The 72,089-nt window shown below is 40.9% G+C and overlaps 3 protein-coding genes and 1 long non-coding RNA gene across 6 annotated transcripts; all 4 read left to right on the plus strand.

The window, feature by feature from the left end:
- The first annotated feature begins 1,708 nt into the window (after positions 1–1,708).
- LOC111876195 (uncharacterized) lies at positions 1,709–4,674 on the plus strand. The gene is made up of 7 exons (XM_023872728.3): positions 1,709–2,171; positions 2,807–2,864; positions 3,051–3,131; positions 3,260–3,301; positions 3,435–3,674; positions 3,765–3,906; positions 4,064–4,674. Exons 1-7 carry the CDS (start codon positions 1,981–1,983, stop codon positions 4,549–4,551), a joined length of 1,242 nt encoding a protein of 413 aa, XP_023728496.1. The 5' UTR covers positions 1,709–1,980; the 3' UTR covers positions 4,552–4,674.
- A 21,346-nt stretch (positions 4,675–26,020) lies between these two features.
- Positions 26,021–28,559, plus strand: LOC111876194 (uncharacterized). The gene is made up of 6 exons (XM_023872726.3): positions 26,021–26,213; positions 26,320–26,649; positions 26,727–26,855; positions 26,980–27,144; positions 27,718–28,023; positions 28,192–28,559. The coding sequence occupies exons 2-6, from the start codon at positions 26,377–26,379 to the stop codon at positions 28,330–28,332; spliced, it is 1,014 nt and encodes a 337-aa protein (XP_023728494.1). The 5' UTR covers positions 26,021–26,213; positions 26,320–26,376; the 3' UTR covers positions 28,333–28,559.
- A 6,006-nt stretch (positions 28,560–34,565) lies between these two features.
- Positions 34,566–36,995, plus strand: LOC122195835 (uncharacterized). 3 transcript variants are annotated; one of them, XR_008230673.1, is made up of 4 exons: positions 34,566–34,743; positions 35,092–35,163; positions 36,067–36,135; positions 36,812–36,995. It is a non-coding gene; the product is annotated as an uncharacterized LOC122195835 (long non-coding RNA). The 3 variants fall into 3 exon arrangements; XR_008230674.1 differs by having other exon boundaries at positions 35,098–35,163; XR_008230672.1 differs by lacking the exon at positions 34,566–34,743 and having other exon boundaries at positions 34,785–35,163.
- Positions 36,996–68,437: 31,442 nt separating this feature from the next.
- On the plus strand, positions 68,438–70,642 carry LOC111876193 (uncharacterized). The gene is made up of 5 exons (XM_023872725.3): positions 68,438–68,759; positions 68,852–68,980; positions 69,524–69,688; positions 69,783–70,088; positions 70,354–70,642. The coding sequence occupies exons 1-5, from the start codon at positions 68,487–68,489 to the stop codon at positions 70,492–70,494; spliced, it is 1,014 nt and encodes a 337-aa protein (XP_023728493.1). The 5' UTR covers positions 68,438–68,486; the 3' UTR covers positions 70,495–70,642.
- Positions 70,643–72,089: the final 1,447 nt, after the last annotated feature.

Below are 72,089 nucleotides of genomic sequence, written 5' to 3' on the forward strand. Positions count from 1 at the left end.
TAATAAAGGGATAGATCTCATTATAAGCCGGTTTTACCGGTTACAATAAACTTTGCCTTTTAAAACCTCATGGGCCCACTTTTTTCTTTGTTATACTTTTGTTGACTTCACATTTGTACTCTCAGGTTCCACATCTTTTTAGATGAGCTTCTCAATCACATTTCTACTCTTTCTCCTAAACTCTTTGCTTTTCTATGTATAAGCTTCCATGACAAATTGTGCCCCCTTCTATATAGTTGTAAATTATGGTCTTATTGGTGGGTTTAAAATTAAGGTCATATCAACACCCTCCATAAATCATCAGGTGTCATCTCCTTCGTCAACCATTTTCCTTCGACAACGATCTTCCATCGTTGCGATTCCTCCGATAACCTGCTTCCGGACGCTACTTCCTCCGACAACCATCTTCCATCGATCCGTGCCCATCTCCCTTTCCATGACATCTGTACAGACTACAAGAACACCCTTTTTTTCTCATATATAAGGGGGTTCCCAGGAGAAAACAGAAGCAAACCCACATTTCAGGTAAGGCTTTAAACCCGTTTGATTTGATTAGTGATTTAGATTTTAATTTAGATTTTGATAAAATCAACTCCTAATTATGGATTTTGTTTTGTTTTCTTGTCTGGGTTGATTTTAGTTTCGATTCTATGTACACAAGTAGGACTGGTATTGATAAAATACATTGAAATTGAACCTCTTTGCGGTGCTCTTCATTTTTGGAGTTTTTATGCGATATAATAACCTAAATTTACCCGAGACGAGGTTATACATATGTTTGAACTACAATAATACTCTGTTTTGAGATGAGCGTATTTCGATTATAACCAAGTCAGATTTCTTCCATGGCCAAGCACAGATAGAAGGAGAAATCGCCTTCCCCGACTATGATTCGTCCTCGTTTTCCTTGCTTACCTTCTTCTTTTTCAATCGACGCAATGTTGCTTATAATGAACAAAAACTTTTGCGGAATTGGGTTTGCAGAAAGAGGATTGTATATAAGTAAGTTGGATTCAATCGATACTTTACTTTACTGGTCCAACTTCGATGTCAAATTTTTGTGTTAATTTTGACTTGTATATAAAGAAACTTAGTGGTTTGACTTTTTTGGAAAATTTCATCTTTGACTCTTACTATCACTCATGGAAGGTAATCCCAAGTCTGGATCATGGTGATACAAATTTCATCTTGACCAAATGCCACGTGGCATATCTAAATTGAAGATTTGGAAGGGGTTCATCGGGTAACCCCTTCATATTTTTGATAATGACCTTTTATAACGGTAAAACACAAGTACGTAAAAGGCAAAAAAAAAAAAAATCACGAGGAACCTTTTAAACTAATATACTAAACATCGTTGGGTTATAGTGACAATACCCTTATTTTGTTATAACATGAAAAAGAGAAATTAAATTGCTTTCTATTTTTTATGCCTACAAACGTTCATATCCAATAAGATTATGACAAGTGTCATCATTCCATATTTTTTAATTAACTCATTAAGGTTATATTAGAAATATATTAAATAAAATGAAATTGAATAATGATTTATGATAATTTTAATAGGTAGGAATAATTATAATTAGGTAATTTAATTTCTTCATGAAAAAATATAATTACGTGGTCTATGTATATTTATAGTAGTTAACCGGAAAATAAGTTTTGAGAATTTTATGTAATTTGTCCTAAAATATTAACCAATCCACCTTTGCGTCAATCTTTTTCCTTTGTTTGTAGAACTCATCATCACGAATCATCATCACCCAAAGAAGATAGAACCTAGAATATAAATACTAAGAATCATCTGATCATCTCTCATAACTCCAAACCCTCTCTCTCTCTCTCTCTCTCTCTCTCTCTCTCTCTCTCTCTGAGGCAGAGTTTGTACTTTTAAGTAATCTGCTCTCTTGCTAGTATAACTGTTCAATTTTATCTCTAAATTGTTTTCTGAAGTGGGATCAAGAGGAAAAACGGGGGAGAATGTGGGGATTTGGGGGCAGATTCTACTGGGGGGAGAGAAAAGAAGAAGAAAGAAGAAGAGGACCAAACAAAGGAATAGTGGTTGTATTCGCTTGGATGTCAAGTCAAGATAAGCATTTGAAGAACTATGTTGACCTTTACTCCTCTCTCGGTTGGGATTCCCTTGTCTGCCATTCGCAATTTCTTAATCTGTATGTGTTCTCCAATCCTAATTAGTATCTTCTATAAACCCTAATCTTCATCTGGTGTTATTCCCAATTCCCGGTTTTAGTTTGGTACACCGATTGTTACATAATTAATATACACTTCGACTTTTAACTTCAATCGATTTATTATCTATTTCGAGGCGACGTGAATTGAAACACTTCTCCTGAAAAAAAAAAAAAAAGATTAACAAGTTGAAATCTAATACGAGTATCAAATCTTATCAATTTCTTACATGAAGTGTAGCTATTTTTTACTTGAAAGAAGAGGAATTGCTTCCAATTGGCTTAATTTTGGGGCATCTAAAGCTTTGACTTTCGGTTTTTGAGTGATTCTTTTGGGTTATTCGGCATGATGAATCTGATTTGTTCTTGAGGTTTAGGAGATAACATATAGCTGGGAACTTAATACTCTTTTTTGTCCCATCTATATATCACTATTTGGATATCAAAATACCCTCCCATCTTCTGAGAGTTTTAAAGTGTTCTAAATAAAAATTTGCTTTCAAATTGAAAGCAAATTTTATCTATCAAATTCAGTACAACAAATACTTTGTAAAATTGAGACAATTAGGTCATTTTAGCTTTAAAAGTTGCTGAAAAACGTTGCAAATGATTCACAGGTTCTTCCCTGATAAAGCTGCAACTTTGGCAGTGGACCTTCTAAATGAGCTTGTTAAGGTAAGTTTTATAACTTCTTACCACTCATTGTGTTGGTAGACAATAGTCAGAAAAAAAACCGTTTTATTTCTTTTTCTTGATTAGTTCAGATTTCTTTTTCCCATTTTGTATGATGATATGTTTGTTATATTAAGTATTTTTATAGGCTTGAACTTGATACAAATTTTTGTTGTTTTGTATATGAAGGAGCTAAAGAAAAGGCCATGCCCAGTTGTCTTTGCTTCATTCTCTGGTGGCCCCAAAGCTTGCATGTATAAAGTTTTGCAGGTAAATATATTTTCAGATTCATATATTATATAATTATAACATCATATCACAAAAGGATCATTACAATAGTAAGTAAACATTGCCTGATGATTAACCAAGAAAATTGTGATAATCTTTTTGGTATACAGATAATCGACTCAAACTCAAAGTGTGAACCTCATAGAAATCTGGTATGATCTTTATTCTTCTTTTTTCCTTTGTATCATTTTCTTTATATGATCCATCAAGCCATTAGTTTATATACAGGCAAAATCCAGAAAAAAAATTCAATAATTTGAAAACTTGTTTTGTGTTCTATGATAGGATGAATATCAACTTGTGAGAGATTGTCTTTCTGGACACATATTTGATTCTTGTCCAGTTGATTTCACAAGTGATTTGGGCACCCGATTTGTTCTTCACCCAAGCATTCTCAAACTCTCTCATCCTCCCATAATAGCAACATGGATTGCAAATGGTATCTCATCTACTCTTGATGCCTTCTTTCTTAACAAATGGGAGTCACAACGTGCAGAATATTGGCAGACTTTATACTCAACTATAGTAAGTTCCCATTTCTCACCTTTTTTTTTTTTTTTTATCATTTTCCACTCAACCCCCTTTTCCATTTCTTATTTTCAAATTAAAATATAGGGAAACGGAGCACCATATCTAATACTTTGCTCAGAAAACGACGATCTCGCCCCCTACCAAATCATCTATAATTTTTCTCAAAGATTACAAAGTCTCGGCGGCGATGTCAAATTCGTAAAATGGAGTAGCTCCCCTCATGTAGGTAATACTGTTGGCTTATTGCCACGATCCACTAAGATTCAGCTCTGTGTCGCTCAGATTATGACTTATTGCCATGATCCACTGAGATTCAACTCTGTGTCGCTCAGATTTTTATAATTAAGATTTTGAAAAAAGCCTTATCTGTGTTACTTACGTAGGTCACTATCGATACCATCCGGATGAGTACAAGGAGGGTGTGACCGAGCTCCTGACAAAAGCCGTAGCCGTATACTCGCGAAGAACCGAACGGGTCGGTGGGGCCCACGACAGTACGACCTCGGAACCGTTGCACCGTTTAAGGGAAGCGGTTTCGAGCTCGAACCAATACCAGAACCTCCATCGAGTCACACTTGATTTGAATGACCACTTTGTTGTGCCAGGTGGCTCGGTTGAGTACCATGAAGGTAGAGATGTGGGGTCCGTTCATGATGAACCGAAAGAACGGTTTATCCCACGGTCGGCCCCACCAATGATTAATGCTCATGGGATTCTTGGTCAAATCTTGTTTGATGTTTGTGTTCCTAAGAATGTGGAGGATTGGGATTTGAAGTTGTCATCATCTTCATCTTCATTTGCTACATTTGGTTCGGGTAGGAGACATTCACACTTTAATCCTATGAAATGCATCCGAAGATCGAGACTGTAGACGTGTTTGGCGGGTTTGAATAATAAGGTTTTTAACATGAAATGTATATAATAGATATAAGGTGCATGTTGTGGAGTTTTGTAGACTGACTATTTACAATAAAGAAGTAAGTTTTGATGACTATTTAGTACTTGCGCATTGTTATTGTTGTGCGAGTGGTGTCACATGATGCCATTGTTTTATATTTTCTTCTTAAAAAAGTGTTTTGAGACGTGGTTGTTGAGATTGAGTTTCAGGAATGATGATGGGGTTAAATTTCTTGCATTTGTCGTTTTTGTTTCATCGTCTATTTTTTTTTTTTTTTTTTTGTCTCCATATGTTATAGATAGCATTGAAGCCTTGTTCAAGATTGGAGTAATTATCTTTTAGCATGATGTGCATTTGTATTGATTCCTTGGTGAAAAGCCTTCTACTTGCGTTTATTAAAAGGTGATTCCAAATTTGTCTTTAAAACACCAATCCCATCCACTAACGATCGTCATTCTATTTCTGGATATTCACGTCAGGTTCGTTTGAATATGGTCGTTTCTAGATGTTTGGATCCGGTCATTTCTGAATGTCATTATCAGATTCGTTTTGGGAATTTCTCCGCTGGTAATTGATTTAGATTTCTGGGTTTCGTAATTTTTCTGGATTTGGTGGCAATGTTACTACAATTTTCTTTGTGTTTTGTTCCCTGTGGCAGTTTTCCAGTGGACAAAGATATTAGTCAGAGATGGTGGGGAAAGGAAGATAATGATTTCACCAAAGGCCTTTTTTGTAAGATATTTGAGTGTTATAAACTCTTTCAAGATATTGAAAATAATAAATATAGAGGGTGTTTGGATAAATTCGCTTATAACTTATTAGTTTATAACGGTGTGAGAAAACAACTTTTGCAAAAGTGTTTGGATTAGCTTATAGGGGTGGAGATAAGCAACAAGTTGATAAGCATTTAGCTGTTTGACATACAAAATAGTTTATATGAGTAAAATGACTAGAAATAAGCTTTAAGCAATGGGGGAAAAGCTTTCTAAAATTAGCTTGTTTAGTTTATTCCTACCACAATAAACTAATTTTTAATTATTCATATCCAAACACTTAAACTTAGCTTATAGCAGCGGAGATAAACAATAAGCTATAAACTCTCTTTTTTCCCTATCCAAACACTCTCATACTCTTTGAATTCAATTTGGTATATAATTATGTAAGTGAAAATATGGTCTCAAGTTCTCATTCAAGCTCTGTTACTCTACCAAATCCCATATCCAATTGATATAAGATTCAAAAGACCATTTGGATCCATAAAGTTGCTAAATATATAGATCTACTCCACTCAAATCAAGCCAAAACATAAGATGGTGATCCTAAGCAACTTCCCTCACGATGATGCTTCTTTTTCTCTCTTTTTCCTTCCTTTCCACAAGTAAAACACCAAATACCTCAAGGGAATCGAAATATAGGGTTTCCAGAGGCTTAGAGGGTCAGGGAGGCTGGGGATGCAACCCTAACCTCTCATTCCCTTAAACACCCAAAAATTAGGGTTTAGGGTCATTAAGTCGTTCTCACGTCGTGAGACCTTATGCCTCACACCGTGAGACTCCAAAAATGTGGGTCAACGACCACTCACAACGTGACCCACAAGATCTCACGTCATGAGGACCGTCAAAATGCAATAAATGAATAAATTGAATACCTCAGGGTTCAAGATGTTACAAGTTGCCCAGATAAATGATTGACGGAGGCTAGCCATATGCCTCATACTTTCATAGATATGTGGGATTGAATAAGATGGACCTAACCTTTTTTTTTTTATTTATAGATAATAAAAACCAAAAAAAAAGTAATTAATATATAGGAGATAATATTGTCATTTTAGGTCTTGTTGGGACTAACCATGCAAACTACTCAAAACGACAGTCGACAGGGACCATTTCAATATTTTACTTAATATTAATTGTAGTGATGTATTCTCATGTTTTTATAGGTTCAAAGTCTGAAACACTTGTCGTCGATCTACCCAACACATTTTTCTCAAAAGAAAGTGAGATGACAAAGTTGGCGGCTTCGTCTAGAACATATCTGAATTCGAGAGTTAGGGTTTCATGAGCATATCTGATTTCTAGTGTTAGGGTTTCAGGACACTTATGGCGGCGACGTAAGGGTTTCAGAAAACGAGAAGGGCGGCGGAGGGTGGTGATGGCAGCGATGGTGTTTACGGTGGTGGAAGAGGACATGGGAGTTTGAAGGTGTATGAAAAGAGAGAGAGAGAGAGAGAGAGAGAGAGAGAGAGAGGTGGGCCATCTTATTTTTTATTGTTTAAATAAATAAATAAGTATTATATTTAAATAAATAAAAGAAAAATAGAAAAATAAATACCCCAATGTTATTAAAGTCATTTTAATTTACTGGGAGACCAAATCCGCAACGAAACTAGTTCAAAAGGACCACGAAGCCAAAAAAAAAATCTATATGTTTTAATTGTAAAAATATTTATTTGGATGGTTAAACATAATAAAATCAAATTACAATAGTTTTATAAAATTCAAAGTTTTTTTTGGTTAGACGAAAACTCTTTATATTGAATTACAGTAGTTCTCTAAAAAATTAGTGGTTAAATTAGAAATTTATTATTTCAATGGTTAGCTTGCATAAAAAAAGTCTAAGAGGATCCATATTATAGTGTTTAATGAGAGAGTTGAATGAAGTTACAAACCTAAGGCTTGTTCGATAAAAATAACTAGAAGCTGAAAGTTGTAGCTTTCATTCGTATTAGAGTGTTCAATATAAGTAGCTGGAAACTTTTTTGAATATATAAAATTATATAAAAGGGCATATGGATATAAACTAAAATTTGAAATATAATGATAATAAATTAATTTATCTAAAATATAATTATTAAAATTTAAAAATCATCCAAATTTTAATACCAAGTTCATCCGTTAAGTTTCTCAAATGATAAAAACTTTTTTTATGCATATTAGTAAATGGTGATTTTTTTTACAAAAAAAGTAGTAAGACTTTTCAATTTTGTGAGAATTCGTGTCAAACATTTTTTTACATAAGAAAGCATTCTAAAAAAACAATATTATTGTATGATGTTAATTTTGGTTTATAAATTTATATAATAAATATTTATTTATTTGTTAGATGAAGATTATTAAATTATAAAATTTGTTGATATGGTTATTTCAAATAAAGACATTATAATTGTTAACGTATATTTATTTTAATTGTATATGATAATCACCAAAAATATGGATATAACTTATTTATTTCAAAAGGTATTTAAGTCAATTTGTTAAAATCTAAAAGAGTTTTATGTTCGTTGAAATAACTTTTAGATTTAAAGTTTTTTGTTTAGCCAAAAAGCTAAAAGCTTCTACTATCAAACCATTTTTTTGGAACATTTTCTTGAAAGTTAGAAGCTAGACTGTAACACCCATAAAATTTGAGCCAAATTAAAACTTTTTAATACATTTTAAAACCATCAAGTTATTATAGTTTGTTTTCAAAATAGTTTTAGACATCAGAATATCCCCATAATCAATTCATAAGACCATAAAATATGAGGAGTTGTACGATCACGCCTTTGCCTTCCTGCGATCATCTACCTGAAACAATAAACTGAAACTGTAAGCCCGAGAGCTTAGTGAGTTACCCCAAAATACCAACACCATACAACATAACCATATCAAATAACCAATACATAACAACATGCATAATAAGTCGTCAGCCTGACTGGACTGCCTCACAGGCCTTCAGTCTATATGGACTGCTCTCCGAGCCTTCGACACGTCTGGACCGCCTCGCAGAGCCTACACCCTATCTGGACCACTCGTCAGGCCTTTGGTCTGACTGAATCCCTTTGCAGGGCCTTTAGGTTATCTGGACCGCCCTGGGTATGTTGGCCTCCAGCACAAAGCAGGACTACCTCAACCCAACCCTAAATCAAACAAGCATGTGTACATAAATATCGTACACTTGCATATATATAACAGCCATACTAATCTAACAGATCACCAATCATAGCAACATCCTATAACCAGGATACGACCTAACCAGGTCACTAACATAGCATTATCATATATACCAGGATACCGATATAACAATCATAATAGCATAACAACATCCTATCTATCAGGATACCGATCTAACAGATCATAACAGCATACAAGCATACTATAACCAGGATACCGATCTATCCGAAATCTAACATAGCAACCATCCTAAACCAGGATGAAATTTAGCATATCAATAACATAGCAACCATCCTAAACAAGGGTGTAATCTAGCATATCAATAACATAGCAACCATGCTAAACCAGGATGTAAATTAGAAAGGGTCGACTTTAGTGCCATAAACCCTGTAGATATAGTGAGGATAACTCACCTGGCACTCTTTATATGTACGGAACCCTTGAGACATATTCTACAACTTGGTTAAGATTATTTATTCTAAATAATCTTTTGTCAAAAAGTCGTTTTCGACCCCTATTATCTCTAAATTGACTAGCCCGGATCTATGGGCGTTACAATTATCTCCTCCTTAGGATGATTACGTCCCGGAATCATCAACGAAACAGGACTCACATGATGACTCCATATGTTATCTCTTCATCCTAAGTAATAATGGTAACTTTGATGTTTCTTCGAATGGGTATCTAACTTTAAGACTTCCTGACTGCAGGCGGTGCCCGATCTTCGACCCGCTCTCTATCTCATGTTAGACTTCCAATCATGATCTTCATGTCGCGATCTCGATCTTTATTGGAGACTCCTTTTTTAACAAACTTGAGATAAGTTTCTTCCTTCGATTAGCATAATAGACTGATGGGTCATGTTCTAATGACCTCTCATTGTATGATGCATCGCTTGGACTCAGGTCTTTTAGAGTCAAATTCCAGAACAGACTATACCTTCCTTCATGTTCTAACCACATCTTAAAAGGTAGCATTTCTAGCTACAAACAACTTTTCATGATACCTCTACTGATCGCTTTTTATTTCAACCTTTCGTCTTAATTCAGACGCTACATCGAACTTGATTCTCTAAACCACATAACATACTCAACGTAATTGGACTCAATTTGATATGACCACTAGGGTCGGAATAACAATCATCTTCTTAGTCATTACCAAAACGATGGTAATGACATACTTGAATAAAACGAAATCAGTTACTAGCTTCTAGGTAACCTTGTGACTTTCCCTGATCCAAGCATGAGTCCTATGCTTCCGGTAGTATATGCATCTACTACCTTTCACACCTAATCATACTCGTCCCAAGTATTGTCTTGCAGTCCCCAAGTCCTAAAATCACGAAACAATTTAACACATACGAGTGTGTCCAAATAATCATAAAAATTTCCCTAGACTCTACTAGGACTTCTTCCATGCATATATTCAATCATCAATTATGCTTCAACTCAGTTGGTGATGGACATTCCAGATGATAGGAAAACTTTAGGAATTACATCAATCGTTCTATCATCCCGCCAATCAAATGTGTACATTCAGATGTACCCTACTTCTATAGACGTACTGCTATTTTATCAGACGTATTCTAAAGGCAAGATATCTCTCTTATTATATCTTCTGATAGGTATTATTCAGTATCGTAAGTCGTCACTCAGTTTATCATGGTTCGCATCACTTCCTGAACTTCTACCATTGTGATAGGTTCGGGTGCAGGTGCAACGACCGATGCATGACCCATCACATTCTTAGGATCAGGTTGTCATCTTCCTCTTGTTTTGTACACCCAAGCAGACGTTCGGTGTACCGAGACGAGAATTTAAGATAGGAAAGATTTTATTTACGATATACGTATAAATCTCCTTGTCACACTGAAACGTTACATGCTAGTTCTAATATCGTAATCATACGCTTAGAATCCTGAATACATAAGGTTTCCAGATCCGGTCGGCAACAGACCATAGATCCGAACAAATAACAGCATATAAGACATCTTTATAGCTATAATATAAATCATTTAGCACATAAAACATTTTAGGCATCTTTCCTAAAATAAACTAGTGCTCGTGTCTAAATTATAGCAGACGCACATCTCACAATCATCACTTAGCATTCTAAGTTTAAGTCTAGAAATTTCCTACAAATTCCTAGTTCTCTTAAACTAATGCTCTGATACCAACTGTGACATCCCCATTTTCACGGCCAGAAAAGACTGATTTTGTTTATGCTTTGTAAAAATCAGAGTACTTCTTTTCATAAAAATGTTGCGGAATTTGTTCCCAGAAAAACACGATAAATACGTTATCAAAACATTTTCGAAGAAACATATTTTATTTATTTTAAAACGTTTGGGATGTTATCGTCAATACAAAAACATAAGCATAAACAGAACTTACATTTATTTACACTAGTGATCTACATCTCTTTAATCTCTCAGTGTAATGTGACTTCATCTCAACACCTGTAATATAAATAAACTGAGTGGGTCAGGTTGGGAAACCTGGTGAGTACATAGGGTTTCCCACCCACAATAATATAATTATTATGTTTAAACAATCAAACAATCAACCCAATTACCCATCCTCATTATCTTCTTTAGTCTTAAGGATCTACCCTAAGAATCAGTTATTCCTCGTTCATTCATTCCTAAGGATCATCCTAAGGAATCGGCACGAAGTCCATCGTTGCCACAGTTTACACAACAGGCACTAAGTCTGCATAGTTGCCAGGGGTTAGGCATCAAGTCTGCATGATCGCCAATGTTTACACAACGAGCACTAAGTCTACATAGTCGCCAGGGTTTAGGCATCAAGTCTGCATGATCGCCAAGGTTTAGGCACCAAGTCTGCATGGTCGCCAAGGTTTAGAGCACACCGGGTGAACACATCGTTCACAACACTTACAGGTTGCGAGCCTGCTAGTGTTCCACTGGACTGTCTAGAATAGTCCGTGGTTGTCATCCATACTCTGCTGAATGACGGGGTCATCGTTTGGGAAAAAGGCTTCTCACATCGCCCACCTCTCACCCTCACCTCGTGGTCTATAACACCTCTCAACTCATCATCAAACTCATATTCCATCTATTACATCTACCCATGTTTTACCCCAACATTATCGTAGATATAAAATACATATACAGTTTAAATCATTTAAAACATGTATAAAATCGTTCATCCAACATAGACAGCAAATATTCAGATAATATGCACACATAGCACGTAATTTATATAAAATATTTCATATCTATGTGTAAGATGAAAGTAACTATGCACTCACAACACATAATATATATTAAATACTTCATATCTATGTGCAAGATGAAAGTAACTATGCACTCACAACACGTAATATATATTAAATACTTCACATCTATGTGTAAGATGAAAGTAACTATGCACTCACAACACGTAATATATATTAAATACTTCATATCTATGTGTAAGATGAAAGTAACTATGCACTCACCTGAGAAGGTGGTGCCTCGGTACTCGGACAACGCTTTGTTTACTTTAAAATAATTTCCTTGGATGAAACCTAGTATTATTACCACTAGATTTTAGTCTAATATTTACCGTGACTAATTATTAGTCTTATTATTATTATATAAGCGTTTAAACAATACTTTCCAACCACTATGTATAGACAGGGGCAGACATAAAACACCAGAGGGCAGGACCATTTTGTCATATAGCACTTCTGAAATCCAACAACCCTATACTGCCGTTTAAACCAAATTCCCCGTACCGCGAGTAGTTAAAAATATATTATAACAACACTTATAAAATAAGAGCTCGAATATTTATTATAAGTTCATAATAACAATACTAATTTTAAACATAAGCTATATTAAAATCGGGTAAGCATAACTTACTTACAAGGGGGTTTTAGCTAGGAGTCAGGCTCTGCTGGGGCAGAACTTCGTCGCTGAATCTTTCTAAGAAAGATTCGTGCAGCGCTTCGACGCTCATCTTACTATACTAAAACTACAGAAAGAGAAGTCGAATCACGAGGGACCGAATTGCTCAGGGGATAAGAAGAGAAAGACTCTTGAATCAAGAGAATGGTGCAAGAAATATGAGAGCCCAAGGATCTTATTTATACTAATTTAATTTTCAAAAACTACCCTCCATAATTACTTAATGACCTTTTACTTATATAAACAACTAAACGCCCCTTTATAATACTATTTTAAATAGATTTAATGATATTTGTACTAAAGTAATGTCGAAAGAACTCAACATTAGTCTTATAATGACCGCATCGTCGATACCTTTCTAATGATATATATATATATATATATATATATATATATATATATATATATATATATATATATATGTACGTATATATGATTTGTACTTTATTTTAATACGTAAATATGTTATTATAATTTTTAACTCGTTCATACGAACTCCGTTTTTGATGTTATTTACATCCACGTGTAGGTGGAGACGTACTCTACAACTTTCATTTAGACTCCGTCGGCTAATTTTGACTTTATTTTTAAAGTTATATTTTTAACAGATCGGGACAAGATTCGTCCGTTAAAATCTCATAACTTCTTTATCCGATGTCCATTTTCGTCTGTCTTTTTATCGTTACGCTACTAATAACGAGATCTTCGATTCTCGTTTAGGTTGTGTCGGCTAAAAACCGCTCGATCTAATACTCGAACTTTGGGCTGTACACCGCTAAGCCGAAACTTCGAAAAATCATAACTTCCTCATACGAAGTTAGATTTAGGCGTTCTTTTTATGGAAGTTCTCAGGTTAACATATTCTACGACTTTCATTTAGATTACTAAGGCTAAAAGTCTCTCTATCATAAATTCACTATTTACGTCTTCCCAGTGCCGTGTCGGTTCCGTCGCGAAACTTCGACAGGTCATAACTTCATCCTTATAACTCGGATTTCGGCGCTCTTTATATGTACGGAACCCTTGAGACATATTCTACAACTTGGTTAAGATTATTTATTCTAAATAATCTTTTGTCAAAAAGTTGTTTTCGACCCCTATTATCTCTAAATTGACTAGCCCGGATCTACGGGCGTTACAACACTCCAAAGACCCAAAAGTCAAGTAATGGGCCAAAGTACAACATATGGCCCAATTTTCCAAATTGGGCCCAAGGCTCTCACATGGGCCTTATCCTTAAGCCCATACAATTATTTAGTCCATTTACTTATTCTTGGAAAACCCATTATTAGTCCAATCACCAAAGCCTAATAGTAAGGCCCAACTCAAGGCCCGAGTAAGATTAGGGCTTTCACATGAAATGATGATTAAGGTTAAGTGTTTCTTACTTAACCCATTAAGGACTTAATCTATTAAGTCCATTGTTGCCTTACATTAATTTGCCAATGACTATTATTTAATATTTCAAGTTATTAAATAATTCTCGTGTGCGTGCCGATCAATTCCCAAAAATTAGGGTTTTCCAAACCCTAATTAGGGTTTCCCAACACAATACTAGCCCATTAGTCCATTGATTGGGCTTTTAAGTCACATTGGGCCTTATTGGGCCTAATAGGATTTTATTAGGTTAATTAGGGCTTTATTGGACCCCATTAAGCCCACTAGAGTTTCATTAAGCCCATTAGGGTTTCAAGCATCCCAACAAATCAATACCACAAAGCAAAGCACACCGCCACCCGACACGGCGGCCGGTGGTGGTTAGGGTTTTCTTTTCCATTATTTCACTTTCTTGCTACAAGTTACAATGCCTTTACCAAAATAAACACACACACATACTAATAATACACACACACTAATAACACACATAACCACCTTGGCGATAGCCGGCGGTAGAGAGCGACAGCCAACACTTCATGGTGGTGGCAGTGGGGTTTTCCTCCAGATCTCCGGCCAAAATCGTTCCAGCAGCCTCATATTGTCACCACATTCAAACACAAACACCCCAAAACCCACAACCATTTACTCGGAAAAGCGCACACAACCACCCACCTTACGGTGGTGCATAGCGAGAACGAGATGACGACCACCATGGTGGTTCCCGTGATGTTTCTGGCCAGAAGAAGACATCGCCGTGCGGTCAGCAACCCAAAACACACGCAATTGCGACACACGGGATGAGCATGCGCACAACAACCACCCTTGAGGTGGCGAATGTTGACTGAAGTAGAAGAAAGACCACACAGGCGACGACGATCGAGTTGGGACATGGCACCGACGAAACACGGTGACACAGAAGGGGGAATGGCAGCGGTGGTCTGGAGATTCTCGGCTTCCACAGCGGAGGGGCGGTTGTCCGGTGACTTCGCTGCAACAGAAGAACAGGGAGAAGGAAGAGGGTTACGAACCCAACCGACGAACTATAACAATCACACCCGCAACCTTGCTTCAACCGACCAACTCCACCATCACACGTTGGCTCTTGATCCTCACTTGCGTCGGCAGCAGCGGCGGAGAGAGTGAGGGAATGAAGAAGATGACGGCTGCACCAATGGTCCCTAGGGTTAGGGTTTCGGGTCCCTTAAATACTCGCTTCCAATTAAAGTTTGCCATGATGGCAACTAAAGTCCCTCCCCATAATATTCCTTTCAATCATAGCCCATTATTTACCTTTTCAACCCTGCCCTCTTCAATTCTTTTCAAATCAGATTTGAAATTTACACTTCGGCCCCTGACTCTATAAAATCCTTTCAATTTAAGCTCGTACTTACCCTTTAACCCTCGGAAATCACAAGTATCCCATTTGGCACCCCGAAACCAACACCCCACTAATTATTTGATTTTGGCTATAAAATAATAATAAAATTACATCTCGGGGTTCCGGGTTTATTATTTATTTATTCTATTTTAATCGGGATATTACATAGACACTCCCAAAAGTTGAATGTCGTACATACCCTTAGGTGTTGTTTGGTTCGCATAATCTTTCTAAAGGACTTGGAATTGGAATTGGAATTGGAAAAGAAATCTATCAGGAATATAAATCCAACTCTATATAATGTTTGGTTGGCAGAAACTGAATTGGAATTAATTCTAGATTCTATTTGGTTTGCAGGAAAAGAAATTATAATCCATATAAAATGATAGAATTACCATTTATGTTTGTTTTACTTAATTTTACTTTATTTTCTATCTTACATGTAAATAGATATTATATAAACTATAAAAAATAGTAAAGTTTCATTTTATTAATTTAGAAATCATGTTGGTGGCGGTAGCAGTGGCAATAGTGGTGGGTGGTGGGGGCGATGGCGGTAGTAGTGGGTGGTGGTGGCAGTAGTGGTAGGTGGTAGTGGTTGTAGGTGTGTGGTGGTGGCAATAGTGGTGGTGGTAGGTGGGTGACGGTTACGATGGCAGCGACGGTGGGTAGGTAGTGGTAGTGGGGGTAGGTAGGTGGTGGTTGGTGGGTGTCACACCCCCGAACCAAACGGTGGAAACGTCCGAGGGCTCGTGTGACTTAAATTGAAATATCATCACAATGAATATACATGAACAACACATACATCACCAACATTACACAGTACAACTGACATTGTTCACATCAAGTACATTGTTTAAACATTTCACATCCGTAACATAAATTGTTTGAGAATTTTTCAAAACATAACATCCTAAGATACTTGGTATTGTTCTTCGGCTTATCTGCTACCTGAGAATACAAGTTATTTTGAAAACGTCAACATATATAATGTTTGTGAGTTCATAAACATGTTTGATATAAAACTTGTTTGTATCGTTGTAAAACCCAGAAAATCCGATATTTTCTGTACAAAAACTTTTGCAGAAAGATGCGATGATCCCATAAATGCATGTGTATGTGATTTCAAAAACAAGTGAAAGTGATTGTTATTCAAAATTGATTATCGTATTATAGTTGTTGTGTATAGGAGTGAATAATGTTGTTCCCCCGGAAAACCCGATATTTTCGATATAAATAGTATGATAGTTTTATGTTATTGTATCGTCACAACGAATGAATATGTTTTCCCTTGATTAATTAGATGGTGTTGGATCTCGATGTGAGTCGTTATAACCATGGTGTTGGCATTCTAGCGAATGCCGGAATTGATTTAAAAATTTGTCACCCTAGACTGGCCGAGTCTAAATGTAGCGAACAGCTCAGGTGTGGGGTAGTCACCCCCGTATAGATCTATAAAAAAAACTCTCACTCTCCCTCCAGGAGACTCTGATTATAACTACAGACTACGACCGACACTTAATAGTGTCACCCATTATTTCCCACTAAATCCAACTGAATTTGAATAACCTTGTTTATCAACCAAAATTTATGTTTACTTGAATAATAGAGATAAGCCTAACAGACGAAGAGAAGAGGATAACAGAGGCCCACTAATCCTATATGATATTATAGGTTGTCGAGTATGAGACGGGCACGTTGGCCCATCATTCATATGTTTGATTTGGACCTTACTAGCAATATCAATGGGCCACTGAGGCCCAATAACATGTAAAATCCATTGAGGGTCCCTTAGGCATGTAATTGGGTCACAGGAGGCCCAATAAACATGTGTAAATATATCGGGCCCAATTAAACATGATATTGGGCCACAAAGGCCCAATAGCACGTATAGAAGGTATTTGAGCCCAACTTTTGAATCGCTTATGTTTTATCAAGTTTGAGTTCGTATTGTTGGTATTCGTGGTATGTTAAATGTTTATTCACAATAACGAAATATTTTAACGTTTGATTTATAACGAAGTTTTTATTATATATATATATATATATATATATATATATATATATATATATATATATATATATATATATATATATATATATATATATATAAAACTATGTATTACAAACTTGATATTTTTAACCCCAAAAGTTATAATCGTTTATTTGGTCCAAAAACATTTAGATTAACCATTATGACACCTTTTTCTATAAAAATGACAGTTTTAGTCCCTTTTTACGAAAATTTATATTTTTGGTCCCTAAACCATTTTTATTGACATTTTCCACCCAAAATTTATTTGAATAGTAATTTCAATCCAAAACTATTGCATTTGTCATTTCCATCCTTCATTTGCAAAAAGTTACATGACCCAGTTTCCGTAAGTTTTACAATTTTGACCCCAAAATCAAAAACTTTGCATTTTTAGTCCAAATTTGGTAATAAACTCATTTTTAACCCTTGAAAAAGTTTATTTACATTTTAGAACCATATTTTGTTAAGTTTTCCCATTCAGCCCCTCTAATTTTCAGTTTTTTGCAACTTTGGGCCCAAAACCCATTAAGCCCACTTTTCAGCCCATTAAGCTAAAATTTATGTTTTTGATCTTTTGAAAAGTGTTATTTTCATAAAAATCAGCTTTTATACATATAAACAACTTATAACCCTCATAAAACTGACAAATTACAATTTATACCCAATCTTTGTTATTTTTGCAAAAATGACACTTGTAAGGTTCTTTTGGTTTTGTTTTTCACTTTTTAAACTTAAAGACCCTTAGATCCATGATGTATGTTGTTCATTGTGTTCTTGTTCATGATTATTTCACCCTTTTATTATAGATCTCGAAATATAATACATATTTCATATTATCACAACCAAAAACTAATGAATTCACATATAGCATGCAAACACACATAGATTATCACATAATACTTGTATTCTCCCCCCAAAAAAAAGTAAAAATCGAAAACAAGGGGGTATGAAATCACCTTGCTTTGTTGCTTACGGTTTTGAAGAAAGAAATGAAGAAGATTTTGATCCTAGTAGGCCTTCTTGGGTGGATCTCGAACTTAGAGTTTTCTAGGAGTATGATCATGAGTTTGTGTGAGTTTAGAAGAGATTCTTGATTAAATAAAGAGACTAGACTATGGATCCAAGCATCAACTTACCTAGGGTGATGATTCTTGTGGAAGAACCTTCTTGAAATGCCCTAAATCTCGAAGATTTTGAAGGAGGAATGAAGGTGTTCTTGAGAGGATTTGGAAGTGAATTAAGTGTGTGTGTGTGTGTGTGTTGATGCCCTCGGCCGAGAGTAGAAAAGGAGAATAGAGAGAGAGAGAGAGGTGGCTAACCCTCCTTAATTCCCTTAATTTCCCCCCTTTTTTCTACTTGGGCAAAGAGAGGGTAAAGGAAAAGAATGGTTTGGGCCTTTTGTGCTTGAGTCCATAATATGGGCCCAATTTGATGTTTTTCGGCGCATTGGGCCTTTAGAGTAGTTCGCGGCCCAAATCTTGCACAAAAGAATGGATGTGAGTCCATTAAGGCTAATTGAATTTGTCATGGCCCAACAAGGCCCATTAAAGGTAGACTAGTCCATTTTAGACTTATAAGGCCCAAAAAGGTTAAGTCTCATGAGAGTGGGTCCAATGAGAGCCCATTTAGGAGTTCTAAGCCCAAAATATTCAAATTGGAAGCTTATTGGTCCATTAGGCCCAATAAGGAAATCCCAGTCCATATTGGACTTAAACCGGGATTTTTAGGGTTTCCAACCTTTTGTTGACTATTTGAGTGTTTGTATAGAGTGTTTGATGGAATTTTGTTGTCATTGAATAAGCATCATACATGCTTTCAAGTTTTATTACAATGTTATCCTTGTTTAATGTTTACAAAGCATTAAAATTCCTAGTTGTGACAGTGGGTGGTGGTGGTGGTAGCAGTAGGTAATGGTGGTGATGTTGACATTAATAGGTGGTGGCAGCGGAGGTGGTAGTGGTGGGTGGTGGGTAATGGTGGCGGCGGTGGTGGTGGTAGTGACGGTAGGTGGTGGTGGCGGTGTCAGTAGGTAGTGGAGGTGATAGGTGATGGTGGCGGCGGCGATGAAGGTGGTAGGTGGTGGTGGTGGTGGTGACGATGGTGGTGGGTGATGGTGGTAGAGGTTATATATGTTGTGAAATAAACAAGGGTAATAAGGTAAAATATCACTTTCCTTCATAGTATGGAATTTATTCCATCGTCTTCTTGAAGGAAAGTGTTTTCTTCTATTTGATGGAAAGTTTTTTCATTTATGATTCCAATTCCATTATACAAAGTTGAACCAAACACTAGAATGTGGTGGAATTGGATTCATTTTCCCCCGAATTTCATCCCATTCCAGCGAACCAAACGCACCGTTAGTTGTCATTCAATGTATAAAGCTTTACCGTAATAGATACCCTAAAGTAGAATAGTATATATGGCATTGTACATAGTTTCTGTCATAAAAAAATAATAATTTAATAGTAAATTTATAATTATTAAGTTTTAAGTATTAGACAATGTTGCATGTGGCAGTTAAGGCCCATTTTTCCCTACGTGTAACTCCCTCAACGGCATGAACACGGGGGAACACCTGCATTCCTGTTAAGTGGTGTTTCGTGGTGGTGGTAACGAGCTAAATGCCCCTTTTCCTTTTGTCTTTTCCAAACGACCGTTGAAGAACGATTTCATTAAAAAAAACATTTACCTATAAATACATACTGCTACCTTATTTTTAATCACTACTTTATTTTCTTTCTCTATATTTTTTAAACTTTCAATAATTCCAAGAAAATGAATTTGTTCAACCCGTGCAATGATGATGACAATGACGATATCTTTGTCGGTATGATGTATCGGTATTTGTACGAACATGCTATTACAACCAGATACAGCTCCACTTGTAACACGACGTGCGACGTTAAACAAATATTGCAATGAAGGGCACAAACGTCTCATTCACAATTATTTTGCGGATAATTGTGTCTACCAACTATTTAGTGTCCATTTTATGTTCATTAAATGACTTAAAAAGCTTATTTTTACCCCCAATTTTAAAATATTTACATAGTTTTTGAGCTTAAAAAGGTGAATTTTCGTTAAATTTCATGATGGATTTCAAATCTTTTTGTTGATGTTTCTTTGTCCCATTCAGTTGGGATTGACTTGCTTTGATGGGTCCCTCATCGCCTATTCGATAGGTTGGTGGAAGTTTGACTTTCTTTTATGAAGTCCAAAGCTCTTAAACGGATTGGCGATTCATTAACTTGTTTTTACAAGTTCGCCTAAGTTTCTTAGGTCCCCCACCGCCTTTTCGATGGGTATTGGTGGGAGTTGGTTTTCATCTCACGAAATCCAAATACAGCTTTTTATAAGCTTTTTTTTATATGAATTGATGGATTGCATCACCACTTGTCATCACAAGTGCAACCCGACTCTCTTGGGTTCCCCTCCGCTTATTCAATGAATCGGTGGGAGTTGGTTTTTATTCTGAAAATCATATATATATATATATATATATATATATATATATATATATATATATATATATATATATATATATATATATAATGTTGTGCTTGTAATTGCATTGACTGAATTTATTTCGCTTGTTAAAGCAAGTGTGACCTGCTTGGGTGGGTCTTTCTCCTATTTAACGAGATGATGGGAGTTGGACTTCTTTTTACAAAGTCTAAAATTTTCTAAGGAAGTAACGGTTATCGTTTGATGGTATTTCTTGCTTCATGGAACACAAATCAAAAGGGACAAAAGAAAGATACTCAGTTTTGAGTGTTCAAGTCAATATGTTACACACAAATAAAAAACAAAACAAGGAAAAACTGACAGGTTTCTATGAATGATACATTGATTTCAAGAACAAAAGATTTTGTTGACAACAACTCTTTTTAGAAGATTTTATGAGTTAAAGATGTGGTTTCACAATCCTTTTGGAGGCTGGCACCAAAAAGGCAAAACCCCCTCTTCTTCACCCCAAAAAACCTTAACCAACCCCTTCTTAGCCTTAAGTCACCAGCCATCACCGAACCCTCTCACCACCATCTTCAATCTCAACCATAGACTCACCATACACCACCTAATATCCACTATTACTATTATAAAATCATCCACCATATCCCATCCACCTTATACTTTCGTTAAACGCCACCCAACTCCACCATTCCAATCTTTATTCCTACCTTGAACCTCCATCTCTTTCACCCATCTTCTTCACCCTTAACACCATCATCGAACCACCATAAACCACCCACAAACCTCACTTATTACACCAATCTTCCAAATAAGATACGATGCTAACGGTAAGTGAGGATTCACAGGGTTGCAAAAATATGTTGTGACAACTAAGCTTATGGCTATAGGAGAGTCACCTGATTCTATTGATGATTATATGAGAATGTCTAAGAGAAGGTTTGTATAGATTGGCGATAGGTGTTGTCAAAAGATTCATTGACAAATATTTACGCAAACCTTCATTGAATGATATGCAACAACTATATGTGACACATGAAAAAAGACATGGTTTTCCGGGTATGCTTGGAAGAATTGATTGCACACACTGGAAATGGAGAAATTGTCATGTGTCGTGGAAAGGCCAATATGAAGTGGTCATCATGGAGCACATTCGTTGATATTAGAGGTTGTTGCTTCCCAAGATTTATGGATTTGACATGCTTTTTTGGGGGTTGCGGGTTCCAACAACGACATCAATGTTCGTGATCAATCCCAAATATTCGACGATCTCTTGTCAGGAAAGGCATTGGATGTCCCTTTCACATCGAATGAAAGTGAATATAGGTTTGGGTATTACCTTACAGATGAAATATATCAAACATATTTCACATTCATGAAGGCATTTCGACACCCAGTAAAACCAAGAGACAATTTTTTCAAGAGAAAACAAGAAGGAGCACGTAAGGATGTGAAATGTGCTTTTGGAGTTCTAAAGTTGAAATGACACATAGTTGAACAGGCGGCACGACCATATCAGTTAGAAAGTCTACGAGATATTATTTGTGCATGTATCATAATGCATAACATGGTGATTGAAGATAAATGAAGTAAATATTGCGGATTATTCGGCTACTAAACACATACACGTTCAATTTCAACCAAGGACTGCATAATATTACATAGAGTCGTTGATATTTAGAACGCATAAAAACACAAGCAACTTCTTGAAGACTTAGTTGATTATATGTACGACGATAACAAAAATGAATAATTTAGGGGCAAAAATGTAATTTTTTTGTTGTAATGTTTTTTTTTTTTTTTTTTGAATTTTCAATGTTATGTTTAATTAAAAAAATTAGGTTTTATTTAAATAACATGTTTGTTAAATTAGGTTTTATTTAAATAACATGTTTATTAAATTATTTTGTTTCTATAAATATTAAAAATTAAATCGAAAAAATAAAAATAAAAAAGGAAACGATGACATGGAAATTAGTGGGTGTTACAACATTTTATCCGTTTCCTTACTTGATGTTATAACATCATGGTGACATGGCAAATGACATAACATTTTTTTGGTCATGTTATCCATACCCACCAATTTTATGAATAATATGTTATATTTAATTCCTTTGACCAAATTATTACAAATTAAATACTCACCAAACCTTTTCAGATTTCTGTGAATTAAATGCCTACCTAAAATAGAACTACCCGACAATAAATACTTGCCAATCCTTTCAATACTTGTATTTTTAGAAAATTTAAGGATAAGTTATAAAGAATACATATAGTTATATAGAAAATAAGAAAAAAAATGCTGATCAAATAAAAAAAAATTACTTGTTACTGCACAAGCTGTAAAGTTTGAAGAACTCAATCGTGAGAAAACTCATTTGAATAATCATCTAAGCTTTCGTTTAAGCCAATTTCATATTTCATCATAAACATTGGATCCTTGTTCTACTAATAGCTACTTGTACGTTATGCATTGGGATCCATACGCTCAAAGATACAATTACAATCCATGATTTGAAGGACCTGTGATTGTGGGGTTGCTTCAAGTAAAACAAAACCTCAAGAAAATGACATGACTTTGTACATTGAGATTGGATGATTCACCAGTCGACACCCTTTCTACCTTCACATCAATTGAAATTTATGTTTCGCACAACAACTTCAATAGAAATCTTAGCAACAACAACCGGATTCTGCTTGACAATGGCCGGCAGCCAGGTTATTTCCCTCCTTCTCCGCAGCTTGCAACGCTGCCATTTGGGATATCATATCTGTATTCCGAGAAGAAAATGTTGGAGTCGCCAATGTCTTTGAATTGGTAAAATGGTAGTATGTACAAGAAAGGTAATTTGGTCAAAGAGGTATTTTGATCATTTTTTTAATGAAACATATGTTGAATATGGTGCATAAAGTGGGAACATTAAGATAAATGCTACAAATAAGTGAAATATAGAAATTTTATAAAAGTGATAAGTGTCCTACTTTTAAGACTATATGAATCGGGCTTAAAGTATGAGAATTGTGAATTAAAGGTTTCAATGGAAAAGATAAGACAAGACATAAAGTAATTCAAAATATTCAAGTCATTAAAATGAAAAAGTTATTCTATTTTGAAATTAATATGTTCTACATTTTGATGATTTTGTGTCTAATGGCCTATGTTTGAGGCCATTGAACTTGAGCTTAAGAGCACCAAATGGAGAGATCCTTGATTTTAAAATGAACCCAAACAAGGAATCAATAAAAATAATCGTCTAAATCTAAGTTCATATAAAAGTTACAAGTTACAAGTGTTTAAATTGTTGGAGAAAAAGTTTACCTTGGAAAAAGGAAAGGAAAATTTTTTAAGTTTGAGAAAATATTCCAAAAATCGCTAGGTATCTATTTTGGATCTTAAAAAGTGTGATTTTCCGACATCCAAATTTTGATTGTAATATATTAATGGAAAGTTATTTGCATAAAGAACACAATATAAAAAATCGGAGTCCGTATGAAAATGTTATGAAGGTTCAAAGTTGCAATCCCAGTAAATTACAACCAAGTTGACAAGAGAAACCTCCTTGTGCTTGAAACGATCTTTACATACTTCTTTAGAAGAACAATTGGGAAGGGAAAGTTACCGGAGCAGGTTGCCCTAAAATAAATGAGAGAAATTATTAAATTAAAAGAGAAAAAAACGGACCTAATAATGGCAAAAATATAAAAAGAACAATTACCATCGATCATAAGAAAAAACTCTGGCATCCTTCCTCTCGTTTGCTATGTCGTGCTCAATCCATTCATCCCTAAAACCCTCGCTTTTAAATCGTCGACAACAATAACAACAAAATATTGAACTTCATAGAGTTCAACGGATTGTCACATCATCATTCACTATTTTATACAACTCTATCAATTTTTTTTATGAAGATTTGTCACTTGTTGGACAAAAAGCTTTGACCTTCCTTGAGGGACATAATGGACTTCCATATTTGGAACATCAATGTCATATTTATTGCACAATGATGCGACTTTGTTTGTATGGGTATCCCATCTAAGATCTCTCGTGTTTTGCAAAACTCCTTTAGTCACTGAAACAAGTCTCATTACACTAACAATGTCTTGATCTTTTCTTTGCAAAGCAAGACACAAATCTTTGGTGTATCCAAATATAATAGACATTAGTTGTGCCACAAAGATAAATCAAATGATTCTGGTGAGTACAAAATACATTGGACTTTTGCTTTATCATCCTAATTTGAACCATTCTTTCCAAACTTCACAAGTACTTCAACAATCGTAAGGAATAAGTTAATCACATTTAAAATAGTTTTGTATTGAGATCCCCACCAAGTTTCACTAAGTCTCTTCAAACCAAGTTCTTGATTTAACTATGATCCTGTTTTAATTTTACCAATTTCTAATGTTTGAGCTACTTTTTAAGCTTGAATTTCTCGAATCATTTCTCCCCTCTTACAAGAAACTCCAACAACATTTAACAATGTTGCAAGTATATCAAACAGCCAAGCACAATCACTATTCTTTTTAGCAATTACAACAAGTGTCGGTTAAAACTTAAAACTGATGAGCAAAACAATGAACATAATAAGCATTAGGACTTTCAACAATAACTAAAGTCTTTAAATTTCATTTTCTTTAACATAAATTGTCTAAGATCTGCTTGTTTTCCATTTTGATTATTTTGATTTTTTTGATATGGATGGATTACTCATTATTTCAAACAAAACCTAACATATAAAATTAAGGAAATCAATATTCAATAACCAATAATTAATAACATAATAACAATAAATGAAGATGAAGTCCATGTTCGTTTGCGATCAATAACTAAGAAAAACAATTACTATTATGACAATTTATATATAAGAAATCCATTACGTTTTATTGGGCTTCAATTTCAATTGAATTTTATTTTAATTAAATAGAAAATTATATATTTCATATAGTTATTATGTCACTATATTAGAATCACGGTATAATTTTTTTAGTTCGGGACAAAATAACAAAAAAAACATGTTTACAAACAATTTTTATATATACATACGCAATTTTTTGTAGTGTTGTAGTATTCCTACCGTCTCATGTACTCTAATACTCAACACACACAAAACCCACTCTTTCCATCACTGGTCAGCTGAATTTCTACCCTCACCTCGATCACCGCCGGTAGCTAGCCGGAATCACCAGTTCACATCACATGTACTAACCAAGTAAATAATGGAACTTTGAGAATATAAGTTGAAGCTGAAAAATATAGGGACTAAAGATGGTTGTCTTGAAAGAAGAAGGGTCTGGGAGAAGATTCTAGGGTTATAAATGAAGGCGACGAGCGAAAAGACAACACATAAATATTATATTCGTTTCACTCCCATCCTTCCATTTATGTCATGAGTCTTTGTTCGTTCCATTGATCTAGTTTATGGAGAAATCAAATTTAGTCATATAAACTGTAATAATCTGCTTTATGCTTTGACATAATTCATTGTGGATTTGCTTGGTTTCCTTACAAACTGTCGTTCATCCAAAACTTAGGTATATATACAAATAAACTTGTTAAACTCTATATATATTAACGATTAAAGAGGCTAAATGACTTAAATCCTTTGTTGATGAGTTAATGAGTTTATGTTACGAACAGATCTCTACCCCCGTTAAGTCGGAGACGCTTGTTAGTAGACAACCAGGTCGTTGAAGTATGAAAGTGTTGGTGACAGGTGCTTCAGGTTTCTTAGGTGGAAGGCTCTGCCATGCGCTACTCCGTCGTGGCCACTCTGTTCGGGCGTTCGTCCGTCGCACCAGCGATCTCTCCTCCCTTCCTACTCTGTCCGACGGCGTACCTCTAGAACTTGTCTATGGTGACGTTACGGACTATCCGTCACTTCTCGCCGCTTGCTCCGGCTGCCATGTGGTTTTTCACGCCGCTGCTATAGTGGAATCATGGCTACCAGATCTTTCAAAATTTATATCTGTAAGCTTATCAATAGGCTTTATATAGACTAAAGTTTTGATCAGAAAAATATTATATCTGATTACAATGATTAATAGGTGAACGTTGGAGGTTTGAAAAACGTACTTCGAGCGTATAAGGAAACGGATACGATAGAGAAGATCATTTATACGTCGTCGTTTTTCGCTTTAGGATCCACTGACGGATATACTGCCGACGAGACTCGGGTGAGGTCACTGCATCTTTAAGTTATATATGCGCTTATATAATATTATCTTTTTGTACTGTAGTTTATAAACGCAAAACATTAGAATTTTGAATCTAAATATAATTGTATTTTGTGCATGAAAGATGCATTCAGCCAAGTTTTTCTGTAGTGAGTACGAGAAATCAAAGACTATTGCCGACAATATTGGTCTAGAAGCAGCAAAGGAAGGGGTACCCATAGTCGCTGTTTGCCCTGGAATTATCTACGGACCTGGTAAAATCACTGCTGGGAATGTTGTGGCTCGATTGGTAATTTTAATTTCGTAAAAACAACTTTCTTATTATTTAACTGATTCATTACTTGATAATTAGTTGAGCAAGCATATATTTAGTGTACTGATAGGGTAGGATAGGAGCTTTAATTTCATGTTTTACAAAGTTTTAAGATTTTTTTTTAAATTACAAATGTTTAAATATTTAAATATTTAAACAAATACAAAATAAATGTGCCATGCCGCATTGAGTGATGCTAATGTGATAAGACAAAACGCGTCACAATAAGTATTGAAGAAGGGAGTCGCAGTCCAGAAGAATTGCCATATTGTCACAATCTACCCTGCTCAGCTACCAGCTGCAACAATTCGCTCCATCTTTGACAGCCCAATACACTCAGCCCAGATTGTCCAGCCCACATAAAACAAATCCAACTCACATGCAAACAAAAACAGATTATTATTAAACGTATACTGATATTATTATTTTTCAAGTTTAGATTGTAATTTTACCTTACTATTTTGGATAGAACAAATTAAATTTCATGCATATATGGTTCTGAACTTACTTACTTACTAACATACACCCTTTTTTACTTGTTATAATTAGATGGTTGAACGATTTAATGGACGCATGCCTGGGTATATAGGTGATGGAAAAGAAAGGTTCTCTTTTACCTATGTAGAGGATGTGGTAAATGGACACATTTTGGCTTTAGACAAGGGCCAACCAGGCCAAAGATATCTTCTTACGGGTGAAAATGCATCCTTCACGCAAGTTTTTGATATTGTTGCCACTATAACCAACACCAAAAGACCTTCCCTTAGAATTCCATTGTTCTTGATGCTGGTTTATGCATGGTTGTTAGTGCTTTTCTCTAAAATCACCGGACAACCTCCACTCATCAGCCCCCCGGTATATATATTTACATTTCCATGCATGCATGCTTTATTTACAAAATTGTAATTTTTTTGTTCCATTAATGACATACTTTTGTTCATAACAAACACGGACGCCATCACATTGATGTTACTTTAATTTTTTGCCTATAATATAACAATCGTTTGTTATGATATGAAACAGGCTGTGTGTGTAATGAGACACCAGTGGGCTTATTCGTGTGAGAAGGCTAAGAGAGAACTTGGGTATAAGCCGAGAAGTTTGAAAGAAGGTCTAGAAGAGATTCTTCCTTGGTTGAAGAAGTTGGGCCTTATTAAATACTAACACTATCGATTGGGCTTATTATTGTGCACGTATGGGATTATGATCAGCATTTGGCATACATGTGTTTCTTAGTTAAGCGTCTATGTCGTCATTTACAACCATATTTTCTTTTATGTACTCGTCTACTCAATTTTCTCAGTTTAATGTGAGGAACGAACACCACTTAGTAATTGATGTTGTATTGTTGTAGAAAAATTATAATTATCGTAACCACAAGTTTACCGGTATTATATGTGTTTATTTGACATGTTTTATGACTTTATCCGTATGGCATCCTTTTCAATATGTAATTTATCTGTATTTTATTTACTATTTACTTATTCAAAAATATTATTTTATTTTGTAATTTTTGTTAGTTGTTTAAAAAACAGAATTGACCTTTCAGTTCATCCTCTCGGTCAAAACCAACCCACCATTGGCCATTTGATTCACAAAAAAAAAAAAAAAAAAAAAAAAAAAAAAAAAAAAAAAAAACCCACAATCTCGCATAGAATTCGAAATCGTGAAATCGAAAGGCCAGTTGCATTGATCATTGAGGAACTATTGATCGTTGAGGAACCGAGGAAAACATGCCGAATTGCAAGCTTTGAAAAATTATGATACAGCAGCTGTAGTAATAATCTGGCTCAAACTGGTCTCCCACCAGATCATCACTCACAAGCACTTGGCCCAAAGTGAAACAGTTTTTTTTAACCGGAAGGAAAAAATCGAACCGGCGGTTGGGAACGGTTTTTTTCCGTTTTCTCCAAAAAAAGCCAAACCATAACATCTTTTAAACCGAAAAAAAATTAACAAATTTCACTTAAAAAACCTGAAAAAACCAAACCGGTTTTTTTTAACGGAACTAGTTTAAAACCAATGTGTGTGCTCTTATTTTCATATTTCCCACTCCTTACTTTAATTTTGAATCCACTTTTTGGAAGAAAATAAGTTTCTTGAAATTTTCTATTTTGAATCGTATTCCTACGAAATAAATAGTGAAGTTGAAAAAACACCTAATCTTTTGAATCTTTGTTTTGGAGTCAATAAATTATAGGACCTCTAGTTGAATCATAACGACTTACTACAATTTTGACTTTGCACCTCTAGTAATAAGCATGTTCACTATCTCAATGTCCACATTTATTTCCTTAATTTTAACTTAATTATATGGCTTAGCTAATACTTAATTTCATATAATTTCATCTAGTGAATCAATCCATAAAATTGCTCCAAATTATCTTCTTCCTTTTGAGTTCTTGGGAGACTTGTCATCTCGAAACGGGCTCTATCAATTGGTGCTTTCATCATCTCGTCTCATCATGCCTCCACATTGCCAAACATCCACCATGGAAGAATCCATGCGAGCTATGGTCAAGAAACTTGAAAAACTCCTCACAGTAACCATCGCATCCGTCACACAGAATGTCGCCAATCATGACACGCTTTCATCTAAACTCAGTAATCAAACCAAAGTGACTACCATACTCTTCAATTCTTTCGTTAAATCTGACAACAAAGTACACTCCAAATTGGAATCACCCAATACTTGTAACCAACCCCACCCAAACATACTGCGTCCCGAAAAAATTCCTTAATTACCTAACTTTGACATATCCAACCCCTAAAATGGATATTCCAAGCCAACAACTTCTTTACCTACTACATCTTACTACTCTAACAATGCATTTCCCTATCACCCTCTTCCCGAGTTCAACTTAACGAGAGAAAGGAAAGAAAATGGGTGGAAATGTGAAGAAAATAAAAGAAATTGGTATTCCCAAGTTTCATTAAAGGGAAGAAGTGGAAAAAAAAGTGGAGGGAAATAAAATGATCACTTGCCCTCCTAACTTTCATTCCGATTTGGGAGGATTTTGAAAGAAATAACAAAATGATTCATTTTCCTTTCACTTCTTTCCAACTCAGGAAAACAAAAGAAAATTTTGTTTTCTTTTTCTTTCTCTTCTTTTCTTTTGATAAACTCGGGAACTAGGCGATGTATTCTACTTCACATATTTATCTTCTACTTCACGGGAGGCACATTGAGTTGGACAAGCATCTTACCTGCAACCACCTACCGGAAACATGGTCTGAATTTTCCTATTCTTTAGAGATATGTCAACGGTCTCTCTCGACAACCATGCTTAATTGTTTCATCTTTGGTTTAAGCTCCGGTATATATACTATCGGAGATCGCCATCCATCTCCTATAATCACTACACCAAACGTAAGGTCTCACAAAGTTGATAGAAGATGAGTTCACAACCAACTTAACTTGATATGCCCATACCCAAACAACACTGCATCCACCATCCATCCTTACACCCTCTTACCGACACCATTAAAAATCAACCCCACCTTTTCGTTTAAAAGATTATTTGTTAATGTCTTACAAAAATGAGATGTGAAGGACTTTGTTTCTAATGCCCTATAAAACTATTGGCTATAAAGTCACAACCCTCGTCGATTCCAATAATACTCACAACATTCTTCGACCACAAACCTACATATTTCATCTACGTCCATCATATTGTTTCCGGTTATGGTTGGTAGTTGTGACTACGTGTAATGCGACAGGTTTTTCCCAAATGATGAATCTTGACCTTAACAATACTAACAATTTTGTGAGAGGGGTGTATTTTTTTGTTTAGTTTATGTGACTTTTTATATTTTTATATCATTTTTAGTTTACTTTGTACTATTTGCTATGTAATTTTAAATTTTTTGTTAAATGAAGAAATTAAGTATTATTTATGTTAGATTTATATTTAGTGAAAACTACATATCTAGTCTTATTTACCAATTACCGCCCCTCTAGATTTACTAAAAAATCCTCCTTAATAAATGAAGGTTTTTTTGTCACATGTCAATCTCTCATGAGTTTTGACACTTATCATTTTGTGATATTTTTGAAATAAATATTATTCACTTGTCAATTTTTGGTTTGTTTCAATTTTTAAAATTAAAGTCATATACTATACATGTAAAGTATTAAATATTGCAATAAATACGTTTATTCATTTCTTATTTTAAAGTTGTACATTAAAAATATTTTATATTTACACTTTAATTTAATGTTTAATTTTTTTTTAAATCAACTCGTGTAATACACGGGCCTCACAACTAGTTAGTCATTAAAATACTGTCATTTTAAAGATATATGCGGATAATCTGTCCTATTTTATGGATGTCATCTAAAAAATGGTGGGTCTCAAAACTATATTTGAAAAAATAAATTCTCAAGTACCATCTGTCAAAATCCATGTTGATATACAAATAATAAACTTTATCCGTGAAAATTAAAGAAAATATCATTTTTTAAAAGTTTTTTGTGCTAGAAATCTTCAAAACCATTTTCACATCGAAAAAATTATTAATATTATAGTTCTAACATAAAAAAATGACCAAAAAAAAGGTCTCAACATTTTACGAGAATTTCTCGAATAATTTTAAGATATTTCATATGAAATGTATGAAAAAATCAAATCCATCTGAAAGATCCTCAAAAAGGGTGAGAAACTTTTTTTTTCATTTGTGAAGTACAAAACTTTAAAGTTATTTTTTTTTTTTTTAGGAAATTAGATATCAAACTCGTGTATTACACGAGTTTATTAAAATAAAAACTTAATATGAATATATAAACATTAAATATTTTATAAAATAATTATTTTTCATAACAAAATGTAATCTTTTTGAGCATTTATAAAAAAAATCAAATCGTTTGAAACATTTATGAGAATTTATTATTAAATTAATAGAATGATAACCTTACATATATATAACCCATTATAATTTTCTGAAAATTTATTTTAAAAAAAATTGAAATCCTAAAAAATTAATAAATTTAAAAACTCTAGAAAATGACAATCGACAAAAGTATTTTTATTTATTAGATAGGATGATGAGATGATGATTTTTAAATATACATAACATGAAAAAGAACTTTAAAAAAAGATTTCCTTCCATTTCTCATGGATTTTTTTCAGATGAATTTGAGGATCTGGTAGATGTTATCCATAAATTCCTCAGCCCCATTTGAAAAATACTCTAAAAATAGTGAGATTTTTTCTTGTGGTTATTTTGGTGGGTATTTTGTGTTTGATGTGATTTTTTTTTTTTGAAGACTTCTAATACAAATATTTAAAAATGAATGATTTTGTTTTGAATTTTCATAGATAAAAACCTGGATTTTCACATATGGCATAACGACTTTTCAAATTTCAGATTTTTTTTTTTCAAAACTAATTTTGCGACCCATCATTTTTGTAGATGGTATATGATAATGTTATATGCGAAAATCTTCAAAAACGATTTTGTAGATGTTATTTACGAAAATAATGGCTATTTTGGAGATTTTATTAACTTTTTAGTAAGTTTTGGAAAATGATAAATGAGATTAGTCCTATTTGTTTTTTCTCAAATAACTTTGAGTTTAATTATTTTTAGTTTTTATGTTTTAAACATAATAAATATTATTTATAGTAAATTAATAGAATTTGATAATTTTAAAAAAAATAGTTATTTATTTTAAAAATATATTATGAAAGTGGTAAAAGACACCCATTTATGAAAGTGGTAGCACATGCAAACCTACCATGAAAAGGATGACTCGTTTGCCAAGGTACGTCTAACTTTTTCAACATATATCAAACATTAAAATTAATATATTACTTTGAATGCATGTTCTAAGTTTCTAGATGTTAGTGAATTATTATTATTATTATTATTATTATATATATATATATATATATATATATATATATATATATATATATATATATATATATATATATATATATATATATATATATATATATATATATAAACCACCTCCTTTAATAGAAAGGAAATATACATTCCTCTAACTCATATTGGGTCGGATCTTTTGATTTTGGCTCGGGTCCATTGCTTGCATCATACATTTCCAGCTAATATTCATGGTGGGTTTCCTTCTAGCTATGTCACATCCTGCTTCTAGCCTTGCCAAATGTCATTCTACCACGTTTTTCCACCGATCTCCTATACCACCTCCTGTCTTCCTTGTTTTATTCTGACATCATATTTGAAATACTCATCTTTCTTCTTCTTCACTCTTCCACCATGGATACTCCTCCCAATCATCAGTACCAAAAACCACACCCCTTTTCTCCTGGACATCATAGGTCGTCGCCTGATCTTTGGTCTTATTCTCTTTTCTACAATAGCTAGCCATTGTGAGTTATTTTAATTGCAAACAATCTCTCTTCTTCTTCATGCCTAGTCCTTATCTCGGGCTGAGGCGGGAGACTTCAAGGTGGGTTCTCTTCGTTTCCGGCTTCCCCCTAAGCTGCTTCCCAGGCCACCTCTGCTTCTCACTTTACCGCTTGATTGCGGATGAGTCACCTCTGTCTCTGTCTCTTTCGACGGATTCGCACCAGAAAGAGACATCACGACGGTTAATTTTGATGATGATTCAAGTTTCCCCTGGAAACTCCATGTTACAACATCTTGCCCACCAGGTATTTTCTTCTTCCCTGACTCTTTGCAATACTCCAAACCTATAAGTTGTATGATTTGCATCTGTTCAACTCCCGTTTCATGTTTACAATAAGGTTTTTTGTGGGTTCTAACTTTGATATTTCTCCACTTTAAGTTGTCTTGAAGGAAGGTATGTTACATCCGTTCTTGCATGTTTTTTAAATTTTGGGTTTTCATTCTTCTATTTTTTGTTATGTTGATTATGTATTAGCTTACTTTATATGAAATTAGGGCATTTTAGCTAAATGATTCCACCAGTATATTTTCTCCACGATCTTTTCCTTTGGTTCCCCATACCACCACTACCTCGTATGATTTACAATTCTCTTTTTATCTCTTTAACAACAATAATCCTCATCAACATCTTAATTCTCTGTGATGGTCGATTTGTTAGGTTATTTCCTATACTCAAGTTGGAGTTTTGGTTCTTATTAGCTCATAAATCATCATTGAGGGGTAAGTCGGTCTATTGTTATCGATCTTATTGATAAATTAGAACCACCAATTGACATAGCTATTTGTTTTTAATTTTACTATTGTTTTTATGGCATTTTGACGAGAAAAACGGGTCAAAAAGTCTTGCTTTTAACACAAAGTTTGTAGCTAATGTTAGATATTAATTATTGATCTGTGATGTGCAGCAAATATCTGGCGTTATAGATTGGCCATAATCCAAACATGGAACTAGAAGATGTCAGAGGGTAGAGGAGGTTTCTTATGGGCCTTTCCTGGTAATGAGAATCTAAACTTTAACAGAAATCAACTAGATAACAAAATCAAGAAGACAATAGCAATCAACTTGTATGAAAGTGGTGGCAAAACAATCAATTGAAAAGCTATTGTGCAAGAACTTGTGTTGTATAAAAAAATCACATGAGAAGGCAATTTCATCTGCAGTGTAGCACCTGGTTCCTGGTATGTAAAATTTGTCTAAGTGTTTTGCATTTTTAGCCTTGGACTCGGCGAGTTGTAGGCCCGACTCGCCGAGTAGAGCAGGGATATGGAACACGTTTAAGTTGGCGACTCGGCGAGTCCATATTCTGGACTCGGCGAGTCCATATTCTGGACTCGGCGAGTCCATATTCTGGACTCAACGAGTCCCCGCTGTCTGATGAAACCCTAATTTCAAGGGTTTGCACCCTATTTAAATCACCTTATGCGACCCAAGCTCGCCCCCTTCACCCTCAGAGCTCCCTATATCGTCCAAACCTTGTTCCTTGTGAGATTGAAGTGTTTGGTGTGTTTTCTTGAATATTTTGAGAGAAAAAGGAGAGTATATCAAGAGGAGAAGAAGGAGGCCAGACATCTTGGTGTTATTTCAGTGATTTCCTTGAGGTATAACTCAGTTTCCCTCTGTTTTCATGCTTATAGTCCCTTAAAGCTCCATTAAAGTCCTTCTTGAGCCATTTCCAAGCTTGATTATGAATTAGGGTTTGTAATAAGTTGATTAACGCTTAGATCTAGGCAGGATTGAGCTCCAGGAGCTCGGATCTACTGCCTTTATGGAGCCATATTGCATGAAAGCCATAGATCTACTCTTTTAGTGCATTTTGAGCCCTAAAACCTTCATTGGTGTTTTATTTACACGTAAAGTTGGAAACTTTACGTGTTAATCAAGCCCTAAGAACCCAGATCTATGTATGGCGTGAGCTGGATTCAAGCAAAATTGAGTATATAGTATTTGCTTGTGAAAGACTCGGCGAGTCGAGTCGCGAGTCCCCGAGTTTTCCCCCATTTCGTGTTTTTTGGGTGGAGTAGTGAGTCATGGGGTGTGACTCAGTGGGTCGGAACCCAGACTCACTCATGAAGGAACTTGGCGAGTCAATGCCTTGACTCAGCGAGTTCAAGGCAATCTTCTTGCCTCAAGAACATACTTGGCGAGTTGTTCATACAACTCGGCGAGTTGTTCATACAACTTGGCGAGTCTTAACATAAAATGTTCTTCGGATGAAGATGAACTCGACGAGTTGTTCATACAACTCAACGAGTAGGATGAAGGACTATTGGACATTGGTTTAGAAGGAAAACTCGTCGAGTCAATGCCTAACTCGACGAGTAGAGACGAGATTATGGTCAATCGAATGGATAGGGACTCGACGAGTTGGCGAACCAACTCGGCGAGTCGGGTCAACTGGAAGTTGACTTTGACTTTGACTCTTGGCTTGATTAGGGGTAAATGGTCATTTTACCCTGAGGTCGGTTAGCAGTATTTGACTGAGTGTTTTGTGGGAATTATAGCCGGAGGATTTCCGGGGCAGCAGCAGCAGAAGACAGTCAGTTCCAACGCAGATCAACAGCTACTTTGAGGTGAGTTGCCTTCCAGTAGCGGTGGGTCTACGGCCACAATGTCGGCCCACTAGTAGGAGTTGTATGTTAGATGATTGTCTTTGTGATATCATATAGGTTTGCTACTACCTGATATGTTTATATGCTGGCATGATATATATATATATATATATATATATATATATATATATATATATATATATATATATAGATATGTGATAATAGTAGAGTTCGGTTGTTAGGACCGAAGGGTAGGTCAGACACTCCAGATATGTATGACAGTATGTGATGATATGTTTATATGTTGGCTTGATATGTTATATGTGATAGTGGTAGTAGGAGGGGAATAGTCCCCAAGTTCGGTCGTTAGGACCGAAGGGTAGATCGGACACCCTAGATATGTCTGATGATATGTTATGTTATGATATATCTGATAGTAGCAGTAGGGGTGAAATAGTCCCCGAGGATCGGTTGTTAGGACCGATGGGTAGTCAGCACCCCATAATGGCTTGACATGGGTAGTCATCACCCCAGAACGGCTTGACACGGGTAGGTCGGCACCCCAGAATGGCCGTACCGGGTAGGTCGGGCACCCCATAATTGCCCGGCAGTATGTATGATATGTGATTGTATGGTATGTGGTATGATGGGGGAACTCACTAAGCTTCATGCTTACAGTTTTCAGTTTTGGTTTCAGGTACCTCTTCTTCGAAGGGGAAGGAGCTGGCACGGTAACGGCACATCACATATATGCTTTGTATTCCGCACTATGAGATTTTCCTGGGGATTTGTACTCTGACATTATTATGTTTTATAAAATGGTTTCCAGACACGCGACATCTTTTATGAAATGATATGATCGGTGAATGTTTTATTTCTAATGTTTTGCTAAGTATATGCTTTAAAATGAAATTTTTGGCTCGTATTTTTGGGACGTTACTAGTTGGTATCAGAGCCCTGATTTGAGGGATTCGGACACACCTTCGGGGGTGTCTGAACTCAAATCGAGGGATTAAAAGATTTTAAAGAAGAAAATATTTTCTAAAAAGCTAAGTAAAGAGTTTTAAGAAGGAACGAAGTGTGTGATGTGCGCGACCGGCCGAGCTCAATTAAGTATTCCCCAAAGTACCCATATAAGCTTATGTTATGTAGAACATCATGCTAGAATAGGACTAAGGATCTAGGAGTGATGCCTTATGTGCCTGCTTTACGTGCTTCAGTGTATGAAAATTGCATGCTAGAATTGAGTAGACGGCAGTAGGATAGCCTGTTTAGGTTATGCCTGATAGTATGAGTTTAGCATTGTATGCTAGTTCAGCTTCTCTCTATGAGGACGGATTTGCTTGAGATTGTTCCCTTTTGTCTGGATGATGCTTGCTTTGTGCTTCGTGGGACTCTGAGTAATGGGAGTTAGACATTAGGTGAATACGTCACGTCACATGTGATCAGGGTTGAATAATCTTAGAGTGCTGGATTTGGCCCTATTGCGCAGCTCTTGTCTGAGTCTAATCGTTGTAGAGCTGAGTCTGTTACTCGAAGGATTATCTGAGCCTCACCACATGTGATGGTATTCAGGTAATGGCTAATTGGCATTACAAAGAGGCCTTCAGCAGCTGAGGACCGGGTAGGATGAGTATAACAGTGATCAGCGGTAGTGAAAGGGACCTGGTGGAGTCAAGGAAGTCCTTGGAGAAGGTATGGATAGATGTGGAAGGTAGTATGGGCCCGTACTACTGAAAGCAGAGGATCCGTACCCGAACCGAGGAAGGCCAAGATAAGACCAGGGAACTTGTAGTTGGTGTGATCCCTCCAGAGGCATCAGTGTCGCTAACGATTATTATTTATGTATTTCAGAATGGTGGTACTACGCTCGAGGCCAGCTGTTGGCAGTTCAGGAGAGGGATCGGGTTCGAGATAAGGTTCCGAGCCAGTAGATGAGGGGCTACGCGAGTTCATCGCTTCAGAGATCACCATAGGCATCCTTGAGTCGACCCCCATTATCTTCGGGTCAATCAAGGAAGGGATAGTTGAGTTGATGGAGGAGCGCCTCGGGGCATTCAGGAGCGACATGGCATCTGGCCAGTCGGGATCTCGCACACTGTCCTTCAAGGACTTCAGGGGCAGTGGTGCGCCGGATTTTCACGGGGTGAAGGACCCCATAGCCACCAGGCGATGGATTGCAGACATTGAGTCTGCACAGATGATTAGCTTCTGCCTTGAGGGGTCGAAGGTGAGGTTTGCAGCAGGGTGTTTACGAGATCGAGCTAGGGATTGGTGGGAGTTCGTGGGTGACTAGTTGGGAGCCTCGGCTATCGAGGCTATGACCTGGTCCGCGACCAGGTTCAGGGCAGAGTTTGCGTCGACTGTCGAGCTTCAGCAGTTGGCCAGGGAGTTCTTGGATATGAGGCAGATGACGGAGACTGTGGCGGAGATCACCGCCAAGTTCCAGGAGAGGGCATTGTTGGTGCCCCGGTATGCGGGTGATGAGGACATGAGGAGGACCCGCTACCATGACATGCTCCGAGCTGATATCCGAGAGCATGTCAGTTTTTCAGTTTGCCCTACTTTGGACTCTATGATTTCCAGGGCGAGGGAGAGGGAGATAGATCTGGAGCACATCTGGAAGAGGAAGACAGAGGAGGGACATGCATGAGGGGCTTCGGGGAAGAAGCCCAAGGGACCAGATGGTAGGCCGAAAGGCCAATCAGGACCGAGCCGCTGCAAGAAATGCGGCAGGCCTCATGAGGGGGCATGTAGTCTGGGATCATCGGGCTGCTATAAGTGCGGCAAGACGGGGCATTTCAGCAAGGATTGTACTGCCCCTGCACATGTGATTCAGACGTCTGAGTTGCTGTGTTTCCACTGCAACCAGAGGGGCCACAAGAAGGTCAATTGCCCCTAGTTGACAACATCAACGCCAGTAAAGGCGCCAGCTCCAACTACCCTGCGGATTACTGATGGCCAACAGGGCAAGGCAGAGGCTCCAGTGGTGAGGAGTCGGGCGTTTCAGCTGACTACCGAGGAGGCACGCGCCGCACCCGATGTGGTGACGGGTATGATTCTTTCCCTCTATGTTATTTGTATGATGTTATGATATTGATATGTGCTCTGTGTATATGCGTTAGGATCGTTCCATGTGAACGGTATCCCTGTTCAGGTGTTGTTTGACTCGGGTACCACCCGATCATTTGTTTCCCTTGCGCTTAGCAAGAGGTTTACTGAGTCTTCGGGCATGTTGGATTGCCTTTTAGAGGTAGAGATTGCTGATGATCGATCGGTGCGACCGTCAACAATATTCAGGGATTGTGCTCTAAGGTTATTTGAGGAGCGCTAGTTGGTGGACTTGGTTCCCATCCCATTGCGGGGGAACAAGGTGATTATAGGCATGGATTGGTTATACTATTTTAAAGTTGATTTTTTTTTTTTTTTTTGGATTTAGGTTTTGAAGGGGCTGCCTTTGATGTGGAAAATGAAGAAAACATGGAGAACGAGACTATTCTAGCAGAATGTTGTTATTTTTTAAGAATGTTATTCATTTTTGTTGATATTCTTTTAGAATGATTTATAACTATATTAAAATGTATACGACTTTTAGTCTATAAGAATATGTATGAATTTGTATTTTCTTCGGATGTATAAGAATATATCAGAATGTTTGTTAATTTTCAACATTTGGTTCAAGAATTTTGTTTTTCTTCAATAATATTCTATTAGAATAAAATTCTGAAATAGTATCATTCTAACAAAAAAATATTCTGACAGAATAAAATCGATAAAAATTGAAATTGAATTAATTAAAAAATTCAGATTTTTTTAAAATTAGGAGAATTAATCATCCCTAAAAATCCGAAAATTTCTTTTTATAAATGTAGTTAATCGTCCAAAATACCCTTTTGCTAAAAATTGTGTGATTATATGGTACATGTTACTCAATTGTAATATCATACACTCTCAAATCATGTCCATTGATTAATTTCATCCGTTGGTCCAGATCTGTGCATTCTGACACAAAATACTTAGTAAAAACAAAATAATATATATATATATATATATATATATATATATATATATATATATATATATATATATATATATATAACACGTATGAGTTGTTGTTGATATAACGTGACATGAAAGATTAATAGACATGTATTTGACATCTAGATACTTAACAAAACTATCTCTTTACATTGGGAAACTGGATTAATGTTTTAAAACAAGTTTGAAATTTTTTTATGAAATTATCATAATGATATATTTATAGTATAATCCTTACCTGAGAAACTAGTTAGTTGTAATATCTTATCCCAATTTGATCTTATAATCTCTTTGTGCAATGAAAATGATTTTAAGGTTTTATTTTGCAATATGAAAATGGTCTTAGTAATGTCTCATCTTTAACAACCTCAATGGCAGCTTATTTTGGACTTTAGTTTGGTGTGTTTATTAACTTGCATCATGTAGGGATAATCACCAAAACGTATCACCGGAAAGACAAAAGGATCAACAGGTTCAGGTTTTTCTATAATTACTTGAAATGCGCCTGATATGATATAAAAGCAAAAAATAATATTTCAGAATTTAAGTGTAACGACCCAAAAATTTTTTTTTTTTTTTTTTGATATTACTTTAGAAAAACATTAATAATTAAAACATTGTCTAAATAAAAAGAAACATTGTTTGTTCACACCATAACACATTGCAACCATGTTCTCAAAAGCCAAACCGTACATCCCATCAAAATATCAGAGTACAATCCCAGTAAATCTCATAATTGCGGAAACCGAAGAGTGTGTGTATGACGTGCCGCTACCGCGTCGGCTCCTTCCCCTTCGATGCAGAGATACCTGAAAACAAAACTGAAAACGTAAGCACAAAGCTTAGTGAGTTTCCCCCAACGTACCGCATACCATACAAACACATAACATATATATACTGCCAGGCTATTCTGGGGTGCCTGACTACCCGGTACGGCCATTCTGGGGTGCCGACCTACCCATACGGCCATTCTGGGGTGCCGTCTTACCCGTGTCAAGCCATTCTGGGGTGCTGACTACCCATGTCAAGCCATTCTGGGGTGCTGACTACCCGTCGGTCCTAACAACCGACCACAGGGACTGGTCCCCTCATACTACCTCTATCGCATATAACATAACAAGCCAGCATGCAAACATATAATCATAAACTGTCAGACGTATCTGGGGTGTCTGACTACCCTTCGGTCCTAACAACCGAACTCGACTACTATCACATACAGCATATCATGCTAGCATATAACATGTCAGGTACTCGTGAACTTAGATGATATCACAAAGACAATCATCTATCATACAACTCCTACTGGTGGGTCGGCATTGTGGCCTTAGACCCACCGCTACTGGAAGGTAACTCACCTCGAAGTAGCTGCCGAACTGATCGGGAACTAACTGAATGCTGCTGCTCCGGGAGTCCTCCGGCTGCAATTTCCACGACATACTAAATCAAACACTGCTAACTGTCCTTTAGGTAAAATGACCATTTTACCCCTGGATTAACTATAAGCCAAAGCTGGAGTCAACTTTCAGTTGACCCGACTCGCCGAGTGGATCACCACTCGCCGAGTCCCTAGCAAACCAAAGTCCTGGGTCCCTGGTTCTACTCGTCGGGTCGGGCTATGACTCGACGAGTTCACCTTCTAACTGCCATTCAACACCTTCATCCTACTCGCCGAGTTGTATGAACAACTCGTCGAGTTCATCTTCATCCGACGAACACTTTATGCTAAGACTCGCCGAGTTGTATGAACAACTCGCCGAGTCTGTTCTTGAGCTATGAAGATTGCCTTGGACTCGCCGAGTCAGGGCATTGACTCGCCGATTCCTAACATGGGTGAGTTCAGCTCCCAACTCACCGAGTCACCCCCTGTGACTCAAGGCTCAACTCGACACATGAAGAAGGGACCAATTCGGTGACTCGCGACCAGACTCGCCGAGTCACCTATGCGACTCGCCGAGTCGCCTCCATGCACTCCTTAAATATACCAATTTGCTCGGTTCCAGACCATGCCATTCATAGATCTGAACTTCTAGGACACGAATCACACGTAAAGTTTCCAACTTTACGTGTGGATATTCACCAATATGGATTATAGGGCTCAAAATGACTCAAAATGGTAGATCTAGGGCTAACAAGCCTCATGAGGCCAAAAAGCTAACAGATCTGAGCTCCTGGAGCTCAATCTTACATAGATCCAAAGGCCAAACGCCTTATTACAACATATAATGAACATGCAAACTTGGGGAATTGACCAAGAAGGACCCAATTGAAGTTTTAAGCATAGAATCAAGGGGAAAACGGGTTATACCTCAGAGGAAAGGTTGAAATGACACAAGGATGGCTGATCTCCTTCTCCTCTTCTTGATCTACTCCTCTTACTCTCCAAAACCTTCAAGAACACACCAAGAATACCTCAAACTCTCAAGGAAACAAGGGAAAACGATGCAGGGGGAGTTCTGGGGGTGAATGGGGACGAGTTGGGGCGGAATGAGAGTTTAAATAGGGTGCAAACCCTTGAAACTTAGGGTTTCATCCCGCAGCGGTGACTCGCCGAGTCCAGGATATGGACTCGTCGAGTCGCCTACTTAAAACGCGTCCTGAGTCTCGTCCCTACTCGGCGAGTCGGACCCTATGACTCGCCGAGTCTAAGGCGAAATTAAGGCAATGCTCAAATAAAATTCACATACCGGAAACCAGGTGCTACAAATCTCCCCCACTTATTTTAGACTTCGTCCTCGAAGTCTGCCGCCTGATCCTGAAACAGCTCGGGGTAGTGCTCCATCATCTCGTCTACCGGCTCCCAAGTCCACTCTGAACCCTTGCGGTGCTGCCATTGCACCTTCACTAGCTCCACCCTCTTGTTCCTTAAATCCTTCGACTTCCTGTCGAGGATTGCGACTGGGCGCTCGATGTAGTTCAGGCTGTCATCAACCTGAATATCCTCCAAAGGTACTACTGCAGAATCGTCCACTAGGCACTTCCGCAACTGCGAAACATGGAAAGTGCTGTGGATCTGGCTAAGCTCGGCTGGCAGATCCAGCCTATATGCTACCCTGCCCACCCGGGCTAAGACCCTGAACGGTCCGATGAATCGTGGGCCCAACTTGCCCCGCTTCCTGAATCGGATGACGCCTTTCCACGGCGACACCTTCAGGAGGACCATATCCCCGACCTGGAACTCTAAATCGGATCGACGCTTGTCGGCATAACTTTTCTGTCGACTCTGAGCAGTCTGAAGCCTGCTCCGGACCTGCTGTATCCTCTCAGTCGTCTTGAGCACCACTTCGGTGCTTCCCATAACTCTCTGGCCAACCTCACCCCAGCATATCGGGGTCCTACACCTCCGTCCGTACAACATCTCGAAGGGAGGGCGGTCGATACTCGCGTGATAGCTGTTGTTGTAGGAGAACTCGGCCAAAGGAAGGTAGGTATCCCAGCTACCACCGAAATCCAGAACACACGCCCGCAACATGTCCTCCAAAGTCTGGATGGTCCGCTCACTCTGTCCATCTGTCTGCGGGTGAAAGGCGGTGCTGAAATGCAGACGAGTGCCCAACTCGTCGTGGAATCTCTTCCAAAACCTGGAAGTAAAACGCACATCCCTGTCCGAGATCACCGATACTGGCACCCTATGCCGTGCCACAATCTCCCTGATATAGATGTCGGCCAATTTCTCGGCCGATATGCTCAATCGGAATAAAGTGAGCACTCTTGGTCAATCTATCCACGATGACCCAAATCGAATCCACTCCACGCGCGGTCCTGGGAAGCTTCGTGATAAAATCCATCGTGATATCTTCCCACTTCCACAGTGGAATGTCCAACGGCTGCATCTTGCCATGCGGCCTCTGATGTTCGGCCTTGACCTTCCTGCAGGTCAAGCACCGCTCGACTTACCATGCCACATCCCGCTTCATGCAGGGCCACCAATAGTCTAGACGAAGATCCCTATACATCTTCGTCGCCCCCGGGATGAATAGAGAATCGGGGACTTGTGCGCCTCCTCCATCAAAATCTGGCGCACGCCCCCATGATACGGCACCCCACACCCTACGGTGTAGTGTCAATAACCCTCGGCTATCATAATCGAAGGAGGAAACCTGACCTACTACGCGCTCGTTCTTCCGATGCTCCTCCTTGATAGCCTCCTGTTGAGCTTCCCGAATCTGCTCCAACAGGGAAGTCACCACAGTCATCCTCAAACAGGCGTCCCTGATCGGCGCCGTCTTGCGGCTAAGCGCATCGGCCACCACATTGGCCTTTCCCGGGTGGTAAAGGATCTCGCAATCATAATCCTTCACCACATCCAACCACCGACGCTGCCTCATGTTCAGATTCGGCTGGTTCCATGAGGTACCTCAAGCTCTTGTGGTCCGTGTAGATGGTACAACCGAACCCCATAGAGGTAATGTCGCCAAATCTTGAGGGCAAATACCACCGCCCCCAACTCCAAATCGTGCGTCGGGTAGTTCGCCTCGTGAGGCTTGAGCTGCCTCGAAGCGTAAGCAATGACATGCCCCCTTTGCATCAGCACCGCGCCCAACCCAGAAATGGACGCATCGCAATAAACCACGAAATCCTCTACGCCCTCCGGCAGGGCTAAGATCGGCGCCTCACACAATCTCTGTCTCAGCGTCTCAAACGCAGCCTGCTGCTCGGGTCCCCACCGAAAGACCACGGCTTTCTTCGTCAGCCGCGTCAGGGGCACGGCTATCTTGGAGAAATCCTGGATAAATCTCCGATAGTAGCCTGCCAATCCTAGGAAGCTCCGAATCTCAGATGGGGACTTCGGAACCTCCCATCTCATCACGACCTCAACCTTGGCCGGATCGACCAGAATCCCGTTCTGGTTGACGAGGTGCCCCAGAAATTGCACCTCGCGCAACCAAAACTCACACTTGGAGAACTTGGCATACAAGCTCTCCCTCCTCAGGGTCTCTAACACCTCTCTCAAATGCTCCTCATGTTCCTCCCGGGTCTTGGAATAAACCAAGATATCATCGATAAAGACTATCACAGACCGGTCCAGCATCGGTCTGCATACACGGTTCATGAGGTCCATGAACGCGGCAGGAGCATTGGTGAGCCCAAACGGCATCACCACAAACTCGTAATGGCCATAGCGCGTCCGAAACGCGGTCTTCTGCATATCCTCCTCCCTGACCCTCATCTGATGATAACCCGAACGCAAATCAATCTTGGAGAACCAAGATGCACCCTGAAGCTGGTCAAAGAGGTCATCAATCCTCGGGAGCGGGTAACGGTTCTTCACCGTTACCTTGTTCAGCTCCCGATAATCTATACACATCCGATGCGACCCATCTTTCTTCTTCACAAACAGAATCGGGGCTCCCCAGGGCGAACTGCTCGGCCGAATAAATCCCTTGTCCAGCAGCTCCTGCAGCTGCGTAGACAACTCCTGCATCTCGGGAGGAGCCAACCGATACGGTGCTTTAGCTATCGGAGCCGCACCGGGAACGAGGTCAATCCTGAACTCCACCTGTCGCTCCGGAGGTATCCCAGGTAGTTCCTCCGGAAAAACATCAGCAAAATCTCGAACCACTGGGACCTCGCTCACGGTTGCCTTACCCGCCTCCCGGGTGTCCATCACGTACGCGACATAACCCGCGCATCCCTGCTGAAGGTAGCGCCTAGCCCTCGCTGCTGAACATACAGTGGGTCCACACTGCGGCCGCTCTCCATGAATCACTAACTCTCCCCCGCTTGGGGCCTTGACTCGCACTAGCTGCTGCGCGCAATCTATCACTGCCCCATTAGGGCTCAACCAATCCATACCAATAATCACCTTGTTCCCACGCAATGGAATGGGAACCAAGTCTACCAGGTAACACTCCTCAAACAGTCGCAGGACACAATCTCGAAACACCATCGATGCTCGCACCGATCGATCATCGGCAATCTCTACCTCTAACGGGCAATCCAACTCGCCTGAAGTCTCATGAAATCTCTTGCTAAGAGCAAGAGAAACGAACGATCGGGATGCACCCGAGTCGAACAATACCTGAACCGGGATGCCGTTCACATGGAACGATCCTAATACACATGCATACACACGGAGCACATATCAATATCATAACAATGTAAAATAAAAGATAGAAGAAAGGAATCATACCCGTCACCACATCGGGCGCGGCGCGTGCCTCCTCGGCAGTCAACTGAAATGCCCGACTCCTTACCACTGGAGCCTCTGCCTTGCCCTGACGGCCATCCGTGATCCGCAGGGTCGCTGGAGCTGGCGCCTTCACTGGCGCTGAAGCTGTCAACATGGGGCAATTGGCCTTCTTGTGGCCCCTCTGGTTGCAGTGGAAACACAGCAACTCCGATGTCTGAATAACGGTCGCAGGAGCAGTGCAATCCCTGCTGATATGCCCAAACTTGCCGCACTTGTAGCAGCCTGACGATCCCATCCTGCACGCCCCCTCGTGCGGCCTGCCGCACCTCCCGCAGCGGCTCGGTCCCGACTGGCCTCTCGGCCTCCCATCTGATCCCTTGGGCTTCTTCCCCGAAGCCCCCGATGACTGACCATTCTCAAGTTTCCGTTTCCGGATGTGCTCCAAATCTATCTCCCTCTCCCTAGCCCTGGCAATCATGGAGTCCAGGGTAGGGCAAGCCGAAAAACTAACATGCTCCCGAATGTCAGCTCGAAGCATATCATGGTAACGAGTCCTCCTCATATCCTCGTCACCTGCATACTGGGGCACCAATAAAGCCCTCTCCCGAAACTTGGCGGTGATCTCCGCCACGGTCTCTGTCGTCTGCCTCATGTCTAAGAACTCCCTGGCCAGCTGCTGAAGCTCGACTGCTGGCGCAAACTCTGCCCTGAACCTAGCCACAAAGTCCGACCAGGTCATTGCCTCGATGGCCGAGGCTCCCATCGAGTCACCCACTGACTCCCACCAATCTCGGGCCCGGTCCCGTAAACATCCTGCTGCGTACCTCACCTTCGACCCCTCGGGGCAGAAGCTGATCAACTGGGCAGACTCGATATCCGCAATCCACCGCCTGGCGACAATGGGGTCCTTCACCCCATGGAAATCCGGCGCACCACTGCTCCTGAAGTCCTTGAAGGACAGTGTGCGAGATCCTGACTGGCTAGAGGCCAAGTCGCTCCTGAATGCCCGTAGGCGATCTTCCATCATCTCCACGATCCCTTCCTTGATCGACCCAAAGATGATGGGGGTCGACTCAAGGATGCCCCTAGTGATCTCCGACGTGATGAACTCACGTAGCCTCTCCTCAATCGGCTCGGTGCCAGATCCCGAACCTGACCCCTCTCCTGACCCGCCATCTGTCGATCTCGGTCGAAGTACCACCATTCTGCAAAACATCAATAATAATCATTAGTGGTACTGCTACTTTCTGAGGGATCTCAACTACTTACAGGTTCCTTGGTCTCGTCTTGGCCTTCCTCGGCTCGGGTACGGATCCTCTGCTTTCAGTAGTACGGGCCCATACTACCTTCCACATCTATCTGTACCTTCTCCGAGGAATTCCTCGACTCCACCAACTCCCCTCTACTACTGCTACTCTCCGATATTCTCACCCTAGGCTTGCCCTAGGGAGAACTCAAGTTCAACACAACTGGTCCTCAGCTGCTGTAGGTCTCCTCATAATGTCAGTTAGCCACCACCTAAACACCACCACCTGTGATGAGGATTAGATCATCCTTCAAGTAAAAGGCCCGTCCCTACAACGGTTGGACTCAAACAAGAGCTGCGCAATAGGGCCAGTTCCAACACTTTGGGATTATTCAACCCCGATTACATGTGGTGTGACGTGTTTACCTAGTGGCTCACTCCCATTACTTAGAATCCCACCGAGCACGAAGCAAGCAGCATTCGGATAAGGAAAAACAGACTCAAGCCAAAACTGTTCTTTAAACAAGAAACGACACTTAACATAGGATGCTAAGCTCATACTATCAGGCATAACCTAAACAGGCTACCCTACTGCTGTCTACTCAATTCTAGCATGCAATATTCAATAAGCTGCAACAAATAAACAGGCACATAAGGCATCACTCCTAGATCCTTAGCCTATTCTAGCATGCAATATTCATAAAGCTGATAAACATAACATAAACTTGTATGGGTACTATGGGGAATACTTACTTGAGCTCGGCCGGTCGCGCACGTCACACACTTTACTCTTTCTCGTGACTCTTTTCCGGGTTTTAAAGAATAATTTCTTTTGGAAAAATCTTTCAATCCCTCGGTTTGAGTCCAAACACTCCCGAAGGCGTGTCCGAATCCCTCAAACCAGGGCTCTGATACCAACTTGTAACGACCCAAAATTTTTTTTTTTTTTTTGATATTACTTTAGAAAAACATTAATAATTAAAACATTGTCTAAATAAAAAGAAACATTGTTTGTTCACACCATAACACATTGCAACCATGTTCTCAAAAGCCAAACCGTACATCCCATCAAAATATCAGAGTACAATCCCAGTAAATCTCATAATTGCGGAAACCGAAGAGTGTGTGTATGACGTGCCGCTACCGCGTCGGCTCCTTCCCCTTCGATGCAGAGATACCTGAAAACAAAACTGAAAACGTAAGCACAAAGCTTAGTGAGTTTCCCCCAACGTACCGCATACCATACAAACACATAACATATATATACTGCCAGGCTATTCTGGGGTGCCTGACTACCCGGTACGGCCATTCTGGGGTGCCGACCTACCCATACGGCCATTCTGGGGTGCCGTCTTACCCGTGTCAAGCCATTCTGGGGTGCTGACTACCCATGTCAAGCCATTCTGGGGTGCTGACTACCCGTCGGTCCTAACAACCGACCACAGGGACTGGTCCCCTCATACTACCTCTATCGCATATAACATAACAAGCCAGCATGCAAACATATAATCATAAACTGTCAGACGTATCTGGGGTGTCTGACTACCCTTCGGTCCTAACAACCGAACTCGACTACTATCACATACAGCATATCATGCTAGCATATAACATGTCAGGTACTCGTGAACTTAGATGATATCACAAAGACAATCATCTATCATACAACTCCTACTGGTGGGTCGGCATTGTGGCCTTAGACCCACCGCTACTGGAAGGTAACTCACCTCGAAGTAGCTGCCGAACTGATCGGGAACTAACTGAATGCTGCTGCTCCGGGAGTCCTCCGGCTGCAATTTCCACGACATACTAAATCAAACACTGCTAACTGTCCTTTAGGTAAAATGACCATTTTACCCCTGGATTAACTATAAGCCAAAGCTGGAGTCAACTTTCAGTTGACCCGACTCGCCGAGTGGATCACCACTCGCCGAGTCCCTAGCAAACCAAAGTCCTGGGTCCCTGGTTCTACTCGTCGGGTCGGGCTATGACTCGACGAGTTCACCTTCTAACTGCCATTCAACACCTTCATCCTACTCGCCGAGTTGTATGAACAACTCGTCGAGTTCATCTTCATCCGACGAACACTTTATGCTAAGACTCGCCGAGTTGTATGAACAACTCGCCGAGTCTGTTCTTGAGCTATGAAGATTGCCTTGGACTCGCCGAGTCAGGGCATTGACTCGCCGATTCCTAACATGGGTGAGTTCAGCTCCCAACTCACCGAGTCACCCCCTGTGACTCAAGGCTCAACTCGACACATGAAGAAGGGACCAATTCGGTGACTCGCGACCAGACTCGCCGAGTCACCTATGCGACTCGCCGAGTCGCCTCCATGCACTCCTTAAATATACCAATTTGCTCGGTTCCAGACCATGCCATTCATAGATCTGAACTTCTAGGACACGAATCACACGTAAAGTTTCCAACTTTACGTGTGGATATTCACCAATATGGATTATAGGGCTCAAAATGACTCAAAATGGTAGATCTAGGGCTAACAAGCCTCATGAGGCCAAAAAGCTAACAGATCTGAGCTCCTGGAGCTCAATCTTACATAGATCCAAAGGCCAAACGCCTTATTACAACATATAATGAACATGCAAACTTGGGGAATTGACCAAGAAGGACCCAATTGAAGTTTTAAGCATAGAATCAAGGGGAAAACGGGTTATACCTCAGAGGAAAGGTTGAAATGACACAAGGATGGCTGATCTCCTTCTCCTCTTCTTGATCTACTCCTCTTACTCTCCAAAACCTTCAAGAACACACCAAGAATACCTCAAACTCTCAAGGAAACAAGGGAAAACGATGCAGGGGGAGTTCTGGGGGTGAATGGGGACGAGTTGGGGCGGAATGAGAGTTTAAATAGGGTGCAAACCCTTGAAACTTAGGGTTTCATCCCGCAGCGGTGACTCGCCGAGTCCAGGATATGGACTCGTCGAGTCGCCTACTTAAAACGCGTCCTGAGTCTCGTCCCTACTCGGCGAGTCGGACCCTATGACTCGCCGAGTCTAAGGCGAAATTAAGGCAATGCTCAAATAAAATTCACATACCGGAAACCAGGTGCTACAAATCTCCCCCACTTATTTTAGACTTCGTCCTCGAAGTCTGCCGCCTGATCCTGAAACAGCTCGGGGTAGTGCTCCATCATCTCGTCTACCGGCTCCCAAGTCCACTCTGAACCCTTGCGGTGCTGCCATTGCACCTTCACTAGCTCCACCCTCTTGTTCCTTAAATCCTTCGACTTCCTGTCGAGGATTGCGACTGGGCGCTCGATGTAGTTCAGGCTGTCATCAACCTGAATATCCTCCAAAGGTACTACTGCAGAATCGTCCACTAGGCACTTCCGCAACTGCGAAACATGGAAAGTGCTGTGGATCTGGCTAAGCTCGGCTGGCAGATCCAGCCTATATGCTACCCTGCCCACCCGGGCTAAGACCCTGAACGGTCCGATGAATCGTGGGCCCAACTTGCCCCGCTTCCTGAATCGGATGACGCCTTTCCACGGCGACACCTTCAGGAGGACCATATCCCCGACCTGGAACTCTAAATCGGATCGACGCTTGTCGGCATAACTTTTCTGTCGACTCTGAGCAGTCTGAAGCCTGCTCCGGACCTGCTGTATCCTCTCAGTCGTCTTGAGCACCACTTCGGTGCTTCCCATAACTCTCTGGCCAACCTCACCCCAGCATATCGGGGTCCTACACCTCCGTCCGTACAACATCTCGAAGGGAGGGCGGTCGATACTCGCGTGATAGCTGTTGTTGTAGGAGAACTCGGCCAAAGGAAGGTAGGTATCCCAGCTACCACCGAAATCCAGAACACACGCCCGCAACATGTCCTCCAAAGTCTGGATGGTCCGCTCACTCTGTCCATCTGTCTGCGGGTGAAAGGCGGTGCTGAAATGCAGACGAGTGCCCAACTCGTCGTGGAATCTCTTCCAAAACCTGGAAGTAAAACGCACATCCCTGTCCGAGATCACCGATACTGGCACCCTATGCCGTGCCACAATCTCCCTGATATAGATGTCGGCCAATTTCTCGGCCGATATGCTCTCCGGAATCGGAATAAAGTGAGCACTCTTGGTCAATCTATCCACGATGACCCAAATCGAATCCACTCCACGCGCGGTCCTGGGAAGCTTCGTGATAAAATCCATCGTGATATCTTCCCACTTCCACAGTGGAATGTCCAACGGCTGCATCTTGCCATGCGGCCTCTGATGTTCGGCCTTGACCTTCCTGCAGGTCAAGCACCGCTCGACGTACCATGCCACATCCCGCTTCATGCAGGGCCACCAATAGTCTAGACGAAGATCCCTATACATCTTCGTCGCCCCGGGATGAATAGAGAATCGGGACTTGTGCGCCTCCTCCATCAAAATCTGGCGCACGCCCCCATGATACGGCACCCACACCCTACGGTGTAGTGTCAATAACCCTCGGCTATCATAATCGAAGGAGGAAACCTGACCTACTACGCGCTCGTTCTTCCGATGCTCCTCCTTGATAGCCTCCTGTTGAGCTTCCCGAATCTGCTCCAACAGGGAAGTCACCACAGTCATCCTCAAACAGGCGTCCCTGATCGGCGCCGTCTTGCGGCTAAGCGCATCGGCCACCACATTGGCCTTTCCCGGGTGGTAAAGGATCTCGCAATCATAATCCTTCACCACATCCAACCACCGACGCTGCCTCATGTTCAGATTCGGCTGGTCCATGAGGTACCTCAAGCTCTTGTGGTCCGTGTAGATGGTACACCGAACCCCATAGAGGTAATGTCGCCAAATCTTGAGGGCAAATACCACCGCCCCCAACTCCAAATCGTGCGTCGGGTAGTTCGCCTCGTGAGGCTTGAGCTGCCTCGAAGCGTAAGCAATGACATGCCCCCTTTGCATCAGCACCGCGCCCAACCCAGAAATGGACGCATCGCAATAAACCACGAAATCCTCTACGCCCTCCGGCAGGGCTAAGATCGGCGCCTCACACAATCTCTGTCTCAGCGTCTCAAACGCAGCCTGCTGCTCGGGTCCCCACCGAAAGACCACGGCTTTCTTCGTCAGCCGCGTCAGGGGCACGGCTATCTTGGAGAAATCCTGGATAAATCTCCGATAGTAGCCTGCCAATCCTAGGAAGCTCCGAATCTCAGATGGGGACTTCGGAACCTCCCATCTCATCACGGCCTCAACCTTGGCCGGATCGACCAGAATCCCGTTCTGGTTGACGAGGTGCCCCAGAAATTGCACCTCGCGCAACCAAAACTCACACTTGGAGAACTTGGCATACAAGCTCTCCCTCCTCAGGGTCTCTAACACCTCTCTCAAATGCTCCTCATGTTCCTCCCGGGTCTTGGAATAAACCAAGATATCATCGATAAAGACTATCACAGACCGGTCCAGCATCGGTCTGCATACACGGTTCATGAGGTCCATGAACGCGGCAGGAGCATTGGTGAGCCCAAACGGCATCACCACAAACTCGTAATGGCCATAGCGCGTCCGAAACGCGGTCTTCTGCATATCCTCCTCCCTGACCCTCATCTGATGATAACCCGAACGCAAATCAATCTTGGAGAACCAAGATGCACCCTGAAGCTGGTCAAAGAGGTCATCAATCCTCGGGAGCGGGTAACGGTTCTTCACCGTTACCTTGTTCAGCTCCCGATAATCTATACACATCCGATGCGACCCATCTTTCTTCTTCACAAACAGAATCGGGGCTCCCCAGGGCGAACTGCTCGGCCGAATAAATCCCTTGTCCAGCAGCTCCTGCAGCTGCGTAGACAACTCCTGCATCTCGGGAGGAGCCAACCGATACGGTGCTTTAGCTATCGGAGCCGCACCGGGAACGAGGTCAATCCTGAACTCCACCTGTCGCTCCGGAGGTATCCCAGGTAGTTCCTCCGGAAAAACATCAGCAAAATCTCGAACCACTGGGACCTCGCTCACGGTTGCCTTACCCGCCTCCCGGGTGTCCATCACGTACGCGACATAACCCGCGCATCCCTGCTGAAGGTAGCGCCTAGCCCTCGCTGCTGAACATACAGTGGGTCCACACTGCGGCCGCTCTCCATGAATCACTAACTCTCCCCCGCTTGGGGCCTTGACTCGCACTAGCTGCTGCGCGCAATCTATCACTGCCCCATTAGGGCTCAACCAATCCATACCAATAATCACCTTGTTCCCACGCAATGGAATGGGAACCAAGTCTACCAGGTAACACTCCTCAAACAGTCGCAGGACACAATCTCGAAACACCATCGATGCTCGCACCGATCGATCATCGGCAATCTCTACCTCTAACGGGCAATCCAACTCGCCTGAAGTCTCATGAAATCTCTTGCTAAGAGCAAGAGAAACGAACGATCGGGATGCACCCGAGTCGAACAATACCTGAACCGGGATGCCGTTCACATGGAACGATCCTAATACACATGCATACACACGGAGCACATATCAATATCATAACAATGTAAAATAAAAGATAGAAGAAAGGAATCATACCCGTCACCACATCGGGCGCGGCGCGTGCCTCCTCGGCAGTCAACTGAAATGCCCGACTCCTTACCACTGGAGCCTCTGCCTTGCCCTGACGGCCATCCGTGATCCGCAGGGTCGCTGGAGCTGGCGCCTTCACTGGCGCTGAAGCTGTCAACATGGGGCAATTGGCCTTCTTGTGGCCCCTCTGGTTGCAGTGGAAACACAGCAACTCCGATGTCTGAATAACGGTCGCAGGAGCAGTGCAATCCCTGCTGATATGCCCAAACTTGCCGCACTTGTAGCAGCCTGACGATCCCATCCTGCACGCCCCCTCGTGCGGCCTGCCGCACCTCCCGCAGCGGCTCGGTCCCGACTGGCCTCTCGGCCTCCCATCTGATCCCTTGGGCTTCTTCCCCGAAGCCCCCGATGACTGACCATTCTCAAGTTTCCGTTTCCGGATGTGCTCCAAATCTATCTCCCTCTCCCTAGCCCTGGCAATCATGGAGTCCAGGGTAGGGCAAGCCGAAAAACTAACATGCTCCCGAATGTCAGCTCGAAGCATATCATGGTAACGAGTCCTCCTCATATCCTCGTCACCTGCATACTGGGGCACCAATAAAGCCCTCTCCCGAAACTTGGCGGTGATCTCCGCCACGGTCTCTGTCGTCTGCCTCATGTCTAAGAACTCCCTGGCCAGCTGCTGAAGCTCGACTGCTGGCGCAAACTCTGCCCTGAACCTAGCCACAAAGTCCGACCAGGTCATTGCCTCGATGGCCGAGGCTCCCATCGAGTCACCCACTGACTCCCACCAATCTCGGGCCCGGTCCCGTAAACATCCTGCTGCGTACCTCACCTTCGACCCCTCGGGGCAGAAGCTGATCAACTGGGCAGACTCGATATCCGCAATCCACCGCCTGGCGACAATGGGGTCCTTCACCCCATGGAAATCCGGCGCACCACTGCTCCTGAAGTCCTTGAAGGACAGTGTGCGAGATCCTGACTGGCTAGAGGCCAAGTCGCTCCTGAATGCCCGTAGGCGATCTTCCATCATCTCCACGATCCCTTCCTTGATCGACCCAAAGATGATGGGGGTCGACTCAAGGATGCCCCTAGTGATCTCCGACGTGATGAACTCACGTAGCCTCTCCTCAATCGGCTCGGTGCCAGATCCCGAACCTGACCCCTCTCCTGACCCGCCATCTGTCGATCTCGGTCGAAGTACCACCATTCTGCAAAACATCAATAATAATCATTAGTGGTACTGCTACTTTCTGAGGGATCTCAACTACTTACAGGTTCCTTGGTCTCGTCTTGGCCTTCCTCGGCTCGGGTACGGATCCTCTGCTTTCAGTAGTACGGGCCCATACTACCTTCCACATCTATCTGTACCTTCTCCGAGGAATTCCTCGACTCCACCAACTCCCCTCTACTACTGCTACTCTCCGATATTCTCACCCTAGGCTTGCCCTAGGGAGAACTCAAGTTCAACACAACTGGTCCTCAGCTGCTGTAGGTCTCCTCATAATGCCAGTTAGCCACCACCTAAACACCACCACCTGTGATGAGGATTAGATCATCCTTCAAGTAAAAGGCCCGTCCCTACAACGGTTGGACTCAAACAAGAGCTGCGCAATAGGGCCAGTTCCAACACTTTGGGATTATTCAACCCCGATTACATGTGGTGTGACGTGTTTACCTAGTGGCTCACTCCCATTACTTAGAATCCCACCGAGCACGAAGCAAGCAGCATTCGGATAAGGAAAAACAGACTCAAGCCAAAACTGTTCTTTAAACAAGAAACGACACTTAACATAGGATGCTAAGCTCATACTATCAGGCATAACCTAAACAGGCTACCCTACTGCTGTCTACTCAATTCTAGCATGCAATATTCAATAAGTTGCAACAAATAAACAGGCACATAAGGCATCACTCCTAGATCCTTAGCCTATTCTAGCATGCAATATTCATAAAGCTGATAAACATAACATAAACTTGTATGGGTACTATGGGGAATACTTACTTGAGCTCGGCCGGTCGCGCACGTCACACACTTTACTCTTTCTCGTGACTCTTTTCCGGGTTTTAAAGAATAATTTCTTTTGGAAAAATCTTTCAATCCCTCGGTTTGAGTCCAAACACTCCCGAAGGCGTGTCCGAATCCCTCAAACCAGGGCTCTGATACCAACTTGTAACGACCCAAATTTTTTTTTTTTTTTTTGATATTACTTTAGAAAAACATTAATAATTAAAACATTGTCTAAATAAAAAGAAACATTGTTTGTTCACACCATAACACATTGCAACCATGTTCTCAAAAGCCAAACCGTACATCCCATCAAAATATCAGAGTACAATCCCAGTAAATCTCATAATTGCGGAAACCGAAGAGTGTGTGTATGACGTGCCGCTACCGCGTCGGCTCCTTCCCCTTCGATGCAGAGATACCTGAAAACAAAACTGAAAACGTAAGCACAAAGCTTAGTGAGTTTCCCCCAACGTACCGCATACCATACAAACACATAACATATATATACTGCCAGGCTATTCTGGGGTGCCTGACTACCCGGTACGGCCATTCTGGGGTGCCGACCTACCCATACGGCCATTCTGGGGTGCCGTCTTACCCGTGTCAAGCCATTCTGGGGTGCTGACTACCCATGTCAAGCCATTCTGGGGTGCTGACTACCCGTCGGTCCTAACAACCGACCACAGGGACTGGTCCCCTCATACTACCTCTATCGCATATAACATAACAAGCCAGCATGCAAACATATAATCATAAACTGTCAGACGTATCTGGGGTGTCTGACTACCCTTCGGTCCTAACAACCGAACTCGACTACTATCACATACAGCATATCATGCTAGCATATAACATGTCAGGTACTCGTGAACTTAGATGATATCACAAAGACAATCATCTATCATACAACTCCTACTGGTGGGTCGGCATTGTGGCCTTAGACCCACCGCTACTGGAAGGTAACTCACCTCGAAGTAGCTGCCGAACTGATCGGGAACTAACTGAATGCTGCTGCTCCGGGAGTCCTCCGGCTGCAATTTCCACGACATACTAAATCAAACACTGCTAACTGTCCTTTAGGTAAAATGACCATTTTACCCCTGGATTAACTATAAGCCAAAGCTGGAGTCAACTTTCAGTTGACCCGACTCGCCGAGTGGATCACCACTCGCCGAGTCCCTAGCAAACCAAAGTCCTGGGTCCCTGGTTCTACTCGTCGGGTCGGGCTATGACTCGACGAGTTCACCTTCTAACTGCCATTCAACACCTTCATCCTACTCGCCGAGTTGTATGAACAACTCGTCGAGTTCATCTTCATCCGACGAACACTTTATGCTAAGACTCGCCGAGTTGTATGAACAACTCGCCGAGTCTGTTCTTGAGCTATGAAGATTGCCTTGGACTCGCCGAGTCAGGGCATTGACTCGCCGATTCCTAACATGGGTGAGTTCAGCTCCCAACTCACCGAGTCACCCCCTGTGACTCAAGGCTCAACTCGACACATGAAGAAGGGACCAATTCGGTGACTCGCGACCAGACTCGCCGAGTCACCTATGCGACTCGCCGAGTCGCCTCCATGCACTCCTTAAATATACCAATTTGCTCGGTTCCAGACCATGCCATTCATAGATCTGAACTTCTAGGACACGAATCACACGTAAAGTTTCCAACTTTACGTGTGGATATTCACCAATATGGATTATAGGGCTCAAAATGACTCAAAATGGTAGATCTAGGGCTAACAAGCCTCATGAGGCCAAAAAGCTAACAGATCTGAGCTCCTGGAGCTCAATCTTACATAGATCCAAAGGCCAAACGCCTTATTACAACATATAATGAACATGCAAACTTGGGGAATTGACCAAGAAGGACCCAATTGAAGTTTTAAGCATAGAATCAAGGGGAAAACGGGTTATACCTCAGAGGAAAGGTTGAAATGACACAAGGATGGCTGATCTCCTTCTCCTCTTCTTGATCTACTCCTCTTACTCTCCAAAACCTTCAAGAACACACCAAGAATACCTCAAACTCTCAAGGAAACAAGGGAAAACGATGCAGGGGGAGTTCTGGGGGTGAATGGGGACGAGTTGGGGCGGAATGAGAGTTTAAATAGGGTGCAAACCCTTGAAACTTAGGGTTTCATCCCGCAGCGGTGACTCGCCGAGTCCAGGATATGGACTCGTCGAGTCGCCTACTTAAAACGCGTCCTGAGTCTCGTCCCTACTCGGCGAGTCGGACCCTATGACTCGCCGAGTCTAAGGCGAAATTAAGGCAATGCTCAAATAAAATTCACATACCGGAAACCAGGTGCTACAAATCTCCCCCACTTATTTTAGACTTCGTCCTCGAAGTCTGCCGCCTGATCCTGAAACAGCTCGGGGTAGTGCTCCATCATCTCGTCTACCGGCTCCCAAGTCCACTCTGAACCCTTGCGGTGCTGCCATTGCACCTTCACTAGCTCCACCCTCTTGTTCCTTAAATCCTTCGACTTCCTGTCGAGGATTGCGACTGGGCGCTCGATGTAGTTCAGGCTGTCATCAACCTGAATATCCTCCAAAGGTACTACTGCAGAATCGTCCACTAGGCACTTCCGCAACTGCGAAACATGGAAAGTGCTGTGGATCTGGCTAAGCTCGGCTGGCAGATCCAGCCTATATGCTACCCTGCCCACCCGGGCTAAGACCCTGAACGGTCCGATGAATCGTGGGCCCAACTTGCCCCGCTTCCTGAATCGGATGACGCCTTTCCACGGCGACACCTTCAGGAGGACCATATCCCCGACCTGGAACTCTAAATCGGATCGACGCTTGTCGGCATAACTTTTCTGTCGACTCTGAGCAGTCTGAAGCCTGCTCCGGACCTGCTGTATCCTCTCAGTCGTCTTGAGCACCACTTCGGTGCTTCCCATAACTCTCTGGCCAACCTCACCCCAGCATATCGGGGTCCTACACCTCCGTCCGTACAACATCTCGAAGGGAGGGCGGTCGATACTCGCGTGATAGCTGTTGTTGTAGGAGAACTCGGCCAAAGGAAGGTAGGTATCCCAGCTACCACCGAAATCCAGAACACACGCCCGCAACATGTCCTCCAAAGTCTGGATGGTCCGCTCACTCTGTCCATCTGTCTGCGGGTGAAAGGCGGTGCTGAAATGCAGACGAGTGCCCAACTCGTCGTGGAATCTCTTCCAAAACCTGGAAGTAAAACGCACATCCCTGTCCGAGATCACCGATACTGGCACCCTATGCCGTGCCACAATCTCCCTGATATAGATGTCGGCCAATTTCTCGGCCGATATGCTCTCCGGAATCGGAATAAAGTGAGCACTCTTGGTCAATCTATCCACGATGACCCAAATCGAATCCACTCCACGCGCGGTCCTGGGAAGCTTCGTGATAAAATCCATCGTGATATCTTCCCACTTCCACAGTGGAATGTCCAACGGCTGCATCTTGCCATGCGGCCTCTGATGTTTGGCCTTGACCTTCCTGCAGGTCAAGCACCGCTCGACGTACCATGCCACATCCCGCTTCATGCAGGGCCACCAATAGTCTAGACGAAGATCCCTATACATCTTCGTCGCCCCGGGATGAATAGAGAATCGGGACTTGTGCGCCTCCTCCATCAAAATCTGGCGCACGCCCCCATGATACGGCACCCACACCCTACGGTGTAGTGTCAATAACCCTCGGCTATCATAATCGAAGGAGGAAACCTGACCTACTACGCGCTCGTTCTTCCGATGCTCCTCCTTGATAGCCTCCTGTTGAGCTTCCCGAATCTGCTCCAACAGGGAAGTCACCACAGTCATCCTCAAACAGGCGTCCCTGATCGGCGCCGTCTTGCGGCTAAGCGCATCGGCCACCACATTGGCCTTTCCCGGGTGGTAAAGGATCTCGCAATCATAATCCTTCACCACATCCAACCACCGACGCTGCCTCATGTTCAGATTCGGCTGGTCCATGAGGTACCTCAAGCTCTTGTGGTCCGTGTAGATGGTACACCGAACCCCATAGAGGTAATGTCGCCAAATCTTGAGGGCAAATACCACCGCCCCCAACTCCAAATCGTGCGTCGGGTAGTTCGCCTCGTGAGGCTTGAGCTGCCTCGAAGCGTAAGCAATGACATGCCCCCTTTGCATCAGCACCGCGCCCAACCCAGAAATGGACGCATCGCAATAAACCACGAAATCCTCTACGCCCTCCGGCAGGGCTAAGATCGGCGCCTCACACAATCTCTGTCTCAGCGTCTCAAACGCAGCCTGCTGCTCGGGTCCCCACCGAAAGACCACGGCTTTCTTCGTCAGCCGCGTCAGGGGCACGGCTATCTTGGAGAAATCCTGGATAAATCTCCGATAGTAGCCTGCCAATCCTAGGAAGCTCCGAATCTCAGATGGGGACTTCGGAACCTCCCATCTCATCACGGCCTCAACCTTGGCCGGATCGACCAGAATCCCGTTCTGGTTGACGAGGTGCCCCAGAAATTGCACCTCGCGCAACCAAAACTCACACTTGGAGAACTTGGCATACAAGCTCTCCCTCCTCAGGGTCTCTAACACCTCTCTCAAATGCTCCTCATGTTCCTCCCGGGTCTTGGAATAAACCAAGATATCATCGATAAAGACTATCACAGACCGGTCCAGCATCGGTCTGCATACACGGTTCATGAGGTCCATGAACGCGGCAGGAGCATTGGTGAGCCCAAACGGCATCACCACAAACTCGTAATGGCCATAGCGCGTCCGAAACGCGGTCTTCTGCATATCCTCCTCCCTGACCCTCATCTGATGATAACCCGAACGCAAATCAATCTTGGAGAACCAAGATGCACCCTGAAGCTGGTCAAAGAGGTCATCAATCCTCGGGAGCGGGTAACGGTTCTTCACCGTTACCTTGTTCAGCTCCCGATAATCTATACACATCCGATGCGACCCATCTTTCTTCTTCACAAACAGAATCGGGGCTCCCCAGGGCGAACTGCTCGGCCGAATAAATCCCTTGTCCAGTAGCTCCTGCAGCTGCGTAGACAACTCCTGCATCTCGGGAGGAGCCAACCGATACGGTGCTTTAGCTATCGGAGCCGCACCGGGAACGAGGTCAATCCTGAACTCCACCTGTCGCTCCGGAGGTATCCCAGGTAGTTCCTCCGGAAAAACATCAGCAAAATCTCGAACCACTGGGACCTCGCTCACGGTTGCCTTACCCGCCTCCCGGGTGTCCATCACGTACGCGACATAACCCGCGCATCCCTGCTGAAGGTAGCGCCTAGCCCTCGCTGCTGAACATACAGTGGGTCCACACTGCGGCCGCTCTCCATGAATCACTAACTCTCCCCCGCTTGGGGCCTTGACTCGCACTAGCTGCTGCGCGCAATCTATCACTGCCCCATTAGGGCTCAACCAATCCATACCAATAATCACCTTGTTCCCACGCAATGGAATGGGAACCAAGTCTACCAGGTAACACTCCTCAAACAGTCGCAGGACACAATCTCGAAACACCATCGATGCTCGCACCGATCGATCATCGGCAATCTCTACCTCTAACGGGCAATCCAACTCGCCTGAAGTCTCATGAAATCTCTTGCTAAGAGCAAGAGAAACGAACGATCGGGATGCACCCGAGTCGAACAATACCTGAACCGGGATGCCGTTCACATGGAACGATCCTAATACACATGCATACACACGGAGCACATATCAATATCATAACAATGTAAAATAAAAGATAGAAGAAAGGAATCATACCCGTCACCACATCGGGCGCGGCGCGTGCCTCCTCGGCAGTCAACTGAAATGCCCGACTCCTTACCACTGGAGCCTCTGCCTTGCCCTGACGGCCATCCGTGATCCGCAGGGTCGCTGGAGCTGGCGCCTTCACTGGCGCTGAAGCTGTCAACATGGGGCAATTGGCCTTCTTGTGGCCCCTCTGGTTGCAGTGGAAACACAGCAACTCCGATGTCTGAATAACGGTCGCAGGAGCAGTGCAATCCCTGCTGATATGCCCAAACTTGCCGCACTTGTAGCAGCCTGACGATCCCATCCTGCACGCCCCCTCGTGCGGCCTGCCGCACCTCCCGCAGCGGCTCGGTCCCGACTGGCCTCTCGGCCTCCCATCTGATCCCTTGGGCTTCTTCCCCGAAGCCCCCGATGACTGACCATTCTCAAGTTTCCGTTTCCGGATGTGCTCCAAATCTATCTCCCTCTCCCTAGCCCTGGCAATCATGGAGTCCAGGGTAGGGCAAGCCGAAAAACTAACATGCTCCCGAATGTCAGCTCGAAGCATATCATGGTAACGAGTCCTCCTCATATCCTCGTCACCTGCATACTGGGGCACCAATAAAGCCCTCTCCCGAAACTTGGCGGTGATCTCCGCCACGGTCTCTGTCGTCTGCCTCATGTCTAAGAACTCCCTGGCCAGCTGCTGAAGCTCGACTGCTGGCGCAAACTCTGCCCTGAACCTAGCCACAAAGTCCGACCAGGTCATTGCCTCGATGGCCGAGGCTCCCATCGAGTCACCCACTGACTCCCACCAATCTCGGGCCCGGTCCCGTAAACATCCTGCTGCGTACCTCACCTTCGACCCCTCGGGGCAGAAGCTGATCAACTGGGCAGACTCGATATCCGCAATCCACCGCCTGGCGACAATGGGGTCCTTCACCCCATGGAAATCCGGCGCACCACTGCTCCTGAAGTCCTTGAAGGACAGTGTGCGAGATCCTGACTGGCTAGAGGCCAAGTCGCTCCTGAATGCCCGTAGGCGATCTTCCATCATCTCCACGATCCCTTCCTTGATCGACCCAAAGATGATGGGGGTCGACTCAAGGATGCCCCTAGTGATCTCCGACGTGATGAACTCACGTAGCCTCTCCTCAATCGGCTCGGTGCCAGATCCCGAACCTGACCCCTCTCCTGACCCGCCATCTGTCGATCTCGGTCGAAGTACCACCATTCTGCAAAACATCAATAATAATCATTAGTGGTACTGCTACTTTCTGAGGGATCTCAACTACTTACAGGTTCCTTGGTCTCGTCTTGGCCTTCCTCGGCTCGGGTACGGATCCTCTGCTTTCAGTAGTACGGGCCCATACTACCTTCCACATCTATCTGTACCTTCTCCGAGGAATTCCTCGACTCCACCAACTCCCCTCTACTACTGCTACTCTCCGATATTCTCACCCTAGGCTTGCCCTAGGGAGAACTCAAGTTCAACACAACTGGTCCTCAGCTGCTGTAGGTCTCCTCATAATGCCAGTTAGCCACCACCTAAACACCACCACCTGTGATGAGGATTAGATCATCCTTCAAGTAAAAGGCCCGTCCCTACAACGGTTGGACTCAAACAAGAGCTGCGCAATAGGGCCAGTTCCAACACTTTGGGATTATTCAACCCCGATTACATGTGGTGTGACGTGTTTACCTAGTGGCTCACTCCCATTACTTAGAATCCCACCGAGCACGAAGCAAGCAGCATTCGGATAAGGAAAAACAGACTCAAGCCAAAACTGTTCTTTAAACAAGAAACGACACTTAACATAGGATGCTAAGCTCATACTATCAGGCATAACCTAAACAGGCTACCCTACTGCTGTCTACTCAATTCTAGCATGCAATATTCAATAAGTTGCAACAAATAAACAGGCACATAAGGCATCACTCCTAGATCCTTAGCCTATTCTAGCATGCAATATTCATAAAGCTGATAAACATAACATAAACTTGTATGGGTACTATGGGGAATACTTACTTGAGCTCGGCCGGTCGCGCACGTCACACACTTTACTCTTTCTCGTGACTCTTTTCCGGGTTTTAAAGAATAATTTCTTTTGGAAAAATCTTTCAATCCCTCGGTTTGAGTCCAAACACTCCCGAAGGCGTGTCCGAATCCCTCAAACCAGGGCTCTGATACCAACTTGTAACGACCCAAAATTTTTTTTTTTTTTTTTTTGATATTACTTTAGAAAAACATTAATAATTAAAACATTGTCTAAATAAAAAGAAACATTGTTTGTTCACACCATAACACATTGCAACCATGTTCTCAAAAGCCAAACCGTACATCCCATCAAAATATCAGAGTACAATCCCAGTAAATCTCATAATTGCGGAAACCGAAGAGTGTGTGTATGACGTGCCGCTACCGCGTCGGCTCCTTCCCCTTCGATGCAGAGATACCTGAAAACAAAACTGAAAACGTAAGCACAAAGCTTAGTGAGTTTCCCCCAACGTACCGCATACCATACAAACACATAACATATATATACTGCCAGGCTATTCTGGGGTGCCTGACTACCCGGTACGGCCATTCTGGGGTGCCGACCTACCCATACGGCCATTCTGGGGTGCCGTCTTACCCGTGTCAAGCCATTCTGGGGTGCTGACTACCCATGTCAAGCCATTCTGGGGTGCTGACTACCCGTCGGTCCTAACAACCGACCACAGGGACTGGTCCCCTCATACTACCTCTATCGCATATAACATAACAAGCCAGCATGCAAACATATAATCATAAACTGTCAGACGTATCTGGGGTGTCTGACTACCCTTCGGTCCTAACAACCGAACTCGACTACTATCACATACAGCATATCATGCTAGCATATAGCATGTCAGGTACTCGTGAACTTAGATGATATCACAAAGACAATCATCTATCATACAACTCCTACTGGTGGGTCGGCATTGTGGCCTTAGACCCACCGCTACTGGAAGGTAACTCACCTCGAAGTAGCTGCCGAACTGATCGGGAACTAACTGAATGCTGCTGCTCCGGGAGTCCTCCGGCTGCAATTTCCACGACATACTAAATCAAACACTGCTAACTGTCCTTTAGGTAAAATGACCATTTTACCCCTGGATTAACTATAAGCCAAAGCTGGAGTCAACTTTCAGTTGACCCGACTCGCCGAGTGGATCACCACTCGCCGAGTCCCTAGCAAACCAAAGTCCTGGGTCCCTGGTTCTACTCGTCGGGTCGGGCTATGACTCGACGAGTTCACCTTCTAACTGCCATTCAACACCTTCATCCTACTCGCCGAGTTGTATGAACAACTCGTCGAGTTCATCTTCATCCGACGAACACTTTATGCTAAGACTCGCCGAGTTGTATGAACAACTCGCCGAGTCTGTTCTTGAGCTATGAAGATTGCCTTGGACTCGCCGAGTCAGGGCATTGACTCGCCGAGTCCTAACATGGGTGAGTTCAGCTCCCAACTCACCGAGTCACCCCCTGTGACTCAAGGCTCAACTCGACACATGAAGAAGGGACCAATTCGGTGACTCGCGACCAGACTCGCCGAGTCACCTATGCGACTCGCCGAGTCGCCTCCATGCACTCCTTAAATATACCAATTTGCTCGGTTCCAGACCATGCCATTCATAGATCTGAACTTCTAGGACACGAATCACACGTAAAGTTTCCAACTTTACGTGTGGATATTCACCAATATGGATTATAGGGCTCAAAATGACTCAAAATGGTAGATCTAGGGCTAACAAGCCTCATGAGGCCAAAAAGCTAACGGATCTGAGCTCCTGGAGCTCAATCTTACATAGATCCAAAGGCCAAACGCCTTATTACAACATATAATGAACATGCAAACTTGGGGAATTGACCAAGAAGGACCCAATTGAAGTTTTAAGCATAGAATCAAGGGGAAAACGGGTTATACCTCAGAGGAAAGGTTGAAATGACACAAGGATGGCTGATCTCCTTCTCCTCTTCTTGATCTACTCCTCTTACTCTCCAAAACCTTCAAGAACACACCAAGAATACCTCAAACTCTCAAGGAAACAAGGGAAAACGATGCAGGGGGAGTTCTGGGGGTGAATGGGGACGAGTTGGGGCGGAATGAGAGTTTAAATAGGGTGCAAACCCTTGAAACTTAGGGTTTCATCCCGCAGCGGTGACTCGCCGAGTCCAGGATATGGACTCGTCGAGTCGCCTACTTAAAACGCGTCCTGAGTCTCGTCCCTACTTGGCGAGTCGGACCCTATGACTCGCCGAGTCTAAGGCTAAATTAAGGCAATGCTCAAATAAAATTCACATACCGGAAACCAGGTGCTACATTAAGGATGACCTAAGCCTACCCTGGCTGCTCATAGATGGCTCCTGCGCTCCGCGCCTCCGCTCATGACCAAAACAACTACATGGTCATGAAAACTATAGGAAAATGATGTATTCGTAATTATCCAAATGAGCACAACGTTTGAAAAATTGCATTTCAGATTTTATCTATTTGTTTCTCACAACTTACAAGCTTTATGTCATGTCAGAAATACAATTATGACACAAATATATCTTTTTGTATTCAAATTCCGAATTTTAGATTTCAAGCTATAAAAAGCAAATTTCCAAATTTCAACAACATATCTAAATCCAAAGAATAAATCCAAAATCTCAAGATAAATATAAGGAATATGACTTATTAAGGTAATTAACTTTTCGGTATGTTCACATCTGGGTAACTATCTTTTTTTTGTATACATATAAATAACAAACTTGTTGGAAGTGTTCACATATGACCATTATGACCTGCTATAGCAGGTTAAATCCTAGATGTGAACGCTTTCAATAAGTTCATTACCTAGATGTGTACAAAAAAAATAGTTATCCAAATATGAACAAAACGAAAAGTAAAAATTAAATTACACGAATGGTCCTTGTGGTTTGGGAGATTTTGTGTTTTTTTGTCCCTAACTTATTTTTTTTTAACTTGGATGGTCCCTATTGTTTACTTTTTTGCACGTTTGGTCTCTGTCTTTCGTAAAAATACTATTGTGCCCTTATTAATTTATTTTTTAATTAATTTTCTTATTTATGTATTTATTTTTTACATATTTAAAATTTTAATAGACCCCACATATTTGTATCTCTCCTCGGATGATCCCTACTGTTTATTTTTTAATTAATTTATTTTTTTTAACTCGGATGGTCTCTACTGTTTAATTTTGTTACGATCTTGGTCTCTGTCTTACCTAAAAAGACTATTGTGCCCTTATTAATTAATTTTGTTGTTTATATACTTATGTTTTCTATATTTAAGTAAATTTAATAGACCCCACATATCTGTATCTCCTCACCATCCCATCTTTCTTCCTTTTCAACTTCTATTTATTTTCCATCTTTAGTGATATTAACGTCTTCATCATCCATTCTTTTTTCGGTCATTTAACTCCGTCGAATCAACACCACAACCTACTAAAGATGAAGAAACAGTAGGTTATGGTGCTGCTTCACCAGAGTTGAAGTACCAAAAAACGAAGGATGGTGAAGACGTCGATATTACTAAAGATGGAAAAGAAATAGAAGTTGGGGACGATGAGAGATGGGATGGTGACCGGTAAGACTCAATTTAAAGTTCTCAAATCTGGTTTCAAGTTTACGGTGAGGAAATACACATATGTGGGGTATATAAATACATAAATAAGAAAATTAATTAAAAAATAAATTAATAAGGGCGAAATAGTCTTTCTAGGTAAGACAGGGACCAAAATCGTAACAAAATATACAGTACGAACCATCCGAGTTAAAAAATAAATTAATTAAAAAATAAACAGTAGGGTTCATCCGAGGAGAGATACAAATATGTGGGGTCTATTAATTTTTTTAAATATGTAAAAAATAAATACATAAATAAGAAAATTAATTAAAAATTAAATTAATAAGGGCATAATAGTCTTTTTAAGAAAGATAGTGACCAAACGCGCAACAAAAATAAACAATATGGACCATCCAAGTTAAAAAGAAAAAAGTTAGGGACCAAACACACAAATTCTCCCAAACCACAGGGACCATTCGTGTAATTTAATTTTTACTTTTCGTTTTGTTCATATTTGGGTAACTATTTTTTTTGTACACATCTAGGTAACGAACTTGTTGAAAGCGTTCACATCTAGGATTTAACCTGCTATAGCAGGTCATAATGGTCATATGTGAACACTTCCAACAAGTTTGTTACCTAGATGTGTACAAAAAAAGATAGTTACCCAAATATGAACATTCCGAAAAGTTAATTACCTTAACAAGTCATATTCCCATAAATATATCATTTCTTTCTCTAATAACAAAAACTTAAAAACATGCCAAAACGAAATAGTATATTTTTTTTATCAAATAAAAAAATTAAAAAAAATGTCAAAAACAAGAGAAATTAAATATCTTCTTATATTTTACTTCGACCAATTTAAATGATAACATGTATTATATTAGTATCCTAAAATATTATTAAATTTTATTAAATGAGTATTAAATATCAGACGTGTTGCCAATTTATTGAGTAGGATGATAAGTAACGTACAAAAAAAAATAGAAGAATATTTAATTGCCCAAAAACAAAGTAGTATAGAATATTACAATTGGCTCAATTTTATGATTATCAATTTTTTATTTTTGACTTACATTCAAATATCCCCTTTTTGACATGTTGGAACATTTATTCGCCAAGCCGACGACGGTGAAGTATGAAAGTGTTGGTGACAGGTGCTTCAGGTTACTTAGGTGGAAGACTCTGCCATGCGCTCCTCCGTCATGGCCACTCCGTTCGGGCGTTCGTCCGTCGCACCAGTGATCTCTCCTCCCTTCCTACTCTTTCCGACGGCGTACCTCTAGAACTTGCCTATGGTGACGTTACGGACTATTCGTCACTTCTCGCAGCTTGCTCCGGCTGCCAGGTGGTTTTCCACGCCGCTGCTCTAGTGGAACCATGGCTTCCAGATCCTTCCAAATTTGTCTCTGTAAGTTCAATAGACTTGATTCTGAAATTAAATTTGATCAGAAAAATAAAAAAATTTGGATTGTTTTGATTTAGTCTGATTACAATGACTAGGTCAATGTTGGAGGGTTGAAGAACGTAATTCGCACGTATAAGGAAACGGATGTGATAGAGAAGATCATTTATACCTCATCATTTTTCGCGCTAGGGTCAACCGACGGATATACTGCCGATGAAAGTCAAGTAACTACTTCTGCTAATTTCGTTTTATAATCATATCCTGTGAATTGTTCTGCGATTAAGTGAGAATTTTCCGCTGTGAATTCAACCTATCACTTTACAATTGACAATCGGCGTTTCTAGTTTTCTAATTTGTTCAATTTTCTGTTGTAATATCTTTCTATAACTTAATGTCTGTCTGCTTTACTTTAATTGTCCTTCCTATCCTTTGATTTGTGGACAAACGAAGAGTTAAAAAGGGGAAAACGATCAAAAAGGTGCAAATTTGTTCGTTTTTTAACCAATTATGCTTATGGAACTTAAATTTAAAGCTTTTTGAAGCTGATGGAGCTTTTCTCTGATCAATATCTTTAATTGCTATTAGCACAATACCATTAATACACATCCACTTTCAAAACACAAGACTTTCATTTTACCAAATATAACTCAAATCCATAATCAGTGATGCATGAAGAATATATGATCTGGTACTTGTTTTAGTGGTAATTAGTTCATGGCTAAAGTAACATAACATAACCTTACTTGAGTTGAATCCATTCTTTATAGATGCATTCAGCCAAGTTATTCTGTACTGAATACGAGAAATCAAAGGCTGTAGCTGATAAGATTGCTCTAGAAGCTGCAAATGAAGGGGTACCTATTGTGGCTGTTTATCCTGGAGTTATATATGGACCTGGTAAAGTCACTGCTGGGAATGTGGTGGCCCGATTGGTAATTTCATAACATGATAATTTTACTAATTTTATAGGCTAGTTACTATAATAATTCTATAACAGTAGTTTCTGTTTGTTGTTATGATTAACAGATTGTAGAACGATTTAATGGACGATTACCTGGGTATATAGGTCATGGAAGTGATAAGTTCTCTTTTAGTCATGTAGATGATGTGGTAGATGGCCATATTTTGGCTTTAGACAAAGGCAAACCAGGTGAAAGATACCTTCTTACAGGAGAAAATGCATCATTCATGCATGTTTTTGATATTGCTGCAACTATAACCAACACAAAAAGACCTTTTTTCAACATTCCATTGTTCCTCATCAATCTTTATGGTTGGGTATCCGTGGTGTTCTGTAAAATCACCGGAAAACTTCCACTCATCAGCCCCCCGGTATTTACATTTCCGTTTACATTATTTACAAATTTGTTACACACTATTTTCTATGACGAGGATGAGATGGGTATTTATGTCTTTTCCATAGACGAGTGACTGAGAACAAGTCTCTGGTCCCATCTTTTGGATGGGATGGAAAAATGCAACTTTTGTCTGATTGACATTGGTCTTAAGTCAAATCAAATGCAATACAGCTTGTCATGTCATGTCATGTTTCTTTTTTTGCTTACAATATAATGATTGTTGGTTTAATATTGAACAGACTGTGCGTGTTTTGAGTCATGAGTGGGCTTATTCGTGTGAGAAGGCGAAGAGAGAACTTGGGTACAAGCCGAGAAGTTTGAAAGAAGGTCTAGAAGAGGTTCTTCCTTGGTTGAAGGACTTAGGCGATATTAAATACTAACAAATACACGTTAACATGATCCTAAATATTACACCTTTTATTGTTTAAAAAAATGATTTTGATTTTGTGTGTTGTTATGAGCTTTACTTCTGAAGTAAAGCGTGTGAAAAGTTTAAAATTGTTGCTAATTCATCTTGGTTCAGGGAAATCCAATGATTAAGAGAACTAAGTGTTAAAACATCCATAATAGGAGAGTTTTTTTGTTGGAGTTTTTTCATTAAAAAAGCTTAAAATGAAAAAGTTTAACTTGTCTCCAAAATAACAGTTTTTTCGAATTGCTTTTTTATAGGACCCTTGTCTAATTTGTAGAATAGCTATAGGACCCATCAAATTGTTGAAAAATCTTCCAAGAGATTGTTAATTAATAAGCTGTTTGAAAAACTTTAGGTTTGGAAAAGCTTCAACAATGGTTTCTTTAAATTTCATTTCATGAGTTTTTGAACTGAACAAACTATTTAAAATGTCTCAAAAAAATCTTATTATAGATGCTCTTACTTATGGAAATTTCAATTATTAAGACAACTATAATATTGTGCACAAGAGTTAAGGCCTTTTCCAATGGGCCACTATATCACAAAAATGAAGGCCAAATTCTTTCCAACCGGACTTCAAACGCACCGACAATTTAGTGTGAGTCAATAGTGGTTGCTACATATAGCAGCGGACCACCGTCTCGAACACCAAAACCCCTTTTCAATAGTATAATTAGGGGTGTAAGTGAGACAAGCCAACTCCTGAGAAACTCAAGACCGACTTGGAAAATACTTGAAATCGACTCGACTTTAATCGAGCCGAGCTCGAGCTCGAGCTCGAGCTACTCGAATACCTTATCGAGCCGAACTCGAATACTAGAATACTCAGCTTGTAAGGCTCGCGAGCTTAGTCGAGCTTAATGTAATTTACATATACGCCATTTCTTTATAATTGTTCATTTATAGCTAATATGTCATTTCTTTATAATTATTCATTTATGACATATATGGTTGATGTTATATTTATTGATATTAGGTGATTAAGAGTGTTTTTTTTTTTTTTTTTTTTTTTTTTTTTTTTTTTTGTATTTTGGATATTTGTATGTGGAATGTTTAATATTTCTTACTCAATTTAGTGATTTTGATTTTTTAAAAAATATTAGTCGAGCCAAGCCGAGTTGAGCTCGAGACTGTCAAGTATTTCACGAGCCCGGACTCGAGCTTAAAATCAAGGCTCGAGTCGAGTTCGAACCGAGTTTCGAGCTCGAGTATTTTAGTCGAGCCGAGCTTCGAGCTTGGTAGTATTCGGCTCGACTTGGCTCGTTTACACCCCTAAGTATAATAATATTATCTACTCATCAATTAATTCCCAAACTATTATATACCTTGTATTTTATATGATTTATTTATAATAATTAATATATTTGTAATGATTTTGATATTTTCCAAAAAATCAAAAGGCCGTAAAATCTCTTTCTATAAATGCCACGACCTTAAACCTATATTATTAGTAGATATTTGTAGATTTTAATTTTAATGCAAAAATAAAGATATTATAAATGTGACAACCTTAAACCTATATTATTAGTAGATATTTGTATATTTAAATTTTAATGATTAGCT

Source organism: Lactuca sativa, chromosome 1, assembly GCF_002870075.4.
Source record: "Lactuca sativa cultivar Salinas chromosome 1, Lsat_Salinas_v11, whole genome shotgun sequence".
In the NCBI taxonomy this organism is placed as follows: domain Eukaryota; kingdom Viridiplantae; phylum Streptophyta; class Magnoliopsida; order Asterales; family Asteraceae; genus Lactuca; species Lactuca sativa.

What these genes read in the sequence shown, in the direction of transcription:
- LOC111876195 (XM_023872728.3), top strand. Translation starts at nt 1,981, where the DNA reads ATGTGGGGATTTGGGGGCAGATTCTACTGGGGGGAGAGAAAAGAAGAA. An exon ending in CATTCGCAATTTCTTAATCT is followed by an intron (nt 2,172 to 2,806) that starts GTATGTGTTCTC and finishes AATGATTCACAG; the next exon opens with GTTCTTCCCTGATAAAGCTG. An exon ending in GAGTAGCTCCCCTCATGTAG is followed by an intron (nt 3,907 to 4,063) that starts GTAATACTGTTG and finishes TTACTTACGTAG; the next exon opens with GTCACTATCGATACCATCCG.
- LOC111876194 (XM_023872726.3), top strand. Translation starts at nt 26,377, where the DNA reads ATGAAAGTGTTGGTGACAGGTGCTTCAGGTTTCTTAGGTGGAAGGCTC. An exon ending in ATCTTTCAAAATTTATATCT is followed by an intron (nt 26,650 to 26,726) that starts GTAAGCTTATCA and finishes AATGATTAATAG; the next exon opens with GTGAACGTTGGAGGTTTGAA. An exon ending in GGAATGTTGTGGCTCGATTG is followed by an intron (nt 27,145 to 27,717) that starts GTAATTTTAATT and finishes TGTTATAATTAG; the next exon opens with ATGGTTGAACGATTTAATGG.
- LOC111876193 (XM_023872725.3), top strand. Translation starts at nt 68,487, where the DNA reads ATGAAAGTGTTGGTGACAGGTGCTTCAGGTTACTTAGGTGGAAGACTC. An exon ending in ATACTGCCGATGAAAGTCAA is followed by an intron (nt 68,981 to 69,523) that starts GTAACTACTTCT and finishes CATTCTTTATAG; the next exon opens with ATGCATTCAGCCAAGTTATT. An exon ending in TTCCACTCATCAGCCCCCCG is followed by an intron (nt 70,089 to 70,353) that starts GTATTTACATTT and finishes AATATTGAACAG; the next exon opens with ACTGTGCGTGTTTTGAGTCA.